The following is a 72089-nucleotide window of genomic DNA, read 5'->3' as shown; positions in this document are numbered from 1 at the left end:
ATAATTGAATACATACCCGGCCATTCGTACAGTGGATTTCCTTCCAGTACAGCTGAGAGTATTCCTGGCTCTCCACAGGAATCATGTATCCATGAGGCTGATATACATTTTCTGTCAGCCGGAATGTCATCATGCCATCTGCCTGCTGTTGATGCTGGAGAAGAGGAGGTAGATGGAGATCCATCTGGAAACACAAAAACACTTCTGAACGCAACTGTCAAGTAAATATTGCCTGATCATTTACTTCATACAAACTCTGGTCTAAATGCATGACTGGATAAAAATTTTTTTTTTTTAAAAATAACACTACATATTGTGCACATGTACAGAACATGTATGATTACTACTTGTGAAATGAAGGAAAATTATATCCTCCAATAGTGTGTATAACAAAAGTACTGAAAGCATAATTGAATACATACCCGGCCATTCGTACAGTGGTTTTCCTTCCAGTACAGTTGAGAGCATTCCTGGCTCTCCACAGGAATCAGGTATCCATGAGGCTGATGTACATTTTCTGCCAGCTGGTGTATCTCAATGCCCTCTGCCTGCTGTTGATGCTGGAGCAGAGATGTTCGATGGACATCCATCTGGAAAAACAAAAACATTTCAGCACGCAACTGTCAAGTAAACATTACCTGATCATTTACTTCATTCAATCTCTGGTTAATATGCTTGATTGGGGAAAAAACACTACATAATGTACACATGTACAGAACATGTATGATTATTACTTGTGAAATGAAGGAAAATGATGTCCTCCAATAGTGTGTATAATTAAAGTACTGAAAGCATAATTGAATACATACACGGCCATTCGTACAGTGGTTTTCCTTCCAGTACAGCTGAGAGTATTCCTGGCTCTCCACAGGAATCATGTATCCATGAGGCTGATATACATTTTCTGTCAGCTGGAATGTCATCATGCCATCTGCCTGCTGTTGATGCTGGAGAAAAGGAGGTAGATGGAGATCCATCTGGAAACACAAAAACACTTCCGAAAGCAACTGTCAAGGAAATATTGCCTGATCATTTACTACATCCAAACTATGGTCTATATACTTGATTGGAAAAAAAAAACGATGTACAGAACATGTATGATGAGTACTTGAGAAACGAAGGAAACATATATCCTCCAATAGTGTGTATAACAAAAGTACTGAAAGCATAATTGAATACATACCCGGCCATTCTTACAGTGGTTTTCCTTCCAGTACAGTTGAGAGCATTCCTGGCTCTCCACAGGAATCAGGTATCCATGAGGCTGATGTACATTTTCTGCCAGCTGGTATATCTCAATGCCCTCTGCCTGCTGTTGATGCTGGAGCAGAGATGTTCGATGGACATCCATCTGGAAAAACAAAAGCATTTCAGAACGCAACTGTCAAGTAAACATTACCTGATCATTTACTTCATTCAATCTCTGGTTAATATGAATGATTGGGAAAAAAACACTACATAATGTACACATGTACAGAACATGTATGATTATTACTTGTGAAATGAAGGAAAATTATATCCTCCAATAGTGTGTATAACAAAAGTACTGAAAGCATAATTGAATACATACCCGGCCATTCTTACAGTGGATTTCCTTCCAGTACAGCTGAGAGTATTCCTGGCTCTCCACAGGAATCATGTATCCATGAGGCTGATATACATTTTCTGTCAGCTGGAATGTCATCATGCCATCTGCCTGCTGTTGATGCTGGAGAAGAGGAGGTAGATGGAGATCCATCTGGAAACACAAAAACACTTCCGAACGCAACTGTCAAGGAAATATTGCCTGATCATTTACTACATCCAAACTATGGTCTATATACTTGATTGGAAAAAAAAAAACGACTACATACTGTACACATGTACAGAACATGTATGATGAGTACTTGAGAAACGAAGGAAACATATGTCCTCCAATAGTGTGTATAACAAAAGTACAGAAAGACTAATTGAATACATACCCGGCCATTCTTACAGTGGTTTTCCTTCCAGTCCAGTTGAGAGCATTCCTGGCTCTCCACAGGAATCATGTATCCATGAGGCTGATGTACACTTTCTGCCAGCTGGTATATCTCAATGCCCTCTGCCTGCTGTTGATGCTGGAGCAAAGATGTTCGATGGACATCCATCTGGAAAGACAAAAACATTTCAGAACGCAACTGTCAAGTAAATATTACCTGATTATTTACTTCATTCAATCTCTGGTTAATATGCTTGATTGGAAAAAAAAGAACACTACATAATGTACACATGTACAGAACATGTATGATTACTACTTGTGAAAAGAAGGAAACATATATCCTCCAATAGTGTGTATAACAAAAGTACTGAAAGCATAATTGAATACATACCCGGCCATTCGTACAGTGGATTTCCTTCCAGTACAGTTGAGAGTATTCCTGGCTCTCCACAGGAATCATGTATCCATGAGGCTGATATACATTTTCTGTCAGCTGGAATGTCATCATGCCATCTGCCTGCTGTTGATGCTGGAGAAGAGGAGGTAGATGGAGATCCATCTGGAAACACAAAAACACTTCTGAACGCAACTGTCAAGTAAATATTGCCTGATCGTTTACTTCATACAAACTCTGGTCTAAATGCATGATTGGATAAAAAAAAAAAATAACACTACATATTGTGCACATGTACAGAACATGTATGATTAGGACTTGAGAAATGAAGGAAACATATATCCTCCAATAGTGTGTATAACAAAAGTACTGATCTCTCCCTGCCATCCCCTGCTGATGCCTTAGGTGTTAGCCCCCCAACCCTTCTGCTTCCTTTTTAGCCACAGCCAGAAGCTGCCTTTCTCCGCCTCCTCTGCCAGCTCTTTCAAGGCTTTCCGATGTCTCGGTCCTGTGCATCCCATGTCGCGGAGCAGGCGAGCAGTTGAGGAACCTACGAAGCCCCTACACCCCACTTCCACAGGGCAGATAACAGCTTTCCAGCCCGCCTCCCTGAACTCTGCCGCCAGATCAGAGTACTTGGCTCGCTTCCGCTCGTAGGCGGCCTCCACACCTCCCTCCCATGGTACGGTGAGTTCCACCAGGAGGACTGTCTTGCTAGCCTCTGACCACATGACGAGGTCTGGCCGCAGGGATGTTTCTACAACCTCCCTGGGGAACTGGAGCTGTTTTCTCAAGTCGACCCTCATGGACCACTCACTTCCTGGTGAGAGGAGCCTTGCTGTATCTCTCTGGCGGGAGGGTCTGACATTCTCTCCAGCCCTCGCAAACTGGATGGGATGTCGTCCTCGAGACCTCTGCCAGCTTCTTCAGCACTTGGTCGCGTCGCCACCTATAGCGGCCCTGGGACAGCGCTGTCGTGCAGCCCGACAGGATGTGCTGGAGGCTTGCGTTGATGGTGTTGCAAAGGGGACAGTTCTCTTCGGCACCAAACCATTGGTGGAGGTTTTGGGGACATGGCAAGGTGTCGTATGTTGCTCTGATCAGGAAGCTGAGCCTTGCTTGGGGGATCTGCCATAGGACGGACTATGACATGGACCTATCTGTGAGACCTTCCCATGACGTCCAACGTCCTTGCTGGCCCTGGAACACCGCTCTGATGTTCAGGCGTTCCTGCTCAGTTCTTGCCACTTCCGCCACCACCATGGCTTTCCGGTCTTCTTTGGAAGCCTTTGACCAGAACAAGGGAGTATCGCCCCTCCCAAGGCCTGCTCGACCCTCCTGGACTCTGCCGACCACCTCGCGGTGCTTCAGCCTGCCGATTGCCATGTCGACCTCTTCTTGGGCTTTCCACTTTTTTCCCGTTCTTATCTGGGTGCCCGCTGCTCTCACCAGCTGGTCAGTGGATTCCCTCAGCTCCAGCACCAGCCGAGCCTTCTCTTGCTTGTATCCCAAGCTGATGCATCGCAGTGGTAGTTGTAGTGTGTTCCTACCAAAGAGGCCGACCTCCGAGAGGCATCTTGGTAGTCCCAGTCACTTCCTGATGAACGAGTTTGCCAGCCCGTCCATCTTGCCTACCACTGAGGAGGGGATTTCGCTCATCTTCAGTGGCCACACCACCCTTTGGTACAGTATGAACTGGTAACACCAAACTTTGTACTTTCCGGGGAGTTGGCTTTGATTGATCTTGGTCAGGCCATCTGCGAGCTGCTTCCTCACCGTCTCCCCCATCTGCCTGTCAGAGAGCTTTGCTGTGTAGGTGCGACCCAGGCTACGGACAGGTTGATCTGCCAGCAATGGGATATTCTCACCGCCTGCGACAAAGATGGTGTTGTCGTTTCTGACTCCTTTCCTGATCGACAGGCTGCGTGACTTGGGGGGTTTGATCTTCATACTCGCCCAGCCCACAAGCTCTTCGATCCTCTTCAGCAGTCTTGTTGTACATGCTGCTGTCTGGAGTATGGTGGTGAAGGAATCATGTATCCATGAGGCTGATATACATTTTCTGTCAGCTGGAATGTCATCATGCCATCTGCCTGCTGTTGATGCTGGAGAAAAGGAGGTAGATGGAGATCCATCTGGAAACACAAAAACACTTCTGAACGCAACTGTCAAGTAAATATTGCCTGATCATTTACTTCATCCAAACTCTGGTCTATATGCTTGATTGGATAAAAAAAAAACCAATGAAACAAAAAAACAACTACATATTGTGCACATGTACAGAACATGTATGATGAGTACTTGAGAAACGAAGGAAACATATATCCTCCAATAGTGTGTATAACAAAAGTACTGAAAGCATAATTGAATACATACCCGGCCATTCTTACAGTGGTTTTCCTTCCAGTACAGTTGAGAGCATTCCTGGCTCTCCACAGGAATCAGGTATCCATGAGGCTGATGTACATTTTCTGCCAGCTGGTATATCTCAATGCCCTCTGCCTGCTGTTGATGCTGGAGCAGAGATGTTCGATGGACATCCATCTGGAAAAACAAAAACATTTCAGAACGCAACTGTCAAGTAAACATTACCTGATCATTTACTTCATTCAATCTCTGGTTAATATGAATGATTGGGAAAAAAACACTACATAATGTACACATGTACAGAACATGTATGATTATTACTTGTGAAATGAAGGAAAATTATATCCTCCAATAGTGTGTATAACAAAAGTACTGAAAGCATAATTGAATACATACCCGGCCATTCTTACAGTGGATTTCCTTCCAGTACAGCTGAGAGTATTCCTGGCTCTCCACAGGAATCATGTATCCATGAGGCTGATATACATTTTCTGTCAGCTGGAATGTCATCATGCCATCTGCCTGCTGTTGATGCTGGAGAAGAGGAGGTAGATGGAGATCCATCTGGAAACACAAAAACACTTCCGAACGCAACTGTCAAGGAAATATTGCCTGATCATTTACTACATCCAAACTATGGTCTATATACTTGATTGGAAAAAAAAAAACGACTACATACTGTACACATGTACAGAACATGTATGATGAGTACTTGAGAAACGAAGGAAACATATGTCCTCCAATAGTGTGTATAACAAAAGTACTAAAAGACTAATTGAATACATACCCGGCCATTCTTACAGTGGTTTTCCTTCCAGTCCAGTTGAGAGCATTCCTGGCTCTCCACAGGAATCATGTATCCATGAGGCTGATGTACACTTTCTGCCAGCTGGTATATCTCAATGCCCTCTGCCTGCTGTTGATGCTGGAGCAAAGATGTTCGATGGACATCCATCTGGAAAGACAAAAACATTTCAGAACGCAACTGTCAAGTAAATATTACCTGATCATTTACTTCATTCAATCTCTGGTTTATATGCTTGATTGGGAAAAGAACACTACATAATGTACACATGTACAGAACATGTATGATTATTACTTGTGAAATGAAGGAAACATATATCCTCCAATAGTGTGTATAACAAAAGTACTGAAAGCATAATTGAATACATACCCGGCCATTCGTACAGTGGTTTTCCTTCCAGTAAAGCTGAGAGTATTCCTGGCTCTCTACAGGAATCATGTATCCATGAGGCTGATATACATTTTCTGTCAGCTGGAATGTCATCATGCCATCTGCCTGCTGTTGATGCTGGAGAAGAGGAGGTAGATGGAGATCCATCTGGAAACACAAAAACACTTCCGAAAGCAACTGTCAAGGAAATATTGCCTGATCATTTACTACATCCAAACTATGGTCTATATACTTGATTGGAAAAAAAAAACGATGTACAGAACATGTATGATGAGTACTTGAGAAACGAAGGAAACATATATCCTCCAATAGTGTGTATAACAAAAGTACTGAAAGCATAATTGAATACATACCCGGCCATTCTTACAGTGGTTTTCCTTCCAGTACAGTTGAGAGCATTCCTGGCTCTCCACAGGAATCAGGTATCCATGAGGCTGATGTACATTTTCTGCCAGCTGGTATATCTCAATGCCCTCTGCCTGCTGTTGATGCTGGAGCAGAGATGTTCGATGGACATCCATCTGGAAAAACAAAAACATTTCAGAACGCAACTGTCAAGTAAACATTACCTGATCATTTACTTCATTCAATCTCTGGTTAATATGAATGATTGGGAAAAAAACACTACATAATGTACACATGTACAGAACATGTATGATTATTACTTGTGAAATGAAGGAAAATTATATCCTCCAATAGTGTGTATAACAAAAGTACTGAAAGCATAATTGAATACATACCCGGCCATTCTTACAGTGGATTTCCTTCCAGTACAGCTGAGAGTATTCCTGGCTCTCCACAGGAATCATGTATCCATGAGGCTGATATACATTTTCTGTCAGCTGGAATGTCATCATGCCATCTGCCTGCTGTTGATGCTGGAGAAAAGGAGGTAGATGGAGATCCATCTGGAAACACAAAAACACTTCTGAACGCAACTGTCAAGTAAATATTGCCTGATCATTTACTTCATACAAACTCTGGTCTATATGCTTGATTGGATAAAAAAAAAAACAATGAAACAAAAAAACAACTACATATTGTGCACATGTACAGAACATGTATGATGAGTACTTGAGCAACGAAGGAAACATATATCCTCCAATAGTGTGTATAACAAAAGTACTGAAAGCATAATTGAATACATACCCGGCCATTCGTACAGTGGTTTTCCTTCCAGTACAGTTGAGAGCATTCCTGGCTCTCCACAGGAATCAGGTATCCATGAGGCTGATGTACATTTTCTGCCAGCTGGTATATCTCAATGCCCTCTGCCTGCTGTTGATGCTGGAGCAGAGATGTTCGATGGACATCCATCTGGAAAAACAAAAACATTTCAGAACGCAACTGTCAAGTAAACATTACCTGATCATTTACTTCATTCAATCTCTGGTTAATATGAATGATTGGGAAAAAAACACTACATAATGTACACATGTACAGAACATGTATGATTATTACTTGTGAAATGAAGGAAACATATATCCTCCAATAGTGTGTATAACAAAAGTACTGAAAGCATAATTGAATACATACCCGGCCATTCGTACAGTGGTTTTCCTTCCAGTAAAGCTGAGAGTATTCCTGGCTCTCTACAGGAATCATGTATCCATGAGGCTGATATACATTTTCTGTCAGCTGGAATGTCATCATGCCATCTGCCTGCTGTTGATGCTGGAGAAGAGGAGGTAGATGGAGATCCATCTGGAAACACAAAAACACTTCCGAAAGCAACTGTCAAGGAAATATTGCCTGATCATTTACTACATCCAAACTATGGTCTATATACTTGATTGGAAAAAAAAAACGATGTACAGAACATGTATGATGAGTACTTGAGAAACGAAGGAAACATATATCCTCCAATAGTGTGTATAACAAAAGTACTGAAAGCATAATTGAATACATACCCGGCCATTCTTACAGTGGTTTTCCTTCCAGTACAGTTGAGAGCATTCCTGGCTCTCCACAGGAATCAGGTATCCATGAGGCTGATGTACATTTTCTGCCAGCTGGTATATCTCAATGCCCTCTGCCTGCTGTTGATGCTGGAGCAGAGATGTTCGATGGACATCCATCTGGAAAAACAAAAACATTTCAGAACGCAACTGTCAAGTAAACATTACCTGATCATTTACTTCATTCAATCTCTGGTTAATATGAATGATTGGGAAAAAAACACTACATAATGTACACATGTACAGAACATGTATGATTATTACTTGTGAAATGAAGGAAAATTATATCCTCCAATAGTGTGTATAACAAAAGTACTGAAAGCATAATTGAATACATACCCGGCCATTCTTACAGTGGATTTCCTTCCAGTACAGCTGAGAGTATTCCTGGCTCTCCACAGGAATCATGTATCCATGAGGCTGATATACATTTTCTGTCAGCTGGAATGTCATCATGCCATCTGCCTGCTGTTGATGCTGGAGAAAAGGAGGTAGATGGAGATCCATCTGGAAACACAAAAACACTTCTGAACGCAACTGTCAAGTAAATATTGCCTGATCATTTACTTCATACAAACTCTGGTCTATATGCTTGATTGGATAAAAAAAAAAACAATGAAACAAAAAAACAACTACATATTGTGCACATGTACAGAACATGTATGATGAGTACTTGAGCAACGAAGGAAACATATATCCTCCAATAGTGTGTATAACAAAAGTACTGAAAGCATAATTGAATACATACCCGGCCATTCGTACAGTGGTTTTCCTTCCAGTACAGTTGAGAGCATTCCTGGCTCTCCACAGGAATCAGGTATCCATGAGGCTGATGTACATTTTCTGCCAGCTGGTATATCTCAATGCCCTCTGCCTGCTGTTGATGCTGGAGCAGAGATGTTCGATGGACATCCATCTGGAAAAACAAAAACATTTCAGAACGCAACTGTCAAGTAAACATTACCTGATCATTTACTTCATTCAATCTCTGGTTAATATGAATGATTGGGAAAAAAACACTACATAATGTACACATGTACAGAACATGTATGATTATTACTTGTGAAATGAAGGAAACATATATCCTCCAATAGTGTGTATAACAAAAGTACTGAAAGCATAATTGAATACATACCCGGCCATTCTTACAGTGGATTTCCTTCCAGTACAGCTGAGAGTATTCCTGGCTCTCCACAGGAATCATGTATCCATGAGGCTGATATACATTTTCTGTCAGCTGGAATGTCATCATGCCATCTGCCTGCTGTTGATGCTGGAGAAGAGGAGGTAGATGGAGATCCATCTGGAAACACAAAAACACTTCCGAACGCAACTGTCAAGGAAATATTGCCTGATCATTTACTACATCCAAACTATGGTCTATATACTTGATTGGAAAAAAAAAAACGACTACATACTGTACACATGTACAGAACATGTATGATGAGTACTTGAGAAACGAAGGAAACATATGTCCTCCAATAGTGTGTATAACAAAAGTACTAAAAGACTAATTGAATACATACCCGGCCATTCTTACAGTGGTTTTCCTTCCAGTCCAGTTGAGAGCATTCCTGGCTCTCCACAGGAATCAGGTATCCATGAGGCTGATGTACACTTTCTGCCAGCTGGTATATCTCAATGCCCTCTCCCTGCTGTTGATGCTGGAGCAAAGATGTTCGATGGACATCCATCTGGAAAGACAAAAACATTTCAGAACGCAACTGTCAAGTAAATATTACCTGATCATTTACTTCATTCAATCTCTGGTTTATATGCTTGATTGGGAAAAGAACACTACATAATGTACACATGTACAGAACATGTATGATTATTACTTGTGAAATGAAGGAAACATATATCCTCCAATAGTGTGTATAACAAAAGTACTGAAAGCATAATTGAATACATACCCGGCCATTCGTACAGTGGTTTTCCTTCCAGTAAAGCTGAGAGTATTCCTGGCTCTCCACAGGAATCATGTATCCATGAGGCTGATATACATTTTCTGTCAGCTGGAATGTCATCATGCCATCTGCCTGCTGTTGATGCTGGAGAAGAGGAGGTAGATGGAGATCCATCTGGAAACACAAAAACACTTCCGAAAGCAACTGTCAAGGAAATATTGCCTGATCATTTACTACATCCAAACTATGGTCTATATACTTGATTGGAAAAAAAAAACGATGTACAGAACATGTATGATGAGTACTTGAGAAACGAAGGAAACATATATCCTCCAATAGTGTGTATAACAAAAGTACTGAAAGCATAATTGAATACATACCCGGCCATTCTTACAGTGGTTTTCCTTCCAGTACAGTTGAGAGCATTCCTGGCTCTCCACAGGAATCATGTATCCATGAGGCTGATGTACATTTTCTGCCAGCTGGTATATCTCAATGCCCTCTGCCTGCTGTTGATGCTGGAGCAGAGATGTTCGATGGACATCCATCTGGAAAAACAAAAACATTTCAGAACGCAACTGTCAAGTAAACATTACCTGATCATTTACTTCATTCAATCTCTGGTTAATATGAATGATTGGGAAAAAAACACTACATAATGTACACATGTACAGAACATGTATGATTATTACTTGTGAAATGAAGGAAAATTATATCCTCCAATAGTGTGTATAACAAAAGTACTGAAAGCATAATTGAATACATACCCGGCCATTCTTACAGTGGATTTCCTTCCAGTACAGCTGAGAGTATTCCTGGCTCTCCACAGGAATCATGTATCCATGAGGCTGATATACATTTTCTGTCAGCTGGAATGTCATCATGCCATCTGCCTGCTGTTGATGCTGGAGAAAAGGAGGTAGATGGAGATCCATCTGGAAACACAAAAACACTTCTGAACGCAACTGTCAAGTAAATATTGCCTGATCATTTACTTCATCCAAACTCTGGTCTATATGCTTGATTGGATAAAAAAAAAAACAATGAAACAAAAAAACAACTACATATTGTGCACATGTACAGAACATGTATGATGAGTACTTGAGCAACGAAGGAAACATATATCCTCCAATAGTGTGTATAACAAAAGTACTGAAAGCATAATTGAATACATACCCGGCCATTCGTACAGTGGTTTTCCTTCCAGTACAGTTGAGAGCATTCCTGGCTCTCCACAGGAATCAGGTATCCATGAGGCTGATGTACATTTTCTGCCAGCTGGTATATCTCAATGCCCTCTGCCTGCTGTTGATGCTGGAGCAGAGATGTTCGATGGACATCCATCTGGAAAAACAAAAACATTTCAGAACGCAACTGTCAAGTAAACATTACCTGATCATTTACTTCATTCAATCTCTGGTTTATATGCTTGATTGGGAAAAGAACACTACATAATGTACACATGTACAGAACATGTATGATTATTACTTGTGAAATGAAGGAAACATATATCCTCCAATAGTGTGTATAACAAAAGTACTGAAAGCATAATTGAATACATACCCGGCCATTCGTACAGTGGTTTTCCTTCCAGTACAGCTGAGAGTATTCCTGGCTCTCCACAGGAATCATGTATCCATGAGGCTGATATACATTTTCTGTCAGCTGGAATGTCATCATGCCATCTGCCTGCTGTTGATGCTGGAGAAGAGGAGGTAGATGGAGATCCATCTGGAAACACAAAAACACTTCTGAACGCAACTGTCAAGGAAATATTGCCTGATCATTTACTACATCCAAACTATGGTCTATATACTTGATTGGAAAAAAAAAACGATGTACAGAACATGTATGATGAGTACTTGAGAAACGAAGGAAACATATATCCTCCAATAGTGTGTATAACAAAAGTACTGAAAGCATAATTGAATACATACCCGGCCATTCTTACAGTGGTTTTCCTTCCAGTACAGTTGAGAGCATTCCTGGCTCTCCACAGGAATCAGGTATCCATGAGGCTGATGTACATTTTCTGCCAGCTGGTATATCTCAATGCCCTCTGCCTGCTGTTGATGCTGGAGCAGAGATGTTCGATGGACATCCATCTGGAAAAACAAAAACATTTCAGAACGCAACTGTCAAGTAAACATTACCTGATCATTTACTTCATTCAATCTCTGGTTAATATGAATGATTGGGAAAAAAACACTACATAATGTACACATGTACAGAACATGTATGATTATTACTTGTGAAATGAAGGAAAATTATATCCTCCAATAGTGTGTATAACAAAAGTACTGAAAGCATAATTGAATACATACCCGGCCATTCTTACAGTGGATTTCCTTCCAGTACAGCTGAGAGTATTCCTGGCTCTCCACAGGAATCATGTATCCATGAGGCTGATATACATTTTCTGTCAGCTGGAATGTCATCATGCCATCTGCCTGCTGTTGATGCTGGAGAAGAGGAGGTAGATGGAGATCCATCTGGAAACACAAAAACACTTCCGAACGCAACTGTCAAGGAAATATTGCCTGATCATTTACTACATCCAAACTATGGTCTATATACTTGATTGGAAAAAAAAAACCGACTACATACTGTACACATGTACAGAACATGTATGATGAGTACTTGAGAAACGAAGGAAACATATGTCCTCCAATAGTGTGTATAACAAAAGTACTAAAAGACTAATTGAATACATACCCGGCCATTCTTACAGTGGTTTTCCTTCCAGTAAAGCTGAGAGTATTCCTTGCTCTCCACAGGAATCATGTATCCATGAGGCTGATATACATTTTCTGTCAGCTGGAATGTCATCATGCCATCTGCCTGCTGTTGATGCTGGAGAAGAGGAGGTAGATGGAGATCCATCTGGAAACACAAAAACACTTCCGAAAGCAACTGTCAAGGAAATATTGCCTGATCATTTACTACATCCAAACTATGGTCTATATACTTGATTGGAAAAAAAAAACGATGTACAGAACATGTATGATGAGTACTTGAGAAACGAAGGAAACATATATCCTCCAATAGTGTGTATAACAAAAGTACTGAAAGCATAATTGAATACATACCCGGCCATTCTTACAGTGGTTTTCCTTCCAGTACAGTTGAGAGCATTCCTGGCTCTCCACAGGAATCAGGTATCCATGAGGCTGATGTACATTTTCTGCCAGCTGGTATATCTCAATGCCCTCTGCCTGCTGTTGATGCTGGAGCAGAGATGTTCGATGGACATCCATCTGGAAAAACAAAAACATTTCAGAACGCAACTGTCAAGTAAACATTACCTGATCATTTACTTCATTCAATCTCTGGTTAATATGAATGATTGGGAAAAAAACACTACATAATGTACACATGTACAGAACATGTATGATTATTACTTGTGAAATGAAGGAAAATTATATCCTCCAATAGTGTGTATAACAAAAGTACTGAAAGCATAATTGAATACATACCCGGCCATTCTTACAGTGGATTTCCTTCCAGTACAGCTGAGAGTATTCCTGGCTCTCCACAGGAATCATGTATCCATGAGGCTGATATACATTTTCTGTCAGCTGGAATGTCATCATGCCATCTGCCTGCTGTTGATGCTGGAGAAAAGGAGGTAGATGGAGATCCATCTGGAAACACAAAAACACTTCTGAACGCAACTGTCAAGTAAATATTGCCTGATCGTTTACTTCATACAAACTCTGGTCTAAATGCATGATTGGATAAAAAAAAAAAATAACACTACATATTGTGCACATGTACAGAACATGTATGATTAGGACTTGAGAAATGAAGGAAACATATATCCTCCAATAGTGTGTATAACAAAAGTACTGATCTCTCCCTGCCATCCCCTGCTGATGCCTTAGGTGTTAGCCCCCCAACCCTTCTGCTTCCTTTTTAGCCACAGCCAGAAGCTGCCTTTCTCCGCCTCCTCTGCCAGCTCTTTCAAGGCTTTCCGATGTCTCGGTCCTGTGCATCCCATGTCGCGGAGTAGGCGAGCAGTTGAGGAACCTACGAAGCCCCTACACCCCACTTCCACAGGGCAGATAACAGCTTTCCAGCCCGCCTCCCTGCACTCTGCCGCCAGATCAGAGTACTTGGCTCGCTTCCGCTCGTAGGCGGCCTCCACACCTCCCTCCCATGGTACGGTGAGTTCCACCAGGAGGACTGTCTTGCTAGCCTCTGACCACATGACGAGGTCTGGCCGCAGGGATGTTTCTACAACCTCCCTGGGGAACTGGAGCTGTTTTCTCAAGTCGACCCTCATGGACCACTCACTTCCTGGTGAGAGGAGCCTTGCTGTATCTCTCTGGCGGGAGGGTCTGACATTCTCTCCAGCCCTCGCAAACTGGATGGGATGTCGTCCTCGAGACCTCTGCCAGCTTCTTCAGCACTTGGTCGCGTCGCCACCTATAGCGGCCCTGGGACAGCGCTGTCGTGCAGCCCGACAGGATGTGCTGGAGGCTTGCGTTGATGGTGTTGCAAAGGGGACAGTTCTCTTCGGCACCAAACCATTGGTGGAGGTTTTGGGGACATGGCAAGGTGTCGTATGTTGCTCTGATCAGGAAGCTGAGCCTTGCTTGGGGGATCTGCCATAGGACGGACTATGACATGGACCTATCTGTGAGACCTTCCCATGACGTCCAACGTCCTTGCTGGCCCTGGAACACCGCTCTGATGTTCAGGCGTTCCTGCTCAGTTCTTGCCACTTCCGCCACCACCATGGCTTTCCGGTCTTCTTTGGAAGCCTTTGACCAGAACAAGGGAGTATCGCCCCTCCCAAGGCCTGCTCGACCCTCCTGGACTCTGCCGACCACCTCGCGGTGCTTCAGCCTGCCGATTGCCATGTCGACCTCTTCTTGGGCTTTCCACTTTTTTCCCGTTCTTATCTGGGTGCCCGCTGCTCTCACCAGCTGGTCAGTGGATTCCCTCAGCTCCAGCACCAGCCGAGCCTTCTCTTGCTTGTATCCCAAGCTGATGCATCGCAGTGGTAGTTGTAGTGTGTTCCTACCAAAGAGGCCGACCTCCGAGAGGCATCTTGGTAGTCCCAGTCACTTCCTGATGAACGAGTTTGCCAGCCCGTCCATCTTGCCTACCACTGAGGAGGGGATTTCGCTCATCTTCAGTGGCCACACCACCCTTTGGTACAGTATGAACTGGTAATACCAAACTTTGTACTTTCCGGGGAGTTGGCTTTGATTGATCTTGGTCAGGCCATCTGCGAGCTGCTTCCTCACCGTCTCCCCCATCTGCCTGTCAGAGAGCTTTGCTGTGTAGGTGCGACCCAGGCTACGGACAGGTTGATCTGCCAGCAATGGGATATTCTCACCGCCTGCGACAAAGATGGTGTTGTCGTTTCTGACTCCTTTCCTGATCGACAGGCTGCGTGACTTGGGGGGTTTGATCTTCATACTCGCCCAGCCCACAAGCTCTTCGATCCTCTTCAGCAGTCTTGTTGTACATGCTGCTGTCTGGAGTATGGTGGTGAAGGAATCATGTATCCATGAGGCTGATATACATTTTCTGTCAGCTGGAATGTCATCATGCCATCTGCCTGCTGTTGATGCTGGAGAAGAGGAGGTAGATGGAGATCCATCTGGAAACACAAAAACACTTCTGAACGCAACTGTCAAGTAAATATTGCCTGATCATTTACTTCATCCAAACTCTGGTCTATATGCTTGATTGGATAAAAAAAAAAACAATGAAACAAAAAAACAACTACATATTGTGCACATGTACAGAACATGTATGATGAGTACATGAGCAACGAAGGAAACATATATCCTCCAATAGTGTGTATAACAAAAGTACTGAAAGCATAATTGAATACATACCCGGCCATTCGTACAGTGGTTTTCCTTCCAGTAGAGTTGAGAGCATTCCTGGCTCTCCACAGGAATCATGTATCCATGAGGCTGATGTACACTTTCTGCCAGCTGGTATATCTCAATGCCCTCTGCCCGCTGTTGATGCTGGAGCAGAGATGTTCGATGGACATCCATCTGGAAAAACAAAAACATTTCAGAACGCAACTGTCAAGTAAACATTACCTGATCATTTACTTCATTCAATCTCTGGTTTATATGCTTGATTGGGAAAAAAACACTACATAATGTACACATGTACAGAACATGTATGATTATTACTTGTGAAATGAAGGAAACATATATCCTCCAATAGTGTGTATAACAAAAGTACTGAAAGCATAATTGAATACATACCCGGCCATTCGTACAGTGGATTTCCTTCCAGTACAGTTGAGAGTATTCCTGGCTCTCCACAGGAATCATGTTTCCATGAAGCTGACGTACATTTCCTGCCAGCAGGTATATCTCAATGCCCTCTGCCTGCTGTTGATGCTGGAGAAGAGGAGATAAATGGGGATCCCATCTGGAAACACAAAAACATTTCTGAACGCAAATGTCAAGTAAACATTACCTGATCATTTACTTCATCCAGACTCTGGGAACTCTGTATTTGCACATGTACAGGGCAAAATCAGCAGAAAGACACATTTTTCAACCAAATAACCTGAATAAAAAAGCCTGAATATAGTTCAAAGTTTGCATTCACAATTTGATTAATATTTTTTACCAACCAACAAGAAACTTTCGGTTATTTGCCCTACATCTTCAAATACGAAAAACATTCAAATAAATACTTACCACCAAACAATTTGGGTCATAAATAGGATCAATTTACGAAGTTTAGTACTTTTTGTACTGTTGTTTGAAGGTTCAAATAAATTTTGCTTCTCACTATCTCGGTAAGTCTTCTCCTCACCGCCGCTTGTACTGAAATGAGAGCTTCTGATGCCACCTCACATATCTTTGAATTTCTGTCCTGTGATGCAGCGAGTTCTAAATTCTAAGCTTTCTCTATGATGACATACATAGCCAAAGTTCCATGACAAAATCCCATAGTTCACATAATGCTGAACTTAATCTTATTCAAATTGCATTGTATACAAGATTTGCAAATGATACTGTTATTTTATAATTTATATTTATTAATAATATATATTAATTAGTCAATACAAAAGGGATGGATGATCTTCATCAGATAATGTTTCATTAAGATGCAGATTTTTAAAACTTTGGCTTTTTTTACTGTCTGTATTAGTGTTATATGCAAGTTATATATTAAGCTATGCTTTATCACTTTCTCAGCATGAATCCTGAATGTAAAACTTCAAATAATCAACACATAAAAAGGTGTTAACTATGTCTATCGACAGTAGAGTCAGTCCCCAGTAAAAAAAAATGTACTCGGTGACCCAACCCAAGGTCCCTATGCTGCTCGGACGCAACCGACTAACTTAATTTAGAAGCTAGCATTTACATTGAGGGTAACCATAACCATGCTCGCCCTTGTTGACTGAGGTGCAGATTCAAACTTTCTGGCTGTCAAGTTAATTAAGCAAGCTCGCATCAATATGTTTCTGATTGCCCAGCCCCTTGTTTTTGATGCCTTAATTGGCCAACAGCTCGCCCGGGTCGATTATTAAACCCAGACCCTGCCTCTGCACCGAGCAGGTAACCACGGTGAGCAGTTAGCCTTCCACATAATGCCATCATCCCATGCACCCGTTTTTTTTTTATGACTTCCCTACATAATCCTGTCATTGATTGGGCCATGAGTGAAATTATTAGTTGGAATTCCTACTGTCACTGATCCTGTTTCCCCTCGGCATCTCCCTCGTGTAAAGAACCAGTGAGTTTGCGTGCCCCAGAAGCTCTGGACATTTCCTCAGTCCCATTAGTGTATCATAATCTTCGTGAGGTGTTTAACAAGCAGAAGGCTCTCTCTCCTGCCGCATAGACCCTATTACTCACCACAGATCTGATACCTGCCGCTCCTTTTCCTACCAGTCGTCTGTTCAAAATCTCAGTCCCCAAACGTGATGCCATGGAGGCTTATATCACTGAGTCCCTTAACTCTGGCATCGTACGACCCTTGTCATCCCCTGTCAATCCCCCAGGATTGATTTTTTTGTGGACTAAAAGCACACATCCCTGAGACCCTGTAGTGACAACAGGGCCTGAATCACATAACAATCAAGAACAAATACCTACTACCACTAATGAGGTCTGCCTTCGAACCCCTACATGGTGCAACCATCTTCACAAAAACAAGCCTGAATATAGTTCAAAGTTTGCATTCACAATTGCATAAATATTTTTTACCAACCAACAAGAAACTTTAGGTTATTTTCTCTACATCTTCAATTACGAAAAACATTCAAATAACTACTTACCACCAAACAATTTGGGTCATAAATAGGATCCATTTACGAAGTTTAGTACTTTTTGTACTGTTGTTTGAAGGTTCAAATACATTTTGGGTCTCACTATCTCGGTAAGTCTTCTCCTCACCGCCGCTTGTACTGAAATGAGAGCTTCTGATGCCACCTCACATATCTTTGAATTTCTGTCCTGTGATGAGGTGAGTTCTAAATTCTAAGCTTTCTCTATGATGACATACATAGGGAGAGAGCGGAACGTTGCCGGAGAACATGTAACGTCACCGAGATGCGACCACAACAACCCTGGCGCGTCCATGGGCGCGGAATGAAAATACACAACAGTAAGTTTTAGTTAACGCTCGCCGTTCTGTTTCTTTTGCTTATGCCGTTTACCATAAGATGTATTGATTTATTGACATATGGTTAAAAGGTAGGAGGAGAACTAGCGTTATATCATTTTTTTTGTAAAATTAGGCCGATACTATTGTCTTGCTAAAAAAAAAAAAAAAAAAAAAAAAAAAAAAACTATTGTCTTGCTAATCGTAGCTAGCTTCAGTAGTAGCAATTGCTACAAATGTACATAGCATACGTTTGTAGCAGACAAATATTTTATCTCCCTTAAATGATTAAGGGAGGCTTTAAATGATTAAAGCTGTGAGGCTATTAAAGCATTTAAAAACAGTAAAGTCATTAGGTCGTGTATTGTAGTAAATGTAATCTTCTCAAATTTTGTTTGATATTTAAAATGAACCAAGTCTAAATACTGACCATTAGTCCTAAAATTATAGCTTGATAAATTTCAAATGTATAGAAAGCTGTCAGTTGTGGATTTCTACCAATTGCTGCACCGTACATTTAATCTTAAACCCTAACACTATAACAGTAGTTTGCAATAACATTTTTGTTTACTTTTTTTCAGACATTGGTGCAAGATGTCAACTGACAGCATGAGTGAAAGGAGGATCCACAATCATCAATATACTTATGAGACTGTGTACCTGAGTTTTAGCTGAATAAAGTTAGTACCTCTTTAGTAGAATGTTCACACCCAGAAATTTCCATAATTCCACTGGCTAGCTATTTTGCATCAGTACAGGTGTTAGAATATCATTCAACCTATGGTTGTCACACTTAACGTTTTGTAGATGCTATGATATTATTCGAAAATGGCTTGAAACAGAAGGAAATCAGCTCTGTATTGGCTTCATCTGGACATGAAATCAGTAGGCCTGCATTTTGAGAAATGTGTTGTTGTATCAGATACCATTGACATGGCACATCTCTGATATGCACATTGTCTTTACAATGTAATGTAATTACAAAAGTCTTTTCCTTGTGGACAGGATACATTGCATGTGTTTTTATAAGGAAAGCCTGTACTGTGGTTGGTTTGTGACCCAATAGTGAGACACCTGAGAAGGATTTTTGAAAGTTCTGGGATTGAGGCGGAGAGACCCCCAGCGACCTCTCACTGAAATCTGCAAAGCTGTGGAGGTAAGCCTTAATAAAACAAAACTTAAATAGATATTCATATGTATTTCTCTACACCTCCTGGTATGTTACTTGCAAGTTGCAACAAAGGTTGATAATCTTTAATTAACTTTGTTCTAATGGAACAAAACATGTAATTTGCCAATGTAATCACACCATTGCATCAGACCGACACATGTTAGGAACAAATACTGAAATTTGTTTGTTTTAGTGTTGGCTACTTATCTTTTTAATTTCATATTACTAAATCCGTAAACCTACTTAAAACATTTCATGTTAAATTTACATGCAGGAAAGACATTGAAGCTTCAGCTTAAAGCATTGTAGGTCATGGTGAACTGCTTTATATGCATGCTCTGAAACAGCTTTGCAATTATTGATTTACTTGTCATTCTAATGGAAAATCTTTCCAATTTTTCTCTCCCAATTGCAGGTTTTGCTGACATGCTGTGCCCAGTTGACACAGACCTCCTCGACTACACTAAAGAACTTGTCAGTGAGAAAGATGAACCATCAATGGTGGCAAACCAGGAGTTCCGAGACACGTGCCATGCCATTTTGGAAAGCAGTCATTTTCCAAACACAGCAGATGGTTGTCTTGCAGCATACCTCACGATCGTCCAAGAATTCACCAGTGCCCTGAATAGGAATGCAAATCCTACACCCTGCACATTTGCAGATGCAAATGAGATGTACAAAGTTCTCATCAGACAAAGGATGGGAGGAGAGTGAGCAAGCGACATCTTTAAAACACCTCACCAGTCTTCCTTTGGCTAAGACAAGCAACAGGGCTATCAGCTGGAGTATATTCAATACCTTTTGAGAAATAAAAAGATGCAAATAACTGGCAATGTTTTTATTTTAACATTCTCACAGTATTGGAAGTTTAGTGTTCAGAAAAAGTTAAACTTTATTTTCCATGTTTCAAAGGTCCTAACCTACATTTTGATTTCTTGATAATTTTCAACTTGTCGGTTTTCAACTGTAAGAAAAGTATTTCAGTGCTTCATAAACGGCAGAATACAACATATTAGCACAGTGGTAAAAATGTACAGTTGAACCCCAACTTATGCTTGATTACCAGCTGTAGCCATATCAGCTCAACTCCTGACTTACAACATCAGATGCGGTAGGCCTTGAGGAGGGGTCATAGCTTACCAACCCACAAAGAAAACTGTACCTCTCACTGAGATGTGCATGTGGTGGGGTTTTGGCAGCCATTAGTGCAACCAGCTCGTCGTTTCTTGACCTTCCATGGAACAGACCCAGTGAGGAGCTCCAGATATGTAGCTCCCATGGACCACATGTCTGTCTGCAAGGAGGCCTCTTCAAAGTGTAGAATGCATTCGGGAGCCATGTAAAGATACGTGCCACCAGTTGGCCCTACAGCCTGTGCAGTGAACCTACTGCCTTGACGAATCATCACAGTCTCTAATGTTTGCCAGGCCCCAGTCCGTCAGGATTGCCTTCTTAGATGGGTAGTGACCCTGTAAGATATTGAAATACAAATCTTTTAAAGAGCATATTGCAGGTTAAAGACAAAATTTAACTAATCATAGAAAAATACGTTAATAATGCTGTTTTTAAAGAAATTCTGAAATTAATAACCCACAGGGTCTCCTGGAGACGTTTTAGTACGTGTTCGCACGTCTTTGCTTTTTACTTCCGCATTCGGCTGTGACGTAACGTAAGGGAGTCCCGCTGAATCCCCGTCTGTTTAACATAGAAAAGCATGGATCCGAGTGTCACTCCCGTCAATAAATAGGAAGAAAATATGTATTCCTTTACATATAATGGTCCACTGGCTTATTATTCTGAACTTGTTAGATGTGATAGAGAGCAGAAACAGGCAGGATTAGAGGAATAACGGCCTCAGGAGAGAAGCTGTGGTGTGAGGAGAGACCCGGAGCAGGCGTCCTGCTGAGTGACAGGTGTCAGCTCGTCATATATGGGCGAGTGCTGTGTACACATCAGCATATGTAAAGTTTGTAATCACATTCAATCAATTAAAAAACAATTTGTAGAAGGTGCAAGTGCCGATCATTCCCCTTTACATTGTATGGGAGTTGCTCGTAAAAACGGCAAATCTGTACAACGTATTACGGTGCCGCGCTGTGCGCGCGAGAGAGAGAGAGAGAGAGAGAGACAGACATAAAACCCGATTACACGGCCTGTGCAAATGCAGCACTATGTCTTTATTGTTTATTCCTGATGCAGCCCAGTGCTCACGTTGTTATAGAAAATACAGTGTATGGTGCAGGATGCTCCTGACGTGAGTTCACAGCGCACGTAATCCACACAAACATGCACAACAGCGCACACACTCCACAGTTTAATACGTGCACATATATTAGGCTACTACAAAAAGTTTAAAGTTTTAATGGAATAGAGGACCGACAGACGTAAAGCTTGTGTTTCTGTTTGTTTCCAAACCGCGCGTTCCGTCTTTCCCCACTACACACACACACACACACACACACACACACACACACACACACACACACACACACACACACACACACACACACACACACACACACACACACACACACACACACACACACACACACACACACACACACACACACACACACACACACACACACACACACACACACACACACACACACACACACACACACACACACACACACACACACACACACACACACACACACACACACACACACACACACACACGCAACAGAGTTGGATTTATAATAAATCGTATGACTACATATATTAATACAGACTGTCCGGTGTCTATTACGCACAAACTAGAGAATATAACAGAGGATTCCAGCAGATCAAATCATTAAATGCTTGTCTGCGTATATAATATTTGATGTTAAACACCTAGAGATTTAAATTAATAAGGAAACGTTTTTGTGTCTAATGCCGAAATATTCAACGTGTCTGTTCGATCGTTTCTGAGGTTGTGGGAATAATTCACCAAAAAACACTTTGAATAATCAAGCCACTTACACTATGCACCCGAATGTGCGCCGCGCAAATTACAAACTATGGCAGGGAGGCATCCTGTCTATTCTCCCTCACTACCACGTATCATTACACCTCTTTAATCCTGTTTTAGCCTGTTTTTTGTGCTTTAATTCTTTTGTGCTGCTTTCTAAGTGTTTGTTTATAAAGTGTTTCATGCTCTCGGTGCAATACAAGTTCCCCCAGGGGCAATAAAGGCTTCATTCATTCATTCATACACATACGCATAAAGCCGATCAAAGCAGAGTCAGAGAACGGGACTCCCTTACGTTACGTCATATGACGCGTTGTTGGAAAAAAAAGCGCGTTCTAAACGGCTATGCTAAAACAGCCACTTTCTCCTCTAAATTAGAGCACTTATGTGTTGTAGAACATATTAAAAAAATAACCTACTTATTTTACAGCCATTAACAGACTATATAAAATATTAATTAAAAAACATTTTTAACCTGCAATATGCTCTTTAAGGTTAGGTTGTCCAAAATCTCACCGATTTTATAACTGTCTGTTGCAGCCACGTGGTTTTGACCAATCATATATAATTCTCATACTAATTACAGTCCTCCATCACCCATAGTGTCCAATGTTTATGGGAATTCAGATAGGATGCACTTTTAACTTTTTTGTTGATGTGCAGTGATTTCAGTTGTGAACTGGGAAAATTAACAAAATGAGGGAGAAAAACTGTAATTCAAGACAGGTAGCTTACCATGACATTTGCTGGCTTTAAGTCTTGGTGAATGATTCTTTGTGCATGGATATACTCAACAGCCATCGAAAGGTCCAATGATATGAAACTGGCATCATGTCCTTCGAGCTAACAAGACAAAAAGTAAAATATATGTAAACTAAAGAAATAGTGAAAATGATGCTTAAATGAAACATGGGGTCAAGTGTGCAGAAATCGTAACTATGTCCTGCATCTCTTCCGAAATAAATGTACACGTATTGACAAGAACGTCAACTTCCAAATTATCCATAGGTGGAAGTGCAGTAAAAAAGGAAAAAAAAAGGCACAGATACAGCTCTAGCAAATAAAATGCTTCTGTGGCAGCAGACAAATCCCTTATTATGGGTAAGTAAGCCCCCTCCACAGACACACCTAAACATTGTTAATGCAGACATAAGAGAAAGAGTAATGGCACCTTTACAAAGCAGTCTGTATGAAGCACTGCTTCCAGGGTGGCTCCGTGAATGTATTTGCCAATAAAAAGCAGGTCTCACTGCGGGCTGCTGCCATGAGTCTGACAATGTTGGGATGAGACAGCCTCCTGATAAAATACAAGACAAAGAACACAATGTAGCGTCACATTGTTTTACAACATTAATAAATAGAATGATAAATGTATCATTATAAAACTTTTGCAAACACACAGCACTATCAAATAAAAAAAAGTTCTTACAAGGACACGTTTATTTCATGTTGGATGTCGTCGTCCTCTCATCCTGCAGAGCCAAATACTATCCTTTTAACAGCTGCCGGAGTACAATGGAAAGAATCTTGATATACCTTGCAAAATGTTCCTTCACCGAGTAGGTTTTCTTCATCGTATTTAATTAAAGCCTTGTCCACATATGGAACACGTGGAAGACACACTTGGGGATAAAAACACACATTATCAAACAGCTGCCACTTGGTGCTCCAATCACTCCTGTTACGTTTGTAGAGCAGTCATATCTAAACCATGCAAGGCTATCTCCAGGAGCTGTAGTCAGTTTCTACCCCTGAAGTATGACAACTTTGATTCTCTCTTTGGTTTAACTCAACCTCTGCTTAAAAATATGTCTAATGATAAATCTAACAAAAAAACATTATTTACATGATGGTAAAATAGGAGTCATGCTGGATGATTCAGGGAGAAACATCTTTGCAGAACCTACAAATAGCTCTTCACCTCCCTCCACTGCTCTCCTTTCACCTATAGGTGCACATGGTGACAGCCCTTGGCTTACAGCTCTGCCTATAATTGCAGGTGACCCTGAATTTACATCCACCTGTGACCTGCACTGGCTTTCCTTTCTCGCGCTCCCTGTCTCCAGTTCACCTGAGCTGGATGTCTTAGGATGGATATCCTATGAACACATTTGGAGAAAATATCTATACTGCACGTTTTCCATTGTGTACTAACTAATGTCCGTGACACTAATAAGACCATAATGAAGGTCAAGGCTTTACCTGATCTGCAAGACTCCTACCCACATCAGTTTCAGGGAATTCATTATTATATATATGTATTAGACTAAAATTGTAACCATGAAATGGTGCACACATACTACACAACCATATACCGGTTAAATACTTAATTGCAAAACACAAGTTAAAAAAAAGGTCCATAGATTCAGTATCGGGAGACATACAGGTGCCACTTTCATCATCGCCCACATCAGTTTTAGGAGTACATCTGCAAAATAAGACATAACACTAAAAAAAGCTGAACATGCATTAGCAAACACATAGTGCACAAGCTTATATAGGTTGGACATGTAATCACAAGACAAAATAAATACATTCTTTCATTTAGCATTGGCAGATATTCAAGTACACACCTGAGGCTGAACTTAGATCACCCGAAACCATGACATCTGCAAAAAAACAATATTTCTTACGGAATTAACAAATTGGACATTAAAGATAAAAGCAATACTTATTACACTATTGCCTCTTAATTACCACATTCTCTCCGTGCAACATAAACTGTCCTTTTCCATGGAGTCGAATGTTAAAGTCAGCATGAACGTGCTACCATTACCGTTAAACCAGAATAAAAACAGTCGCTACCGTTTTCAAGGTCTTTTTGAAGATCCTCATAAGCTCTCTTTGTCCATCTGCTGAAATATATGGATCAATTACTGACCAATTTAGCAAAACATTGGCCATTGCTACTAACGTTAATGTACTGAAGCTAGCTACAATTAGCAAGACGCAATAGTATCGGCCTAATTTTACAATTAAACAAAATTATGTAACGCTAGTTCTCTTCCTACCTTTTAACCATAAGTCAATAAATCAATATATATTAACAATGGCATAAGCAAAAGAAAGAACGGCGAGCGTTAACTAAAACTTACTGTTGTGTATTTTCATTCCGCGCCCGTAGACGCGCCAGGGTTGTTGTGGTCGCATCTTGATGACGTTTCATGTTCCCCGGCACCTCTCCGCTTCTCTCTCCCCTCCCCCAATTTAAACATAAAATAAATATGTCTGAGGCATAGACTGTAAAAATAATGGACGGGACCATAGACTGTAAAAATAAGTGAAAGGTGCTCAATGAAAGAAGCACGTTTGTCCGACTTCTGCCCTTTGCTGTATGTCTACCTCCCACTCTCTTCTCTAATTGTTTCCTATCTCTCTCCTATCTCTCTGTTCTATATCCAATTAAAGCTACAATTGCCTAATAAATATATTCATGAAAAAATTTGTTTAATGAGAATAACTTCAAGGCAGTGCAAAATAAAAGCTGTCCTTACTGGCAGGAACAATTAATTAAGTGTTAAAATGTGTTAATATTTAAAAAACAGCAGACTGCTGATTTAGATTCCCACAAATTAATTTATTGGAAGTCAAGTTGGCATGACCTCATCTTGGAAAAAAGCAACACTCAGACAATTACAACATATTCAACAATCACATTAACTCAAGTACAGCGAGTCGACAGGAAGAAAGAAGCCACAGGACAAATACACATAAAGATCAGCATGGGCCAGTCAGTTCATGTTACAAACCCACAGCTTGAGGAATAATGCACTTTGTTTAAATTTAAAAAAAGTTTCCTCAAATGATTAAAAGCGATGCAATGATCGAAGAACAACTGTGGCAACTGTATGGCATTCAATCAGAACGAAGAGGGAGTTTACCCACTGATGCTACAATCAAACCGTTTTCATGTGAAACAGGTCTCAGGGACACAGTGGCGGATTGATTCAACATTTTCTTGCTACTTATTTTGATATGTTTTATCCTCAACGCTCCCATGCTTGATGCTAAAAAGTTGCATCAATTCACCTTTTAGGACATGGAAATTATCAAAAATACAAGTTGATTTGTTAATATATGATCATTGGATAGCAACTTAATGGCTTTGGAAGCATGCATAGAAAATACCAGTATGTATGTTCTGAATGATCCACCATACTGTAGGTTTCCAGGTTGTTGTGAGGCTTTGATTGGCAAATGCTCTTGTAAATTATTGTGTACGTGCCCTTTTGGTTGCAAGTTTAATATGTAATGTAATAAGTTAATTAACTAATGGTTAATTTCATACTGACATAGATGTGAAAATTGATAAAAGTGTGAAAGGTTTGATCATTTCAGAATGTTTTTCCTTTATTTTTTTTTGCCAATTCAGCAGATCGATACCTCTAGATCAGCAGCAGCAGCAACTGCGCACAAAGACCTGACAAATATCTGTTCTTTTTTACACTCACCGACATTAAAGATAATACCCACGTACACTTACAAAAACAGATAAACACAAAAACACAGCTCACTTAAAGAAAATCGTTTGCTACATATGGCCTTTATTTCGCCTAAATTGATCTGAAGCTGAGCTCATGTTTTCAGTCAGAGAAACTCAGCTAAGTTTCCTAAGTCTCATGTCAGTGAAAATGATACAAAAAATGATCTTGCTTTAAGTATTCAAGTAGTATCAGGTACTTAATATCTATCCCGTCATAAATATAAATCCTTCCTCTGGTAATTAAAATGGCCCTCAAAGTAAACTATGTGAAACACAAAAAGGGGAAAATACTTTTTTTTTTTTAATTTCTCAAGATATGTTGTTCACAGCATTTCAGTGTAGACATTTGACCTTTTTAAAGTCTAAAGATATTCTGACGCCTGTGCATTTCTACAATATAACAATTGTTAGTTTCGTGAAAAAAAAGTACAGTGTTTTAAATTGTAACTACAGTGTGCGTTGTAAAGCTCAGCCTGACAGTGAGGATTTGAAAGAGAGAGACAAAGAAAGTAGTCTCTTGTGAAAAATGAAAAGTTTCCTGTTATATCTCATGCATATTTGGGCTGCCTTCTAGATGTTGACCATTCCTATTATAAACTTAGAAGACCCTGAATGATTTGAGTTTTATCAGTTCAATCTAAATTTCTGTTTTAAGCCTTTCTTTCATAAAAACAGGCTTTAGTGTTTCCAACATGCTGTAACATCAAACAAAGAAACTCAATGCTCAGAGGTCACAAGAAGTTTTTTGGGGGGAGGCTGCTAGCTGGGCTGCTGTTAGCTTGTAGATGCTCTACAGTACCTGGTTTTTATGTTCTGAACCCGACATTGTTGATCACTGATGTTATTGTTTGAAGTAAGACACAACCCCAGATGTAAAACTGGCCACAAACAGATGTATAAAAACAGTTTCTCTGACATTCTTCATTGAAGCTTTGTGAGCTGCTAGCCGAGCTGCTGCTAACTTAAGCTCCCAAGCTGGCTAAATCCTTCACCTTGATTACATAATATAAATTAAAATGACAATAATGAAACCAAAAGGAAGGAGGAGGAGATTCTGGAAAAAAACAAAAAACAAACAGACACCAATGTAGGCTGATAAAAAAGTTTTGTACGGAAAAAAAGATTAAAAAAATAGAATGAATAGCTCCTTTTTTTTTTTTTTTTTTGGACCAACCAAATCGGATTCAGCTGACCCAGGCGGAGCCCTCAAGTTTATTTTTCCTGGGCAGAGACAAAACAGCCCTCTCCTGCCATACTTTAGTTACAAAATGAAGATGGGGCAAGGTTAGGTAGGGCTTCCATTGCTTCTGTCATGGGGACAGATGAGCAGGGTGGTGTCCAGGTCAAGGCGGAAGGCCGGGTAGAGCGGCTGATAGAACGGGCAACGGAATGTGTGCAGGAGGACTATTGTGTCTGACACGCTGTAAAAAGACAGCGTTCCTTTCTGCCGCTCCAGGAACACGCCGATCCTCGGGCAGGGCGGTGCAGCCACTGTGGTCTTGCGGTTATCGTGCCAGGCAGCGTACCCAGCGTGTGTACACCTCAGCCGCCAAGAGTTCTCATTGCGCCCCAGCAGGCAGGGTTTCCCTCCACCTTTACGTCCGATGCCTTTGTAGGTGACGCCGATGTCGACCCATCCCCCACCCCTCCACTCCACCTCCCAGTAGCTGGCATCGCCAAACTGGCCCTCCCTGCACAGGACCTGAGCCACTGAATCAAAGCGCTGAGGGTGAGGGGGGTATGATTGGGGCTCCTCACCACAGTGGGCACCCTGAGGCCCCTCCAAAAGAACCAGAGTTGGATGGGCTGTGTCAGGGTCCAAGGACAGACGACTGGAACCTGGAGGATAGGGAACCAAAAGGATAGGTTAGAATCAAAGAAAAATGTGTGATGTGTAACCAGGGTACCAGCATCTTTTTTTTTTTTTTTTTTAAGATTTATTTTCGGGCTTTTATGCCTTTATTTGGATAGAGGGAGAGAAAGTGGGTAGCGTTGGAAATCGGGGAGAGAGAGGGCAGCCTTACTCCGTCATTCCACATAATGTGCACCCAAACTTAAATGGTTAAAAAAAATAAAAAGAACATTATTGCAAACCACCATCAAAGATGATTCATGCTAAAGTAATAGATCAAAAGAGAGAGGTGAAGAATCCTTCATACTTTTAAATGACACACGTTTTGAATCCATCCAATTCTAGGTTCATCAAGTTTCCACTTTTTGAAAGACAAGTCACTATCCTTAACTGTAAGTCCTGGTTTTTCCACAGGCTGGATTGTGGTATCTATTATGATCTCCTGATGCCCCGGTGAGCAGCAGCATCACCAGAGCCTGATCCACGATCTCTGCAGCTCTATAACTTAGCGTCACAGGAGTTTCCAGAAGCTGACCAATAGATGTTAAGGAGTCATATGTTTCCGTTGACATTTTGGCAGAGCCAGGATGAATAACACACGCAGACTTAATCTTCCGCGGGCCAAATGAATTATTAAAGCTTGACAAGGTGATTGTATGTTGTCAACCAGCCTGCTCAGTCGTTTCTGTTGAGACAAAGCGCTGGTCTTAACAGACTTGGATGTCATAAATACAGTATGATTACAGTTAATCATTGATGAGCGTCCACACTGGGCTCTCAGATTTCCCTTGGAGGACTTTTTCATTATATTGTGAAGCATTGAAAAAAAAAAAAGAAAAAAAAAAAGAATGACCAGGGCGGAAAAGGGCAAAGGAAAAGAGGTCAGAGAGAATAAGATGGGGAGTGATATGCAGGTTGATCTTATTGAAAGAGAGAGAGAGAGCGAGAGAGCGAGAGAGCGAGAGAGAGAGAGAGAGAGAGAGCTCAGCAAAGGTACTTACACCTGAGGAAAACTGCTCTCATCCTCTGATCAGCCGGCTGCAGAGACAAAGAGGACAGAGGGAAAGTCGCCGGCGTTGCTGATAAGGGACACAAAAAGAAAGACACAGAGAAACGTTACTACTTTGATTCACATTATAAAAACTGAACACATGAATTGAATGGAGGTGGAGGAGCAGGAGAGTGACAAATGAAAAAGTGATAAATAAATGTATGATTGGCTAAACACCAAGAATAAATCGAAGTGACAGACAGAGGACAAACATAAAGAGAAGAGCCAGGAGAATAATGAATCCACAAACTCCGTCCATGCATTAGTAAAAAACAACAACAAAAAAAGTTATTTTGGGTTATTTTGTGGAAAAGTACACAACCTCAGTGGAAATTGGTGCAGTGGTAAGTTAGTATAGTTCAGTAGTTAGTCAGTAGTTTTTTCTCAAAGATAAGTTCACCTAAAAGGACCATAAAAAGCCCCACATTCGCACACTTACCCCCTGCACTCTGCTGACCCGGTGGCATCTGCTGTGGTTTTGAGTTCTCTGCACCAAGATTTTTGCCACCTTCCCAAATACAATGGATATGAACGGTGTTTTGTGGATATTTACAAAATTAAACAAGAAATAATTCATCAATCTGGCGTGTTTGCATGAAGCATCTTAGTGAAGATGTACTTGAGCTAAAAGCTAACGTAGCATGGTCACAAAGAAAAAGTTAAGATGTCGCAGTTGAAGCAAGGAGAAGTTGAAGTTGAACTAAGAGTAAACTACGATCTTGTCTAACATTTCAGAGTTGAGGATGAATTGTTGGACATTGTAAATCTCCAGACAAACACCAGCAAGCCGATAGCTTGGTGAGTAATGGAAAGAGCTTCACTGGTTTTAGTTTCCTGTGTTTCCCAGCTCAGTGTCTTAATATTACAAGTTAAGGAAACCTTAAAAAGAATTGTTTTTATTTTTGTCAATATTTTAAGATGCCAAACAATGATCTTATGACCCCACTGACACTTCCACTAGGAAACAGCCCTGAGCAGCTGTACACTGATTCTTGGAAAATGAGGATGACTCCCTGGGAGGTCTGAGGTCAAGCTAATAGCGTAAAGCAAAGCTGAAAAAAAAATTGACCTTAATAGAACACAGAACAGTTTGTATATAACCACTCATTGTAAGTCGCTTTAACCGGATCCTCTGTGTAGAACTCATTTATTTAAACTTTTACACTTGGACTGGAATTGATTGCTTCCAATTAAAGTAAAGTGGACTGAACGGAGCAGAGCTGGATATGAGCCGGAGTGTGTTGTTAGAGATGTGGCTCTGACTGCTGCAGCCTCAATAATTAACATGCCCACTGTCTCTTGCAGTGTTAAGTGTCATGTCAAAACCTGCAGCCGGGTAAAATTGGGTCCCTTTAGACGTGACACTGTCACAGAGGTTGAGCGATTGTGTGTGTGTGTGTGTGTGTGTGTGTATGTGTGTGTGTGTATCATGTTTCTCATGCTTACCTTTTACACACTCTGCACCTGGTACGTAGTTCTCATTAACTGGAAGGAGTAAAAAAAAAAAATAAAAAAAAAAATCACACATACAGCTTGTGTGTAAGAGTGTGCCACTTGTTTATTTGTACTTTCATGGAAAGTTGATATTTATAAAGTGGGGTTGTGTTAGAAACTTATCGACAGTCAATGTATTGCCAGCAAAAAGCTGAAAGAGCAATGAAACAGATGCTGATGCTGAAACGGACCATGTAACGCTGCTGAAGGCCGTTTGGAGCAAAATGCATGTCAGCCGATTAAAAAATGTCCAGAGAGAGTTCCCCCAATGCAATACAAACAAGTGTGTGTGTATGTGTGTGTGTGTGTGTGTGTGTGTGTGTGCGAGTGTGTGTTTGTAGATACAGATATAGCCTGCTTATTGCACAGTGATTTGACATGATCACCTCCAAAATGAGCTCAGAAAACAAAAAGTTGCTTCTGTGTTGATTTTTATATCCATCGCTGCTAACTTCTGCTGTCTGAGGAACTCAGTGACATTTCGGTGACACTGCCTGTTTGTGCATCCTGAAAGTCATATGCAGGGCACATCCAGTAATTGAGGTCTTTAGAAAAGCTCGGTCTGATTTCACTTTGACCCCGTATCGGTGATTTGCAGTGTTCCACAGTGAGTGTCTAAAAACGCAGAAGTTGCAGAGGGGAGGAAAGGTCTCTCTCTCTCTTTGTAAGGTGAAGTAGTGAAAATAATCAAAAACGTAACAAAGCCTCTTTTTTTTTTTTAAAGTTATGCTCCTTTCAAGAGCCCTTTTTCTCAGCTTCGGTTACTGCACTCGTGCCGACCTCTTCATCGACTGTAGTTTATACGCGGAAATAGTACCTGCTCGGCTGACCTTGTCCACCTCCTCCCTGCAGACCTCCTCCATCCTGCTGCGAAGGTGGCACAACGCTCTCCTGGCGCCGCTGAAGGCCTCTGTGGGCAGGCTGAGGGCTCGGGAGTGCCGACCAGCAGAGAGAGCAACGCATAGCAGAGGAGCAGCCTGGGTCGATAAGAGAGACGGTGGTCTTTTTGTGTGCAGTGGTGGAAAAGTACTCCGAATCTTTTCATTAATTCGGGTACCAATACCACGGTGTAGGAATACTGCATTATGAGCATTTGGCCATGCTCCCATCTTTGCTATTAGGAGACCTTTTTTTTCACTTCCCCTTTCCGTACCTGACCTCACCTGTAAGAAGTGGGCATTGTCCTCAGTTTGCAGGAGCTGAGTGATCTCCTCGTCTCTCCTCCTCAGCTCCTCGAGGTCTTTCTCCAGCATCTCAATGTCTCGATCGGCCCTCCCGACCACCGCTCGCTCCTTGGCCTCCAGCCTCGCCCGAACCTACAACACAGACGTAGATGGTCTCCATGCAAGCATCAAGCTTGTGCGACTGCTGTTCAGAGTCATGCTGATCATCTTTGCACCCTGCTGCTCACCTCTGCCTTGGTCTTCTCCAGGCGAAGAGCCATGTCTGCAAACAGAGCTTCACTGTCCTCCAGGACAGCTGACGCCGACACCTGAAGCACACAAACGCACACACTTTAAGAGAGCAGCAGAATCTGACATGGCACGCAGTAAAAACTGTGCAGTTATCTCTATTGTTTCCAATCTTAAAATCGACAGGCTCTCCGAAGCTCTATCACATTACCAACATCTGATGGTGTCACACTTTAGAGAGCGTTATTACGACACCAACATCTAACGACAGGAATTAGAGCCAGTGGAGTTCTCACGGCATCCTGACTTTAAAATGAGAACTTTTTTAGTATCCTGTGTTCCACTACATGTCGTGCGTTTCCACTGAAATAAAATGTTTTAAATGCTAACTTTCGCCGAGCAGAGGAAAAGAGCCCTGTTGTAAGCTATGTAGCATCGGTAACACAAGACCTTTCAGGTTCTTCATCAAAGAGACACATGCGACAGGGTCTTCAACACACCGGAATAAGAACTCATAATGCTTGTGCAAGTATACTGAGATATTAAAGACACGACAGCATGTTTCACCGGTTTGCTTTGCTCTGTATCTGTTGCGACTCTGTACAAACCACGGTCCCAGAGTGCGCTGCCTGATTGCATTTCTGTCTGATACACAAATAGAAAAGCCAAAGAAGACACTTTTTCCTACAGGAAATTATTTGAACAAAAATTGAACAAATACAAGATATTTTGTACTTCAGAGGATGTGAAGAGAATGTGTTTGAGAAGCAGAGAAAATGTGGCTTTTATCAAACAGTTTTAAAAGGGCTGTACAGATGGAGGACGCTCAGGGGAGAGAGAGAGAGAGAGAGAGAGAGAGAGAGAGAGAGAGAGAGAGAGAGAGAGAGAGAGAGAGAGAGAGAGAGAGAGAGAGAGAGAGAGAGAGGAGAAAAGGCTTTCCTGGAAGACCGAAGAAAGGAGTGGTGGAGGAACTGAAACTTAATTTAGCTTTGCAGTGGAAACTGATACAACAACTCCTCTGTGCTTGTGTGCGTGCGTGTGTGTGTGTGTGTGTGTGTGTGTGTGTGTGTGTGTGTTACATGGACAGTTGAGTAAATGTCAAATGGAGTCTATTTCAGTCCGACTTTATCTCATGGACTTTACATAGAACATATACTACAACAATCCACTGTATACTGGATCACATTAGGGCTGCTGCTCAATCTATGATTACACTTGTGGAACCATCTTCATGGGTAACACATTTCTACTATAGCTGAAAAAACTTTTTTTCTACTCTATAATAAATGAAGGTCATGTTAAATTCCTCGTGATATGAGGAAAAAAAAAATTCTGTTTGAATCCTACTTTTCAAAACGCATTATCAGTGTTTTTGTTGTTTTTTTTAAAAATCAAAATAACTTTATTTTTTGTCTTCCTGTAAAACTTGCAAGTGTCTCTCAACTCATCTTGCACTTAGGGGCGTTTACTCATCTTATCAATAAATGAAATCATTTTTCGAAGCTAACGATCCAATCACAGTCACCCCAACTCTATGGCCCTCCTTCTTTTTTCTGATTGGCTTAACACACACACAGATCACCCAGACTACAGAGTATATTATATGACATGGTTTGGAGTAATCAAAGTTACTTCAAGTTGAAACTCTTATAAATAAAGAATAAAAACAGCCACTATGTTCCAGATGTTTCCACACAGCTTTAACAAGCATTGTGCCTCCATAAGGAGACACTGTGCCATCAGTTAAAACTTAAATTAAATAAAAAAGAGGTACAACAGTGATGTGTGTGTCTTACCTTCAATGACTCCAAGCTTTGCTGAAACTCCTCCAGCTCTCTCTCTCCCGTCCTCGTCCTGCCCTGAACTATCCTCTGAGCCTCCTGGAGCTGAAGCTAAAGAACAAGCAGATAATTATAAGGCAATGAGACTTAAAATATGCACTTTCCTTACATTGTCTTAAACTCATCTTTTCACATTAGGGGAAAGCTTTGGCGTAGTTTTTTTGTGTGTAAAAATTCATGTAAGAACCATGTAGGGTGTTAAAGATTTAGCCTGATCTTTAGGATTTACCCACTGCAGAAATGTAATTATAGCATTTAATAAAAAGAAAATAGGGTATGAATGAACTCTATAAGTGTGGTAACTAATCATCCTAGATCAGTGATGGGCAACTTTGGTCGCAGACTAATTCTCACTTCCAGGGGGCCCAAATTGTAGAAAGCAAAAAACAACGTGTCCATTATGTCTCAAATGTCACTCAACATATACCAATGTGATCAAATATTATTATGGACACATTTCTGGTTTTAATGGCAGATTCTGTCATGTTTTCAATTCATTTATATGTAGAAATTGACCTGATTGCCACGCTATTCCCTAAAACTAACCTACATGTTAGGAGTAATTCTTGTCATAATCATAACAACTAGTGGTATTAAAAAGACTCTCAAAACTCTAACATTTCTCCAAAAAATGTGGAGCTGCGGTCAAAGATGTAAGATTTGGAAAACCTTGTTGTAATTTTCACATGTTTAGAGTTTAACCTCCCGCCCACTTAAAAACAACTTTTGTTTAATTTACGAGACTACTTTGTCGACGGTCCTCACGTTAAAACGAAATGATGTGAGAGGTGTGTGTGGATGCACCTGTCTCCTTGCTCTCTGGGCGTCCACATTGTGCACTTCCTCCTGGTCCGCCTCGCACAGCAGGCAGTCCCCGCTCCACTCCATCGCGGCCTCCGCCTCGGAGCCTCCTCCCGCGGGTTCCAGACCCAGACGGTGCTGAGCACACAACCTCTCCGCCAGACACTCAACCGCGGCCACCATCTTGTGCCGCCGCAGAGTGCCGACCTCCCGGTGCGGAAGGACGTGGACCTCGCAGAAGCTTGCCAAACAAACCAGGCACGACTTGACCGCCTTTAACCTGCTCTCCGCCGGGCAGAAGTCACACGCAACCTCCCCGATTCCCCCCAGGTAGAGCTCCGGCGCCGTGACCATCTCGGTCAGCTTGAGCTTGTCGACGACCTCGGAGAGTACGGTGTTCCTCCGGAGCACCGGCCGAGGGCTGAACGTCTCCCGGCACTGTGGGCAGCTAAACTGACCCGATTCAGCCTGGTCCCAGTAGTTGTTGATGCAGGACATGCAGTAGGTGTGTCCGCAGGGAGTGGATACCGGGTCCTTCAGGATGTCCAGGCAGACGGGACACCTGAACTGGCTCTCCGTCACCGAGATGTTGGCTTGGGCCATCTTCGCAGTGGATCTCCGCTGACCTCGGATGACTTTTAATTCGCCTGTTGACTCTCTGCTTGTTGATGTTGAAGCTTTTTCTCTTCTCCCGGGTGTGTTGTTGTGAAGAGGGAGGGGTTATGATACAGGAATAGCTCTTCCGCAATGTCATACGTCCCATAAGGCTCAAATAAGGTCTACGCCCTCAACGCCGTCTTACAGGCAGCAGGAGAAATTTAAAAGTTTTAGTTTTACCAAACACAGTTTCTCTCTTGTTGTTTCTCGTACACATAGGCTGCAGTAGTTCACGCTTTTTTATTAGTGTATTTGAATAAAATGAATAGAGCACTGTTGAAGTTTATTTGAATTAACATTTTAATCAATTCTGCACTGCCATAGGCCTACCGCTTACAAGGTTTTTATTAACCACTCTGTGTGCGTTTTTATAATGCAGTTTAAAGTTGATACACATGCTTGTGTAAACAAAAAAGAAGGGAAAAAATCTATTAAACGAGGTGCAATATAATTTTTGGGGAACTTACATCCAAACTAACTTTTCCACAGATGTCTCAGCAAGTTTGTTTTGATCCCATTTTCAGCCTTCAACACCACAGCAATGTTACAGAAGGTTAGAGGTGTTCTCCAATTTCTAATGCGAGCTGTAACCCAGGTTACAAACTAGCAAACTTGCAGTTTCGCTGCCTGTCTCTCATCCATTTGTCATGCATCCAGCAGCATTATTTTCCAGCCTTGTTAATACCTGCTCACCTGGCTGTATATCTCTTGCACTGAGAAAAATAAAATCATCACTTTGCGGACCAACCTGTTCCTGGCTTTATGCCTCTGTCTAAAATTATAGGAATGGCATAGCTGATGGGGTCTAAAATAAAGTGTTACTTGCAATACAGAAGAGGCTATGACATGATTGAATATAAAATAATTTTCACAATAAGCTGTGTGTTTTGTATGCCTGAGGGTCCCCAGTGTTTTGTAAAGTCAATGTAGAGTCACAGGCCAAAAAGGATTGCCAAGGGATTAGAGTATGTGTTTGCTCTCTGAACCTCTAATGGACCACATTCATGAACGTATATCTCACTCATTTTATGTTCTGCATCACTTTAATCATTTAGATTTGGCAATTTAGTTGACAGATATGGTGATTAACTGTACCAGATTTACACATTTTGTGTGACACAGCCGGATTCAAATAAGACTTTAATCTAGAAGAGAAATGCACAGATTCTTGACAATGGCAAAGGAAAAGAAATATTTCTAATTAAGTCATAATTTTTGGATGATTTCCCAGTTTTGGAATAATGAGAGATCACAACATAATAATTAAAGTGTGGATGAGCCCTGAACAATTTGACTCTTCACTAATTTACAACTGGAGCATCAACCTGGAGACAGATCTTGACCACACACGAATGAGAAGGGGTGTAGTGAAAGGATAACATGCATTATGGAAAGTCACCTGGTCCGCCTTTTATAAATCTGACATCCCAAAATCGTATTATGTCACCATATTCTTCACATGTAATCACCAGATATAAATGAATTTCTGTTTCTGACAAACAAAGACGAGAATTTACATGATTTGATTGAGGAAAATTAAGATGCTGTGTGAGTGATATTCATTTGAGTTTCAGCAATGGTTCAGCAGGAGATCCAAATTTAAAAGGGAGATTTTCAGGCTTTGCTTTCTGAGCCTTTTACACCACACACACACACACGCACGCACGCATGCACTCACACACACACACACACACACACATGCACGCACGCACGCACTCACACACACACACACACACACATGCACGCACGCACTCACACACACACACATGCACGCACTCACACACACACACACATGCACGCACGCACTCACACACACACACACACACACACACACACACACATGCACGCACGCACTCACACACACACACACACACACACACACATGCACGCACGCACTCACACACACACACACACACATGCACGCACGCACACACACACGTTGCTTTTCCTATCTCTGAAGTTAAATGGTTACCTCTGCAAGATCAGGTTGTCAGTGAGACCCAGGATTAGAGCTCTATGTCGTCTTTACTGCATTGCTGTGTTTTGGGAAGTGATTCCTGGCATGTGAAACAAGGACAGCAAAGAAATAGAACATATACAACCCATTGTCCAACTACAAGCATTTTACGCTGACCATAAACTTGTAGATCAGCTTTCATAGATTTAAACTTTGTTGTAATATGGATATAAAAGTCATGTTTGTTAAAAGTCAGGAAAAGTGAATGTAAACATCATGAGCTGATCAAAGTGCTTTACAGACAAAAGAATACAAGGCTATGAGAAAAAAAATGCATTTTGAGATGAACAGACAAAACAATCTCCACACACAAAAAGAGTTCTCCATTGTGGTCAAACTGACAATCTTTCAGTTGAAAGCCAGGAGTAATGTGCTGTAAAATCATGAGCAGATCTGGATTATTCAACTTCCTCACTTGTGTGTCTGTCCTGTTTCTCCAATCCCAGTTCTTGAGTGCGATCCAAGTCTCTGTCTGACTAAGCGGACAGACAAAGCCCTGAAAGGGGGTCTGGTCCCTTGACTCTCCCGTTCCTTTGTTCAAAGTAGGACTGTGATGTACTCGCGGTTTCAGAAAAGGCCCTTTTTAGCAAGGCTGAAAGGCAATCCTTTGCCTTTCCTCGCCAGGGTGTGCTCTGGGCATCTCTGGTTTACCTGCGGGACCCGGAGGGGTGGGGTTTGGGGTGGGCTGGTTCTTCCTGAGCCAGGTAGTTCAAGTAGAGAGGAAAGAAAGCAGCTGGTCAGTGAAAGAGAAAGTGAGAGAGGAGGGGAGAGATGGAGGGATGAATGTAAGGCGAGAACGCTGAGAAAGGACAAATAAACAAAGGTGGCAATGAGGGTCTGAGGTGAATTAATTGTATCAAGCTCTTTCTCTCTTTGGTGATGGTCTCCAGAGACAAAGAGCAGAGAACAGCACACAGTGGATACAGTATGAGACGTCTAGACAAGCAGAGAAAGACCTGTTGCTCTGCAAGGGCTTAGGCGACTTTCAGAGCGTTGTTTTTTTTTTTTTTTTAGACCTAAACAAATGCCCTCACTCATCCCTCAGCACCCTGTTCCTGTTTCACTGTGTAGGGTCCTGTGAGACAGCAGCAGTAACATCCTGAAAACAAAATATTTTGATTAATTGCAAGAAAAGCTGATTTAGAACATCAGCTGTTGATGATGCTGTTATTTTTGATTCACATTGATACTCCCTCAAGGACACTTAATTCACTAGTACTGTTAAGTCATCATGTTATTTTCCTTTCTATACATCTCTAGCATGGATTAGACTGGGATATATTGAGAAATGACTGTCTGTATCATTTATATATGCATACTAACATTGGGACAGGATCCAGGGAGTGGAAAATACAAACGCATATCGTTAAAAATATGTACTCATCACGACCCTCTGATTTAGCATCAGTGGTCTGAAAAGTTTTCCTGTGATTGGAAGAGAAAACAACTGAGAGAGAGAGGGAGAGAGAGAGAGAGAGAGAGAGAGAGAGAGAGAGAGAGAGAGAGAGAGAGAGAGAGAGAGAGAGTTTTTAAAGCTGTAAAACTGTGAACACTGAAGAGGAAGGAAGGAGGCGAAGAGTTTTGCTGTGGTTTGCCGTTTCTGACATAGAGAACAGGTGACACCAGGCTCAGCGGGATGTGATACATTGTCGTCTGTGTAAATTATGATTGATTCTCATTTTGGGAATTTTTGCCAGCTCTTAAAATTTCATGACAAGCTCTCAATTGGGGCGTGGAAACCCTTGAAAATCTGGAAATAAAATGATGATGAGTAAATAAAGAAGAAGATGGGTTTCCATGGACTTTTTTCACATCTTATTTTTTTCATTCTAGTTGGAGCTCTTCAGGATTAAAACAAATATTAAATATTTAAGAATCCATCACATTTTGCTGAAACACAGCTTCAAACACAGGTCTGTCAGGTCTGGCTCAAATCTTTGTATCTTGGACTATCACTGCAGGCATTATCATGATTATGATTGTTATTATTATTATTATTACTATTGGTTTGCTCAGTTATGATGTTCAAGCTTTCAAGTATTTCGAATGATTATGGAAATTTTGATTAGCTGAAAAGGTGATCAAATGCTGTTGGTTAAACGTTGGTGTGTTTGGCTTAGTTTCAGCCTATCATAGTTCTGCTGTTTCTATAGAGAATCTATATTACCCCACTGAGTATTTCTGCCCCGTGTAATGAGTTAAATGTTTGATCTATAGGCTACAGTACAAGTCTCAAATAAAAGCCAATGACAACTGGATGCAGGCATTATGTCGCCCTTTCTTCTGTGGTTTATTTTGAAATCAATGCCAGGAAGTGCAATCGCTTAGGTCCGTGTAACTTGACACTAGTGACATTCTGTGAGCAGAGCTGAAACTGTCACAACGTCAACTGCATCACAGTGTGGGCCGCATTTTCCACAGAAATTAGACAATCATTATTCCTGTCGTGCAGCTATAGCCTTCCAATTTAGAGAAATTCTAAACTGTTTTTTTATTTTATTTGAGAGGGTTAATATTTTTTTTTGACCTTTTTTAATTTGAAATATGAATTTAATTAAGATGAAAGCCCGATAGGCTCTGCGTTACGAGGAAGGAAGACGGAAGATGCGATGGAGAAGAGACCCGAACAAGTGAACATGAGGACTTTATGTGAAAGAAACATGATTTTAAGTCTTCGTGGATTTTAATTAACATAGGCCCCACTCTACAATGCCTAAGAAATGGATACGTCGGAGGTTGCCTGTTTTAATTATCACCTTCTTCATCATTCTCTACGTGGATTTTCAATTACGCACCAACAACCTCTCCAAACTCAGCGCGGCTCAGCCTCCGTCATCTAGCGCGCTTCACCGCTCCATCCAACAGGCTCAGTATTCGGCCAATGACGCACAGAATACGGCTAATAACAACAGCCGAGGGACAAGGGGACATCCTGCCTCTGATGGTGCACAAGTTAACCAGCAAAAACTGAAGTTAGAGGACATTTTCATCGCTGTGAAGACCACAGGGAGATTCCACAAGACGCGTCTCTCGCTGCTTTTGGAGACGTGGATCTCCAGGACCAAGGCGCATGTGAGTTTTTAACACGCGATCATAGCAGAGAAATCACAAAGCAGAGAAGTTTTTATATGTAAAAAAAAAACAAAAAAACATTCTGAGGATTGGATCGATTCGACATTCGCCAAATTAGTTACACTGTTACACTGACCATGTTGCCAGAGGTTCTAAATGCTAAATAACTCATTTACTAAGTTGAAGAACGAATTACTAAAGGTTCTCGAGGAGACATGTTTTCTAAGCCAAAGATCTTTCTCTCTTAAAAGCTAAAAGTTTAAAAGCTGCAGGGCAAAGAATTGGCTTGGTAGACAACTCTAAAGTTCAGTTTAAACTTAAAAAAAAACAAAAAACGGTCAGTTTTTACAGCAAAGTTAGATTGTGAAAGACAAAATCACAATTCCCCAAGAGAAACATAACATTCAATATTAGATTTACCTTGCTTTCTTTTTTATTCTGTCTGAAAAACAACAATAAAACAGGATTCTCGGATTCAAAAGAGATTGTATTAATGTTGTCAGTTTTTGAAAACTCAAAAATGTAAAATCACTATAGGGTTTAGTTTTGTTTAGAGCCTCCAGTAGGTGAGTTTGCAGTAGGTTGGGCCAGGTAAGAGCTTTTGAGGCTGAGTGTGAAAGTGTTCACCCTGCTTTAAAGCTTGTGTCCTCGTTTATTACATCATTCATTAAATGCATTCATTACTGACTCTTATCATTGGATCATACAAGAGTTCGTGTATGACTGCTGAATGTCAGGCAACAGATTCATCTTTAGATGTGGTGATGTTGAGTTTAAAAGTGCATGAAAGGCAAAATCAGTCAGCAAGCAAGTGAAATGAAGAAGTTACAGTCTGATCAGATTGATAGCATGTCGCTGTCTGTCTGCCTGCTCTCTCCTGTTCACTCGCATGTACACACACACGAGCAAATTTACACACAAACCTAGCTGGCATTTCACTTGTACTCTCAGTGAAGCTTTGCCAACTCTCGCTGTATCTAAGGGTGATAAGTGGCTTGTCAAAACAACACAGTGCTCTACCAGGAACATTGTTTGTATCTTAGAGAGTCCAGCAGCTCTAGTTTGAAGAGACTCCATTTGTCCAATCTGGCTGGTGACATCAGAGTCCATCTTATTTTAAAGAACAATGCATGCAAATAACTCTGATATAGGCCTAAAAGGAGCAATGTACAAGTAAAAGTGAAAGGTTTAACTGGAAATGATTTCTTATTTATTTTTTTTATTTTTAGTATAAGTAAGTATTTTGGTTAATACATTTTAAATTGATTGCAAACTGTGCATTTGTGATTCAAATATGAATTAGGAACATACTTTAACATGAAACAGCTCATTTCCTTTTTTGAAACAAGTGAAACACATGAGCGGATCTTTATGGAGGAAGTGCTGCTTCATGTAGATTCTCTTCTTTGGTCTCACAATGCAGACAAACCTTTCAAAAAGTGCTGACTGTTAAGTAGAGTCCAACATTTCTCTAAAGCACATTTGAAACAGTTAAAAACAAAAACTCGTACATGTAAAGAGCTAAAGTAATACAAAATACATTTTTTGAAGACATACGTGTGTAAGTGATCCTTTATTTTAAAAGGTAAAGACACACACACACACACACACACACACACACACACACACACACACACACACACACACACACACACACACTCAAACAGGAAGCTGTGCAGGCAGGTTGTCTGGGCCAAGGGGAAGTTGCCGACATGCTGGGACTCTGTTAACAATACTGAAACGGAAACTGGTCAGAGAACAGGAAGAGCAGAGGCAGTTTGCAGAACACACACACAGACACAGACACAGACACACACACACACACACACACACACACACACACACAATGTATCACATGATTTGTTTTAATCATTCAAGGTGAAAAGTCAATTCTAGCCAGCGTGAGCACTACTGTCACTCAGCTGATCTGCTAACTCCGGAAACAGGAGTGTTTCAACGAAAAACATTTCAGCTCTGGAAAGGTAAATGTATATTGTTAACACCCAGAAGGCCCCGCTCTGTGTCCCCTGCCCTGAATCATTTTCTATCACATAAGGTCATACAAGGTCAGAAATAACCCTATTGGCTGATGTGCATAAATAGGAGGATTCAAGGATTACGTTACACTAGCTAATGTTGGTACAACTACAAATGCTTAAAGCCATGGATCTGTATCGGCTATATTAATGAGTTTCGCTGTTTGTGTGAGTTGATGTTGAAGCTTTATTCTTGCTTTTGCATCACTCTTCCTCTGTGCTATGCAGACGTTTATTTAGGGCTCATTCGTGCAGCACTCTTAAAGCTTGGCTGCTTAAAATATGCATCAGACGAGATCCCTAAACCACACTTTACACTTCCCCTTAAAGTGAAACAAGTAACACCTACCCTTCAAGTCAAATAAATTCAAACTATGCCTTATAACCAGGTCCAATAGCATTTTGAACAAGTAAGTACATACCAACCTTACTTTCCGAATAAAGGTCCTTGCTATGAGATTCTAAAACACAAGATATATTTACTGGGTAAATCTCTATCTCTCTCGCCCTCTACTGGATGTCTGACAAATGGTTTCCATTTACAATTTCTCTTCTTTGGCAATCAAAACTTTAAAAATTCTAAATGATTACTGTCACATTTTCCTCTGTAGATATCACCGAGTGTTTAAAATGTAAGTGTGTTATCCAAGGATGTCAGTTTTTAACAGGCGGCAGTGTGGCAATCTAAATAAATCTCAATACTAATCGTCTGTTATTCATGCTGACTGTGTGTACAAACCATAGACTGTACAAACACACACACTCAGCTGATGTGCATCTCATGCATCTTGTGTCTACATGTAGTCTTTTCCTTCTGCATTCTCTGTCATCATATTCTGAACTTAATCTTTTTTCATCCATACATTGACAATGCAAGTCATCAGTAAGATGTTTTATTTTTATTTCACATTTATAACCAGGAAAAAATACTTTTTCAAGAGTGTCCAAACAGGCAAAACATGTGTTTTATTCGTTTCTATGTAGACATTTTTATTTAACCAGGAAAGAAACTTATTAAGATTAAAAACATCTGCAGCCAGATGTCTGACTCCAAGTCATTTAACTTCCTGAAAAGCATCCAGCAAGAGAAGTTTGTTAAATTTCAGCTCTTTCTGTAATTCGGTCCAAGATGGGGGCGGCAGTAGCTTTAGGGGCGGCAGTAGCTCAGTCTATAGAGACTTGACTTGGGAACCGGAGGGTCGCCATGCAGTTCAAGTTCAGAAGCGGAAAAAATCTGGTAGCTGGAGAGGTGCCAGATCACCGCTCGAGCACTTCTGAAGTGCCCTTGAGCAAGGCACAGAACCCCCACCAGGTCAGGTTTCCATTGGGGGCTGCTGCCGCACTCTGACATCTCTCCATTAATGCATGTTCCCAGGTCCTGCTTGTGCATGTGTGTGATTCAGGCCTGTGTGTGTGTGTGAGAAGCATTTTCCCCTCAGGGATTAATAAAGTCTATTAAAATAAATAAATAAATATATTTGCTTTTATACAACTGTGTCACAATCAAAAAAGTTTCAACTTCACCATACCATCAACATTGTTTTTGTGACAGTCACTTAAAAAAACATATTTCGATCTAATGAATTTGAACAAACTTAATATCAATAATTTGACATCTACATCTTTCTTTAATAAAGTTGATTCTATTAATACAACAGGTTTTCTCATAGTTGTTCCTATATTGTGAAAAAGATCATCATCTGGGTGAAACTAAAGCATAACAGCACAAAAAAACATGAACTTATCTGTGTTACATATTAATCTTCACAGCCAGAGGAAGCAGAGGTCATATGTAAGTTATATTTCTTATCACCTCCTTGCGACATTATTTAAGTTGTGCTGAAGTATTTACTATCAGATCTAAAAGAGTCTGTATGTGCTGCTCAACATAACAAAGAAGTGCTCAAAGAAATAATCTGGAGACATGTTATTATTCTTAACTTTGTTCAGTGTGGCACAAAAATACATTTCCCAGAGTTGAATAAAACACGAGTTATGGTTTGTGTTTATCTCATTTAACAGGTGATTTATCCCAGTCTCAGGTTATTTAGTGCCTGCCTGGAAAAGAAAGCTGAATACGGCGCTCGGTTCAGCCTGAAGGGCTGTGCAAATGGAGTGTGACTAAAGGGTTGCCAGTTCAAATCCCCCCATGCAAAACTCCCCAGCCAGTTAAAAAAAAAAAGTTTTTTACATCTTGTCAGGTAGATGAATCTGGCACAGGATTCACAGGTGGAGGATTTGTAATTCTGATAAATTTTAAACCAATATTTAGTAATGTTGCACGACACAAAGAGCAGAATATATCAAATGTTTTTAAGAGGGAATCGGCAAAATGACAAATTACTGCTGCAGTGACTTTATTTGTAATTTTACCACCAGAGGACAGTGTTGTACTACAGATTATCTATCTATCTATCTATCTATCTATCTATCTATCTATCTGTCTGTCTGTCTGTCTGTCTGTCTGTCTGTCTGTCTGTCTGTCTGTCTGTCTGTCTGTCTGTCTGTCTGTCTGTCTGTCTGTCTGTCTGTCTGTCTGTCTGTCTGTCTGTCTGTCTGTCTGTCTGTCTGTCCGTCCGTCCGTCCGTCCGTCCGTCCGTCCGTCCGTCCGTCCGTCCGTCCGTCCGTCCGTCTGTCTGTAGAGGCATTTGAAATGGTCACACTAAGGTGTCTTATTGGACTCATAAATCTGTCACAGAACAGAATGACTGTACACTGCTCCTTTGGAACTGGTGTGTGTGTGTGTGTGTGTGTGTGTGTGTGTGTGTGTGTGCATAGACCAATTTCTTTAGCTCACAGTGGGGAAACTTGTGTCTGTCACACTGAATTTGCATTCCGAACAACATTAGTCCTGTGGGGTGACAATGAGTGTGTTTGTGTTCCCTTACTAAAGGTATTTTAATTTTATTTTCTCTTTATTTTTGTCTAGACTTTTATTTTCACGGACACAGAAGATGAGGATTTGCTTTCTGAAGGTACGTATCAATCTTGAATCAGATTTAACAAAATCTAAACCCTATTATTTTATGCAGCACCTTTAGTATAGAGACAGTTAGACTATATATATGTCATAATAAATCTGAATGCTAGGACAAATAATATTTTAAAAAAATGGTTAGTTTCCTTCTTCTGGCAAGAGCACGCGGGCCTCTTTCTGTTCAAGCAGAAATCAGCATAGTTGCTGCTTGCATACCCTATACCGTTGTATAAATGTTTCTGTTGGGTGTCAACTCACATGGTAAGAGTGACAAATTTCTATTGCACAACCGAACACTGGCAAAAACACTATGACTCTCACACATACTCAGAATCAAAAGCTAATTAGCAAGCTTAGTCACTACAAATGTGCTGTGGCAGCTGGAGGTCCATACTTATTTCCTTCTTAAGTTACTCTTGTTTATTTCTTCCATGATAGGAGGAGGAAGACACATCAGACACGCATGCATGTTGTTGCCAGAAGCTGTCTGCCCATTTGCAAAGGCACTTTAAAGAAAAACAAAGTCATGTCGTTTTGGCATTGAATCGTATTGTAGCTCTGCTCTGAATGTGTGAGATTATGTCAGCATACAATAAAAGAAGCCAGCAATTCATCCAACCAGTCAGGAGCGGCTGATAGCTGGTATCCTCTGTACACTGCATGACATGACACGTGATTGTGTCAACTTTTAAATCAGATGACTCCAAAATGTTCTGAATTTGAACAGTATAGATCCTTTCAAATAGTCTCAGATTCACCTTGACGTCTGATAACCATCCCCTTCTTTATTCCTATCGAGAAAATGGTCCGGTTACATTGGTCACATTCACAACTGACTTTAAAAAAAGGGAGACGAATACAGGAGTTCTGCTTTTGATGGTAACATCTGCACGAGACAGAGGCTTAAGCTACATTTTGATAATGATGTTCCCAAATGTTAGCATGCCGACCAACTGAAGATCCTAGTCAAACATAAACCATGTCCACAAAGAAAGAGGCTTGTTCTTAAACTGTAAGAGCAACTGGAGCCAATCCTGTTTGCAGTTTAATCCTTTCTTCACACTTTTTAGCTTGACACGTGTGTTTGAGGTTTTAGAAGTTGAAAAGCTCAAAAAATACTTTAATATTTTTCAGGGCTTTTTCTATTTCACATTTGTGTGTCCCTGCCTACCTTTATTTCTATCTCACACTCTTTCTCTCCTTCTTTCATTGAGTTTGCTCTTGTTTTGTATTACATGAGTTCTTCTCTTCTCTGTTAAGTTCCCCCTTTTTTGTTTGTTAATTGCAAGAAAACTCCTTCACACTGTCTAAACTCATTCTCCTCTCCTACGTAACTGTCCCATAAAATATATTTTTTTTGACATATTCTCCTACCTCTGTTCTCCCTTCCACCCCCCCACTCTTGCCATCATATCTATGTTTTAGATATTGTCTTTCACCCTCCTCCAACATTGTCAATACAGCCATTCAACACATTAAGATTATAATGAGCCTGTTAATTATTCAGTCAGTAGATGAACATTACAAAAGTACATACCGTCACCATCAATTCCTCCTTTTTGATAAACATCATGTATGCCTTTGAAATCTGGTTTTCTCTGTTCTGCTTTTTCACCTCTGCAGGTTATAACATGGTGGTAACAGGCTGCCAGTCAGACCACAGCCAGCAGGCTCTGTCCTGCAAGATGTCTGCTGAATATGGAGGCTTTATGGCCTCAAACAAGAGGTGAGACAGCTTAAGGTCCGCCTACCATCATGTCCACATAGGATTTAAAGATTAGGATTAAAAAAAAAAAAAAAAAAAGCAGCTGATAGTGAAAAGAAGAAATCAAAGAAGAAAAAAACAACCTTGCAGGGTTACATGCTCATAAACACAAACTCTACTATTTGGGATATATTTTGCTAACATCTTCATTGATTTATTGAGTTTCAGCATGCGCTGAACTTCCCAGAGGTCAACTGTCAGTCAAGTTTACACAAGTTCAAAAATCAATGTCTTCCACTGCTTAAAATGCATTTTTTATTTTAACCAAATAAAGTACAGAAAATCTTTCTGGAAAGATTACAGAGCATATATACCTGGCTGGACAGCACATGGACATATTCATCTTTCCTTGAAGGTAGTAACTAAATGTATATTGACTTGTTATCAGATAAAATGGTAGAAGTTATCAATATTAAATGTAAGCATGAATCAGTGACTGTATATAAAGATGGACTACGTTTCTTTTCCTCCTCCTAGTTTAGAAAAATGAAACTCAAATAATACTGCTATCTTGTACTAGTGATGTCATTTGGGGGCCAGAGTGGACATCCCAGCTCGTCCACTAAAGAAAGCACTCGTCACTTACTGACAATATAAAATATAATTGGGAAATGGAATAAAGGTAAATGTAGTTACTGATGTTGGCCTATAAGCATGTATTTATATTAGTTTATATGTGAAACAGTAATTTACATGGTTAAATTATTTAAAGCAATTTGGAAAAAGGTATTAACATTCATGACAGTGTTGACACATTGGGCGGCTGAGGCGGGGGCTGCTCCCTCACTCAGAGTGTAAACACCTAATTTCCCTTCGGGAATCAATAAAATACATTTTCTTCTTCTTCTTCTTCTTATTATTATTATTGATTGGTAGAAAAATCTCGTTTAAATAAATCAAATTATTTGTTTTTAGTATTTCTTCATCTGCAAAATAACAGATTTCTTTCCATCGATGTGTTCAAGTTTAATGCCATAATTCATATTTTACACTTTAATATCTTGATGGTGTTTGAGAATGTTCCACTGTTATTCATCATTTTATTCAACACTCTGTTAATTTCCTCCAGGGAGGAACTTGGAAACTATTGACTTTGATTTGGAGCACTCAAAGTCATTGCTTTTGGTTTTCTAGGTCTCTGTTTTGACCGTTGGCCTTTAATCATGTCAAGGTTATAATTGGTGTCTCGCTCCAAACTGGAAAATAGTTTTTGCTTCTCACTTTTAGATAGGGTCATTCCAAGCTAAAGGCAATACATTTATGATATATATTTGGTTTTAAACAGTATCTCCCCTCACCTTTATGACACATCACAACACACCAGTGGTTATCAGCTGGTCTAGCCTCAGGACCCACTCCTACCTCCTTTAAGGAATACTTAAAAAGGATGCTCTATTATATACGACCATTCAAAAATACTTCCAGGTTTCTCATGATACAAAGCTTAATACAAATGCTTGAAGTACCATCTGAAAACAACCAATGCCCCCCCCCCCCACACACACACACACACACAATATGCAACTCTAGGCAAGTCCACGAGCTTAAGCTAAAAGGCTAATTTCCATAGAAATCATTGAAACTTGCAAGTAAAAAAAAAGTGGTATTTCTGGATGCCAAATAATGTGTTAAATAAAACCCAGTGATTTAGAAATGTCTGGCTTGATTTAACTCACAACCTGCAGCCATACAATAACTGATTTGTCATCAGTATTCTGTCATATTTGATTTTTGAAAATGCAATAAGACTCAACAGCTTGTGTTTACTGTGTGACTAAATGGTTGACTGCCGCCATGTTGTAATGACGGAAGAGAAAACGGAGAGGTTTAGTTTGGCTGCAGGGCTCACTTTATTTGTATGGTGGATGGATGTGGGGCTGTTTGGTTTGGAATTGTATTGCCTGGCATCCATTAGGGTGGCAGAGGAAACACAACAACACATTGTACGAGCAGCTTTGTTGGACTCTGATGTTGCAGTAAGAGTCTGTAGAGTTTGGAATGAACATTTAACATCATGTCCAGTCATTAAGGTGGCAAGAAAAACAAATCAAGCCTGAGTCTTCATAGAGGAAAACTGTGAAATTCTTGTTAGAAGAGAGACAGACATTTCTACCGGACAGAAGTAGATTGTTTAGTAGATTAGTTGTTTTTCCTGTATTTTTTTTAACTTTATTTACAAAATCCCTTTTTGGAAACTTTTTGAAAAGACTAACAACTTGGTCAAGGATGGTCAAATGGTTAATATCCAAGAGATAAACTCCAAGTCTTATCATCTCCACCCATACAAATACAGTTTCAGAGACTGTCCACACCAAAAATCTGACCTGTTTTAGGTTGTTTGTTTGACAGTAAATACCAACCCAAATTGAACTTTGTAAAATCTAGCAGCTGTAGAAATCCAAAACATGCATACGACATTGTGAAGTGAAGTTTTGAGTCAATGGATGGGTGAAACAAAAAAAGAGGACTTTAATCTGGGAGAAACAAAAATCTTTCAAGCAATTTGTGTTTAACATTACCACAGACTGTATAGAACTTAATGAATTGAATGTGTTACTGTGATAATTAATGATGGCAACCATTATTTTATCTGAGGACTTATTTCCAGTTGGTGAACTACAGTTCCTCCTGCAAGCACACGATTATTTCTTGTAACAAAATGGATGAATTGATGCAAAATTACCCAACTTGGGCAAAGTGATAAACCAAAGACTTTCAACTTCTTAATGGTAATGTAATGCACCATCTGCTGTCGTTAAGGCAATTTTCATTTTTGAAATTATAAATGGATAAAAGACTGAAACCAGCAATTAGTTTTTGAATCATCAGACACAAAAAGAAGGAATGGAGGAAAGTGTAGAAAGCAAACTCCAGTGTTATAGTTTACCTTTATATATAATCTGTATTTTCCTCTGTGGCTCCTCAGGTGGTTTTGTCATGTGGACGATGATAACTACGTGAACCCAGAGGCTCTCCTTTCACTGCTCTTGGCTTTCCCCCAAGATGGAGATATCTATGTGGGCAAACCAAGCCTGGACAAGCCCATCACTGCTCACGAACTGCTGGAGGGCAACACAACGGTACCATTTAATTACAGTGTTTCATTAAAGGGGACGCAACGGTACCATTTAATTACAGTGTTTCATTAAAGGGGAATTCCTGTATGTTAAAAATGACTCAGTTATAAACAGTTTTGGATCTGCCCCACTGGCTGCAGTATAATCTTTCAGTTTATTTGTGCCTGATCAAAGTAGTCTCAGACTTTTACAACATTACAGACCGCTCAAAGAAAAAAAACTTTTATTGAACAGAACAAATAATAAATCACTCTTTAATCCACCAGACTACACCAAATAGAGCCTGGGTTTGAATATATAGAAATTCATCTGTAGTGTGGCCCAAACAGAAGCCTTTTTCTAAACTTCTCTAATGTTTTTCATTAAACATGGCTTCAATCGACATTTCACAATAACCTTTCAGTAATGCCATTACGCAAGTTTTTTAGTCACAAGGTCAAACAATGTATTCAAATATGAAGCAATAAATAAATTCAATTAAAAACAGGAGTTTAAATATGTGGTTATCTATACTTTTGCTCTACTGTAGTTTCATTTCATTAGACTCCATTCTTTATTCTTTATTTTGTTTCATTGTTTTTTTACCATGGATGTTACACGGACAAGGAGGAAGCAGAGCAAAAAGCATGTGGAAGAAAACATACAACATGAAGCTTTCATGTGAATGTGAAAGCTTTTCTGTCTCCCGGGGATCAATAAATGATTCCTGCCTTGCTAAAGTAATGGCTGGAAATGAAACACTCAAACATCGATAAAGGCTCCTTTTGGCTGGGAGGTTGTCAAACTATAGGGGGAATATAATATAATATATTTAAGGAATATACATGCAGATGTTCCCAGTTGTGTGTGAGTGTGTTTTACAGTAGAATAAATGTTTTCACTGAGGTGAAATGCATCCTGATTTCACCAAGCCATGAAGCATGTCATCCCCCTACCAGTTTTGCTCACTCATTTCCCCCGCCCTTTTCAACCTCCCTCGCTCAATCTTGAAATAACGCCCTTGCGCTACTTTCTCTCTGATTGCTGCCATTTACACTGAAAATAGGTATTTATTTATCTGTGCTTCCTCTCTCCCGCTCTCCCTTCTGTTTTCTGTTTCTCTCTTGTACTTTTTTCTTTTTCTTCACATTTTTCCTCCTCGCCGTCCTTTGCCGAGGATGGATTGGCGGGGAAGAAAACAAACGAATGTCAAGCTCCTCTCTGTCTACCAATCTCATTTTCTTACATCTCGCTGCCTATCTTTTTCGATTTCCTGTCACTGTTTCCAAGCTGCCACAGGAAGGAGAGGAGGATGGGGGAATAGAAAGAGAAGGAATTGAAAGACAGAGAGAGATAGGGAAGTATTTTACAATAAAATAAAAGAGGGAACGACAGACAAAGAGCCAGAGGAATCATTTAAAGGGAAGAAAATTAAAGTAAAGAAAATGATGAATGCACAGAAAGAGAGGGAAGTGCAAACAACAAGGCAGGAAATTGGGGAATATAAAGAAAAGGACATTGTAATATAAAGGGACAAGAAAGGAAATCACTGATAAGGATAGAAAAAAGAGAGAGCAAAGAAACAAAAAACAAAGTTAATGCTGGGAAGACTATAAAATTAAAAAAGGAATATTTGAATAAAGAAGAATGAAGGGAGAGGAAATTAAGGTATCAGACATTCAGCAGAGCAAAGAGAGAGAAAATAGTCATTTTGTTTGACAATCACAGCCCACTCCGACCTGACGTAGCTCATGATAAATGTCAACTCAACGCATCATTGTTCAGGCATTGAAAGATCCCACCATGCACCCATCACATCTGCTTGAGAGTATATAGGTGCAGAGTTTCAGATAAAGCAGGCCAATCTGAGGCCGATCTGTTTCTCAGATTGAGACCAACCTGAGAAACATTTTTGACCTCACTGATTGATAATTGATAAAACTACTGGAAACAAAATAGAATTGCATTAAGAAGGACTTGACTCATTTTTTTCTCTAATATAACAAGACAAATAAGAGAGTTATTATTTAATGTCACATGTGATGCTCTGCTACGGAACATATGTTAGTATTTCAGGGTTCATGCGATTTCAATACAAATTGATACCAATTTATTTTTTCAACAAATCCACAGAAAGTCAGTGGTGTACATTTGAAATTAAAGTTGAAGCAAGACTAATTAGCACACGTTTTTCTCCTCTGCACAGGAGCTTGCTGTCACTGAGATAAAAAAGAAAGAAAGTTCTTTGTTTTTGAAGTAGTGCATATCACAGGTCAAGGATTTTAACAAAATAGTCAAAACAGGGATGATAATATTATCTCAAAACAACATATTTGACTTTTTTTTTGGGTGCCATTGTTTTTATTTGTTTGTTTGTTTATATCTGTGTGTGTGTGTGTGTGTGTGTGTGTCCCTCAGAGAGAAGTGCGGTTCTGGTTTGCTACAGGGGGAGCAGGATTCTGTCTGAGTCGACGGCTGGCTGAAAAGATGGCTCCATGGGCCAGGTATTAAAAAGCTTCCCACTACTCTTCGACCTGGCCATAGAGCCGTTAGCAGTCGCACTCCGTAGTTGCAAGGCATTCTCTGGGATTAGGAGATCGGGGGTCGAACACAAAGTGTCTCTTTACGCAGATGACCTTTTGCTCTTTATAGAAAACCTTGACACCTCTTTGCCACCTATAATGTCACTACTCAAGCAGTTTGGTCAGATCTCTGGATATAAGTTGAACCTGCACAAAAGTGAATTTTTCCCTATAAATGAAGCTGCATTAGCACTAGACTATACAAACTTCCCATTCAGAATAGTGGAAAATCAATTTACCTACCTTGGCATTACAGTCACGAAAAAACACAAGTCTCTCTTTAGGGAAAACTTCCTCAGCCTGCTAGATAATGTGAAACAACACCTTACAAGGTGGTCGCCTCTCTCCACAACCCTAGTGGGCCGAACTCTATCAAAATGACTATTCTCCCAAAGTTCCTTTATTTCTTTCAAACCATACCAACGTTTATCCCTAAATCCTTTTTTGACTCATTGGACTCACTTATAACATCCTATATATGGAAGGGCAAGAGACCTCGACTAGGTAAAGTTCATCTCCAAAAATCAAAATACGACGGAGGCTTGGGTCTGCCTAATTTTCGCTTTTATTATTAGGCAGCGAATATACGCTGTCTTACTGCCTGATCTTACTTTCATTACCAACCTCGTTGTCCACTGGGGGTGGCTACGGAGCTGAAATCGGGCAAAAACATTTCCATCCTAGCTCTGCTCGGATCTTCTCTTCCTCTCTCTTCGAGTAAACCACTGGACAACCCAGTGGTCTGGCACTCCATAAGAGTGTGGGTCCAGTTCAGGAGATACTTTGGTTTTAATGACTTCTCTCTCTCTCGAGCCCCGTCTGGTCTAACCATCTTTTTCAACCTTCTCTACTTGATCCTGCGTTTCACCAGTGGCACAGACGGGGCATTAAACGTTTTAAGGACCTCTTCATAGAAAACAGTTTTGCTTCATTTGAGCAACTCTCTAAGAAATTCAACCTACCGAGCACTCACTTCTTTAGATACCTGCAACTTCGTCACTTCCTCCGTAGTCAATTACCAAACTTCCCTGAGACACCTGACACGCATGTTGTTGATGTTCTCCTCAACCTGCATCCCTCACGAAAAGGGCTAATATCGATAATATATGACAGACTGGCAGCTATTAAACAGGCCCCCCTTGACAAAATCAAATCTTCCTGGGAACAGGATCTAAACCTGTCTATTTCGGATGACACTTGGAGTTCAATTTTTAAACTGGTCAATTCAACTTCCCTCTGTGCTCGTCATAGCCTGCTACAGTTCAAAGTAGTGCATAGGGCCCACATATCAAAGGCTAAATTATCCTGCTTCTATCCAGATGTTGATCCCTGTTGTGATAAGTGTAGGACTGCTGAGGCTTCTCTTATCCACATGTTCTGGTCGTGTCCCAGTCTGGAAAAATACTGGAGAGAAGTCTTTCAAACATTGTCTTCAGTCCTTCATCTGAATTTGGAACCTAATCCTCTGCTGGCTATTTTTGGCACCACAGGAGACGTCAACCATCTCACTCCCAGTAAGCGCCGCACAATCTCATTTGCGTCACTTTTGGCCAGGCGGGCCATTTTACTGAAGTGGAGGGATGCTGCTCCGCCTACCCACGCCCAGTGGCTTAGAGACCTTATGGCCTGTCTAAAGCTTGAAAAGATTCGCTATTCAGTCTGCAACTCAACTATTAAGTTTGAAAAGCTGTGGGGGCCTTTTCTGGAATACTTTAGGAACCATCAGTAAACTTAATTGTTTTGTTTTGTCTTTCTTTGCTCTTTTTCAAATTTGTTTACGCCTTGTTTCTATCGATTGAGGATGTGTGGAGGTACAGAAAGTGACCAGTAACTGTAGATGTGTGATGCGAACTATGTGGATCCTCTCTGTACGTTGGTACCTATATGTACAGTACAAATGATAAAGTGTACCTGTATATTTCCGCTGATTTACAGTTTGCACACACCCGATGTCTACCTCTGAATACCTGTACTCCCTTTCTGGAAATGTGTAAAAAACTCAATAAAAATATTCTTGAGAAAAAGAAAAAAAAAGCTTCTGCTTTATGCACATGTTTGTGTCAGTTACTTATCTTCATATGGAAACTGTAACAGATAACAGCGACTTGACTATATGTGGAGATTTTGCTGTTATTCCTTCTTAAATGTAAAAGTTCAGACACTTCTTTGGAAGTTGGATCTTCTATACCTTGGTTGAAATGTGTCTTTTTTTCTTTTAAAGTAAAGTCAAAGTTTTTTGTTATTAATGTTTAAACCAAACTTGCTTCTCGGACAAGCCATCATTTGCTCCAGTATGCCTGAAAAAACAAACCCCAAATACAATACTACTACTACAAACTTCAGACAAATAAGTAAACTTCTATGTCATACAAAAAACTTCATGTGATTTTAATTGCATCATGCAAAGTTTGTTTGTTGACAAACTCTCTTGTTCCACTTTCCTGCGAGCTCTTGAATGCACCAACATTTTCTGAACTGTTTCTCTTCCTTCAACTGCATCAAACAGCAGTAAAAGTTTGACAAAAACAAATACAGCCGACTTTAAGTCCCTAGTGATGAATCACCAAACTAAAGCAAGTTTATAGTCTGGAAGGTTGTGTTTATACTGCTGTCAAACAACTGAGACTAATGTTTACCCGGGCTAGAATGTAGAGAATCAATCAGAAAATGTACGGAGTTCTTTGGAAAAGGTCAGCAGTAAAGTCCAAGCTAAAAGTAGTTAATGCAGCAAAATACACAAATTCCCCTCTGTTGTCCATTCAGGGTGTTATTTTCTAATTTTCTAATTTAAGCATAACATAAAGCAAAGGCTTAATCCATGTTCCAAGCCTTTATGTTCTAAAGTCATTTTCATATTGTCACAAGTGTTCTTTTTTGTGCTTCTGTTTGTAATGTTTTTTAAAACATTAAAGTGGCTCACGATTCGAGCAGACGTCCGCTAAGATCCGTCTCCCCGATGATTGTACGGTGGGCTTCATCGTGGGGATGAGGCTGGGCATCTCGATGGTCCACTGTCCTTTATTCCACTCACACCTGGAGAATCTGCTGCTCATTAGCCACAGAGGCATTCCACAACAGGTACACGATTACACAAACAAAAAATAAATGCAAAAAATAAATAAATAAATAAATGCATTAAAAACATGTTGTTTGTCTGTTATGTTTGTTGCAGGTGACTCTGAGTTATGGGATCTTTGAGAACAAAATGAACAGCATCGAGGTGAAAGGGAGCTTCTCAAAGGAGGAAGACCCCTCCAGGTAAGAAATTAATTAGCTCTTGTGTCAGGAGATTTGCGAAACATATCTGTTGTTTTTCCATGCATTGATAAATGTTTAGACCTTCTTGAAAAAAAAAAAAAGGTGATTTTAGTGCGTTGTTAAAATGTTACACCTGAGATGCTCAAACCCCCCCCCCCATCCAATCAATTCAGGAGCGCCTCACTCACTCGGAGTGCAAACTCGCAAAACAACTAATTTCCCTTCAGGGATCAGTAAAGTAAATCTTCTTCTTCTTCTAAAACACATTTTCCTGTTGTTAAAAGGTCACAAATCCTTTGATTTCAAAACTATCAAGATACATGTGCAGCATAGAAGCTTCAGTAAATGATCTCACCTTAAGGAAAAGGCCAGGAAACTCTCCAGCTCCCAGATGTTAAAGCAACACATTGTAACATTAAAGCTGCAGAAATTCAAATCTTATCATGTGCAATTGTCACAAATTAGATCCAATGTCCTACTCCAAGACGATTAACAAGGACATTTAGCCTGAAGCACTTGAAAGTTTTACTCATTACAATTGATTAGACTTTATTTCTTGCTTGTTATATCTTGACAAAAAGAAGTTTATCTGGACTTGTTCGGTAAATGTGTCTTATATTAAGTGTAATGAGATATGTTAGACTGGAAATTAGACAAACACACTTGCAAAGATATGAGTATTTGTCGTGGGAGAACTATGTTTTTTTTCTGAGTGGAAAGCCTAATGCATACGCTTTAAAACCACAGAGCATATATGAGATGCAGAAATAGCCTCCAGGTCTAAGATGGGAAGCTGATACAGAAATTCTTAATGGTAGGTGTAATATGAAACCATCGCAGTAATGAGCAGGATTCGTGGAAATTGCATGCACCTGCAGAGCTTCTTTTCTGACTCTTTTTAGTGAATGCAGACTGCCAGAGTTGTTTCAAAAGGGACTTAACATGATAGGAAAGCTCTCAGGATTCAGAAAAAAAAAAAGAAGAAAAATCCTTCTTATTTCCTGTTTCATACAATATAGAAGATATGCTATAGTTACCTCTCCCTGGACTGGAGTGATGGAGAGGTTGAAGAGGACAGAGAAATCCTTTCTTGTGCATTAAAATGAGGTGCAAGTTAAATGAATAAAAAAAAACCCTCAAAACATGTAATCAAGTAATCAAATATTAAGCAAAAGTGCATCCGATAAATATTTCAGCCTTTGAACTTTCTCAGCACTCAGTTTTAGTCCTCAGCTGATCCCAACTAAACAAGTGACACCTCTGCAGCTCCAGTTCATCTTGTTCTCTGTTGAGTCAGAGATAAAAGCAATTTGATGTAACACCCCAGAACAACAGATGTGTTTGTCTTTCTCAGTCCTCTCCAACACTAGATGTAAGAACGTATCACCACCAATGCTCCACGGTGAGCTCTTTCCATTTGTTTCCATCCGCTGGTGTCCCAGAGAGTTACGTTCAACATTGCTGCAGTCTTAAAGGTGCAGCTCAAATTGTTTATCAGTGGAATGCCTCATTATTCTTTAGTAGTTTACTACTACTTTATTAGTTTACCCTGCTTAGTATGAAGAAATTGATATATTTTTTATTTATTTTTAAAGAAAATAAGGTCAAAATTGGAGGCCAATTAGGAGTAGATCTAAGGGTGACCTAGAGCTCATAAGAGCTATTCCCATCAGAATCCATCAGGATTTCTTGGGTTAGGGATGTCTTGGTCAACTTGCTTAGCCTGCTCCTAATGCCCATGGATGGATGGGACACAGTCAGGGCTGAGGTTACATGCAAAATAAAGTTATTTTGATCACATTATGTCACATAAAAACTCTAATATGGTAAATTGAGACCAATTAATGAGGAACATAACATCAGAAATTTGTATTCAAGTTACAGTTTAAAAGCTAACTGCTTTACCTTCGAGCGACGGCAACTGTCATCGTCCCTTTTTCTGACTGCGTCCTTTGTACATTTAAATTGATTCTCAGTGGTGTAATAATTTTCTCCCTGGTCTATGAATTCACATGGTGTTTCGTCATTGCGGAAGCAACAGCACAGCGGGAGCTCCACATGCTGTACACGCACAGTCAGACACGCACAAACACACAGCACTGGCTCAGCTGATCCAGTCTAGCCCCTGTAACGCCTCTGCTACTACCTCTGAAGACGGTACACGGGGGATCACTTCGACCCCCTATTATGCCTGAGTGACAGTGATTGAAGACGAAACATCACAGGCACAAAAATATACGCCTTGAAATGGATATCTGAATAGGGTTATCGGTGCAACTACTACTCACACACTTTGGGTGTGAAAATGAAAAACTGCTTCTATTTGAAAATGCCAACAAGTATTATACTGGGCTGTGTGCCACGTCCTGCTGGGTGTAAAATGGGGCCTCAGTTTCAGGTTAAAACAAGGATATTACAGACAATAAAAGGGATTATCAAAGCAACTTGATGACAAAAATAAACATATGTTTCTGACAATATTAAGACACCATTTTAAACAAAACCCAAACTCTGCCATTAAAATATCTGCAACAAAATCAACCAAAATCTGTTTGTTTAAAAATGACCAAGCCAATCCAAGAAATGTGGAAAAAACGTTTGTGTTACTCTTTGGTGTATGACCTTCATTTCTCTAATTCTCATTTTTTTTAAAAAGTTCACAAGTTTTGACATTCCAGACAAACAAGTAGGAGCAAAAACATTATCTCCTTGCTGCAGGTGGAAAATCACAAAGAGGCATAAATTATGTTATTGGACATACGACATCTTCATTAGATGCTTCCGCCGGGCTATTTTTAGCAGCTTAAGCTTTCTTTTTTTAGCAGTAGCGGATCATCAGTATCAGTGCTGTCGCAGTCTCTACAGGCTGCTGATAGAGGACAATACAAAGTCACTGATAACTTATTGTCCCCTTTGATACCTTCAAACTTTCAGAACCCAAAGGACAGGTTTTATATTTCTTTACATATGGATAGCGGGAGCGCTACGCCTTCTTTTTAGGCTTATTTTAATCTTATTCCAGTTATTATATACTGTGCTATAAAGCTGCTCTGAAAATGAGTAGGCGTAATGAGCAGTTTCGAGTATAAGGACTTTTTTTTATCACAGATACTGTATCTATGCCAAGTCACTATTCTATACATTTTATCAGGGCATTTAAGCGTTTAAATATAGTTGCCCATATGTACAGTAAAGTATGTTGAGAAAATCCCTTTAAAAGCAATGTCCTTTATTTGACTGTTCAGGCTACCATCAGATCTGATTTCTCTGCGTTCACATCTTGTCACCTCTTTACTCTCCAAATAAAAAAAACATAACAATGCAGTTTTGGAAAATAAAGCACGCCTCTGAATTATTAATCCTCTCCTCTGTCGTCAACAGGTTTAAGACTGTACACTGCATGCTGTATCCTTTCACCAGCTGGTGTCCTTGAGCTCGTCATACAGAGACTTCAACATCCCCCAAAAAACGCACATGTGATCAGACTGGTAATTTCTGCTGGAGGAAGAGCTTTTTCTGAGCCCCCCCCAACAAAGCTAATGGATTCATTTGAGACACAGACATCAGGACCTGATCATCACAAAGCAAAGGGAGAGTTTGGACCATAGAGGGAGGATGTAACTGAAAAAAAGAGAAAAGATGTTTAAACATTTTTCACTGTTAGACCTTTCTTTCTGCACATAAAAAAAGTACAAAAGCGTAATGACGGCAATTTTTTTGGTTTCGGCACTGTTGCAGATTTGCATGGAAAAAAAAGGTCAGATTTTCTGTTTGAATTGTTTTTCAAATAATTAAGATTAAGATGATTTACACAGAGTTTGAGGTCAAAGTTTTTGTATTGATCTACTTTTTATGATGCTTGTGTGTATTTTATGAGGGGTGTCCCTAAATTAACCATAGTTACCTCCTTATCCAAACATACTGCCTCCTATCACTCCCTTTTCTCACTTGCTCCCCTTTCTGCCACCCTTCCATTTGTTCTTGTCCAGAGTCGCTCCTTGCTCCTCCAATGCTATTAGCTAAAAGCAGAAGTCATTTCCTCCTCATCCATCCTGTATTTAAACATGTATATATTGTTTGCGTACAACTTCAAAAGCACAGCTCTGAATTCATACACATAACACTTACCCACCACTGGGGCCTGAAAAACTTGTTCTCACCTGCAGGGAAATCATATCCACTTGGACAAATCAGGTTCAAAACCAGAATACAAATCATACAATGCCTTGCACACAATCTACTGTTGGTGTAGGAGCCGGAGGCAGTGTGCAGGGAGACGACAGTGTGCTGCTGGCTGCCCGCAGGTTGCTTGTTTGCTGTGAATGGAGATGTGATGAATACAGATACGCTGCAGAATGCATGAAGGGCTGACCCTTTGAGTAGTATATAGAAAAAGATTGAAAATGTACAAGGAGGACTGTGTGGCATCTACAAGAACACCAGCATCCACCGGGAGATATGCCATACGAGTGTGTTCAAGTGTTTGAAGTGTCAAGTGTCAAGAAACCCTTAACTTTGAATCCATATTTTTCAATGTATTTCTGCATTTAATAAATGCAAAGTAAGATGATAAACCGTACACCTATTGTTTGGCTTTTATTCAATTCAATTTTTAAAAGTGTGATAGCAGGTTTATCGGGCCTTGTCGCCATGTGAAAGCCTCGAGGTGAATTCAACTCCAAAGTACAGTCAGTCTCTTTGACTTCTGAATCCTATTTAAACAACAAGACGTTTTCAAAGAGAGGAACAGGAAACGACAAACAGCCGACCCTTTCCAAATGAGCCGTGCCAAAGTCTTTACAGCATAAACGAAGACAGAGTTGTCAGCTTCAGTTTTTTTCTCAAAAGCTGTTGAAGCAAGAGGAGGCCATCAATAGCAATGTTTTAGAACAATCCCTGACCTGAAAACTATGAAGGTTCCAGTAATCTTAGGTGTGTGGAGCAAAACGCGCTTTGAGTTGAATGATGTCAGGATTGGTTTTGGCTGACTTACATTGTTTCCTTCTTTCTAGAGCCTTGCTTGCGTTGTACTTACTCTCTGATGTACGTCGCTTTGGATAAAAGCGTCTGCTAAATGAATTGTAATTTAAAGGGCTGTAAGTATTAAGGCCTTTGAATTCTGTGAGTTGCTCATACCTTTACCTGTGAATACAACATTATGGGAGTATTGGTTTGTTTTTCTTATTTCATCATTTTTCTATACTTGTTATGTAACTTGATGTGCTGATCATTAGTTTTGGTGTCTTTCCTTTCATAAAACATTGCTAAGTTAAAAACGGTCTAATTAGTTTTCCTTAATTGTTTATTCATTATTAGGCAGGGTGTGAGTACAAACTGAATACAGATTCATCTTCAAAAGGAAAAAGCTGCAAGATGCAGATTTTCTGGAAAAGCAGATTTCAATGGCGTACATGCTGAAGGAAGCTGGAGGTGCTGCCAGCACTTCTCTTGCACGTTTACATAAAGTTATGTAACATCTCATCATGAACCTGGTGATAATGTATAAGTATTCATCCTGCAAAAGGTGCAATCTTCCACACTGCTCCTTTAATGACTTCAAGAATCTGTGATTTACGGTGTGTGTGGAAGAGCTTGCATATGCATGAATACGGACAGGGAGGTTTGCTTGTTCAAGTGTGTGAAAATGATACACCTGCATTTCCTTCCCCTCTGTTTATCTGTGTCCCCTCTAAAGTGGATTTATGACCTGTGCTGTCCATAAACAGGAGTAACTGTGGGAGCAATGGACAGGGTCAATGTGAGGCAAAGTGTAACAGCTGTCAGAGGAACGCTCTGTCTCATCTCCTCTGTACATCCCATTAAACGGACAGAGCCTTGTAAAGCACAGAGGGGTTTAAAGGATGTCCGGTGAGAATAAAATGATTGGGGAGGCCGAGGTGGGGATAAAAGTGTAAGTGACAGGTAGATTTAGGTCCAGAATAAATAAAACAATGAAGACATTTGCCAATACTTTTAGCAAAAAGATAAACAAACATAATTGTTTGTTATTAGATTAATATACTGTCTCCAAGCAACCTTCATTGACTAAACAGCAGCATAAAGCTGAACCTTTCACCACTCACTGTTTCACATGTTGGACACCATTTGGCACTCAGCTGAAGTCAATACAAACACCAACTCTACATATTTGATGTTATTTATTTTTACAGTATTTTATTTCAGAACATGTCAAAAATAAGGTCAATCTTAGTTTCACGGCTTAGTTTAACAATTTCTCAAAATTTGCAGCAAGATTATGGGGAAGGTTTTTTTTTTTCCTGTTGCATGGAGGAACAGGATGTACAAAGCCATGTCTCTGAACTTTTTCCAATTTGTTTTGGAAGAATTGATTGTGCCTGCACAGAGCCATGGCCTCAACCCTGTCCCACATTTCTGGGATGAATTGAAGCATCAACTATAAGCCAGACTTTGGCACCCGATCAGGAGTGTTGGACTTTGTGATGCTCCTGTGCCTGAATCAGAACAAATCCCTGCAGCAAGGTTCCAAAATCTTGCTGGAACCCCCCACCGAAGAGTGAGGTATGTGATAGCATCTGTCACTGTCTGTTTCTCCCCTTCCAGAAACATTCTTAATTCCCCAGGCCCTTTCTTTGCCATTTTCCTTCTGCCCTCCAAGGTGTCCTTGGCCTTTCCCTCCTTTGCTCTGCAATCAACAACCCCACCCATCTTACTACCAATTCCCACTTCCAACATCTGCTCTGCAGCTTTTTTTTTTTTTTTTTGCCCCCTCAACTGGATCTAATTCCTTCATCAGTAAACCCCGACTTCTCTTGGAACAGCTCCCAAAGATCGTCGTCAGTGAAAGGTTTCTCTCTGCTTCCAAGCCTATTTCACCCTGGATAATACTGTCTAGATGCAGGTCCTTCGAATGCCTGTTTGTTTAGTCAGGGACGTTCAGATGATTTTCAGAGGAACAGGGGCCCAAATCCCAAAAGGGCAATTTTTCAAAAATTGTATAAATGCTTAAAGTAACAGCTTCATACCGATGGGTATTTCTAAGGGCAATTTAAACAGTGATACATGCCAGTTAATTAATAATACATGCAAAGAACATAGGAGCAGTTTGTGGAGTTAAAAGTGTGTAGAATTTGTGTCTTTAGGTGTCGGCTATGTGGTATGAGTCACTGCCAATAGATGAATCTTGGAAAAAAACAGACGTTGATAATCCAACATAACTGCGGTAGCGTCTTCCCTCGACAGCTGTGGGTTTAAAGGCTGTCTGTGATAAAAAGTCAAAAAAAATTTACATTCCCTCTCTGTCTAGCCCAGATGGATTTAGTTGTCCATTACTTGGCAACAAATAAGATGATCTTGTGTAACATTCCTGTATTAGCAGGACTAATCATGTAAGAGCTGCATGTCATCATTACCAGCACTGTTCCCAAAAAAATTCAAATGAAACATATATGTGCATAAATATCTAAACAAATAATTCTACATTGCATTTATGTATACAGGTAGAAACCTTCCCTCCCTCCCCCTAACTTCAACCTGAGGCCACTGTAGTTGTATTGGTTAGACTTTCTTTACTGTCAGCTATATTAAGGCAAGCATGTCATCTATTAGCCTGTCAACACAGCCCCTCAGTGGCTTCAAGGTCAGTCTTAGCCAACAGGTGTATTGTATTTCAACTAACTCTCAGCTATACGTACGAACCCTTAACTTCCAGAAGGTGAGCTTTATTCTACCAGTAAAGAGGCACTTTCTCGCTCTCGTCTCACCTTAACATTAATCTCGTACCACCTCTCAATAGAAGTTTAAACTACTTCAGTAGTGACATGCAAAAAGAAGTAAATAATTCTGCCTTGATAGGCAATAATTGTGACAATGAAGGTTGGAGTCACAACTTCCGAAAGCAACAATGATATTAACACTTCGTCTGTCTTCATGCTAAAGTCAGTCTTTTGATTTCTCAACAATACAGGAAAGATGAAATATGAGTTACAAATGCAGATTCATCATGTGTTTAAATGCTGTATATTTTCCCTTCTACTTGATTGGCTTTTTTTTTTTTGGTCTGCTTTTGTTGTGCATTATATAACAGATATTCCTTCTAGCCCCTCATCCATATTTTAATGACCTAATCTTTACTTATCATAAAATGGACAGTAGCACACCAATGCAACAAGAGTAGATTATGGCTGTAAAATCAAAGCACTGCAGTGATTAAAATGTTCTGGTGTGAATTCCTCACATTACAGATTTACACCCAAATTGCAGAGAGTTGCTGTATTTGCTTCTGTAGCAGGTCATCCCTCGGTCACTGATTAAAAATTAACCAAAATATTCTGCCTATATCTATACATCTAAGGTTGTAAGCCCATAAGATTACCCATATCCGTGAACTAGCCACATACAAACTACTATAATACTTCCACAAATATTTTGAATTATAGATGATTGTGAAATGGAAAAATACAATCTCTAGAGTAAATGTATGACAAATAACCACAGCCGGAGCCAGCAATATATACTCCACCACTTCGAAAAACAACAAGATTTCCCACACATACAGCATGATGCAAGGACAAAATCCCCAATTGAAAACCCACTGTTTGCCCACCCTTTTGCGCACATTGAAATTCCTCTTTGACATAAGGAAGAAAGAGAATGGAGTAATGTAGCACAAGAGAAAGGGAAGGAAGGGGTCAGAAGCGCTTGACCTATTTCTTCTGTCTGAATTTCAATGACCCAAGTGTTGTTTATTCTCCAGCGTTTGTTCAGAACAGAATGCACTATACCCTGGTAATTAATTATGTATTATTAAATACGACTAATGGAAGCCACTGAGATGCATGTACATGTTTGCGTATGAACTGCTAAACATTCCGATGTTAGTATTATAATAACGTACACAGTAGCACACATGAAAGGCTACTTATAGAGCTACCATTAACTTTCTGTCTTCACTGTTTTAATTCTTAAAGAACATATACTTGACATGCTCATGTAGCTAAACAAAAAGGTATCCACTCCCTTAACATCACTTCTTGTTTTGTTGGTAAGCATGTTAGTCTGCAATTAGCTGAAAGAACTGCTTGGCCACTTGAATATATGGAGACACTTCAGCTTTGAGAGTTGGGATGAGCACTTGTTCATGAGGTGAATCTTCGTCAGGAGGGGCAAAGTCAGCTTGATTATCTTGTAGTGTGTACCTTGCTTTACTGATAATTTGATACTAATGCCTCTATATGAATTTTGACTGTGACAAAAATGGTTTTAAACAAATGAGTGTCACGTTTGTCATCAGATCAGATACGATTAAACTTAAAGCTGGACCCAAGTGCAACATAACAGACACTGCAGCTGGTTTCAAGGGGGTGTATTTACCAAAAAGAAGCAGTATGGCTTCACCAGGAGAGGTTTTGGCAGGCAGGCAAAAACACTAAAGAAATGTTTCACAATAGAAAACTGCACAGGATAAAAGCTAATAAGCCTATTATCCAAAATGACAGACTCCAACTGCAACTGTTGGTGAGCAGATGACATGGCAAAGAGTGAACGAAAGACCAATGTATTTAAACACTGCAGGCTTGACTGTGAATGGGAAACGCGTGCAGCATGGCGGAGGAATGAAGAGCCTTGACCAGGTTACAAAGGCAGGACTGGAGAGTGATGAGACCTGCATGCCACATAGACAGTATTGTATATTTACATTCTATGAGACAAACAGACTGACAGGATCAACACATGAGGGGTGTGGAAACACAGGGAAATCGTAATGTTACTTAGGCAACAGGGGCTTATGCTGCATTCCATTTACCTTGGAACTGGGAACTCGGAGCTGGGAATGACGTCACACTCGAGTTGAGTGTGTTCCAGTTGCAGGTCAGAAAAGCAACATGGAAACCTCCAGGAGTACCTTTGTTTTGTTAGCTAATATCAGACAATAACAACACACTACGTGAAATAGTAACAAAAATAACATGACATGTGTTTCAGTTGACACTTCCGACAGAACTCGTGATTTCCCACTTCCCAGTGTAACTGACACGCAGCATTATCCCGTTTACCACTGGTGCATAGACTTTGTATAAGTTTGACAGAAAGTCTTACTGTTACAAATACAACAGAACACCATTCACCTTTTAAAGGGGTTGGTGGGCTTCAAGTAAACTGGTTTGTACAAAATGTGGAACAAGGGACACCTTTAAGACCAGAATACTGACATCTCCCGGACACAGTGACAAAGGAAAAAGAAGTGAAACGCACAACTCTGTGTTGTTGTTCTAATCAGTATAACGATGCACATGGCCAAAATAAATTACTTTCTCCTCAGCGGTAGGTTTTGTATTCTGGCCAAAAAAGCAATTTTGAGTCAAGGATCAATCAGAAGGTCGAACAAACCCTGAACCATGTTTCACTTCAGCAAACCTAACGTTGGTCGCGTTGGGCTGCTAAATAAAAAATTCAAATGTTTGGATACAGCAGCCCAGTTTCTGGGCAACACACTGAGGATCTTCAAGAACTCCTTTTGAAGCACTCAGACGCCTTTATCTTTGGTGTCTAAGGGGAAGAAATTGATTTATTTCATACAGAAACAAGGTTGATCTGACGTAGATCTGGGACACAGCCTTTTAAAAAAGCAAAACTCTCAGATTGCACACCAACTCTCAAAATTTCTCCATCTAATTAAGATGTGAAATGAAAGTGCTTAACCGTGGTGCTTTGCTTTGGTTTGTTAAAAAGGAAGACAGGTAAGCTGTTCGAGGCCCTTCAAAGCTCATTGATAATTCATAAAAAGCAAAGCAACACCTGAGAAGAGGTTGAAAAGGAGAGATGAACATATTTGAAGTAGGGGTAGAAGCAGGGAAATGCAGCGACGTCCCTGAGACAGATGGTGAGGGGCACTCGGGAGGATTTTTGCGAGTTATAAAAACTCCACAAAGCGCGACATTCCAGCTGTGAATGGCACTAAGCGTACCACCAGCAACCACCAAGAGGCAGCAGCCTGCCAACAAAAACCCACTAATGAATAGAGGAGCTTGCATCACAGGCAGGCTGATTGAGGATGGGAGCAGAGTGGCCTTGTTCTGGTGCATGAAAGAGGCTCGCACACACTGGTCTGCATTACCAAACGGTCACGGCGAGTTTCTGTGTGATTCACGGATTAGATAGATTCAAAGGCTGATCACCGGTGACGGGTGGGAAATGGAAGAAAGGGATTTCTACAGATTTCTCTGGAGGCTCGGTGAAAATGAAGGAGGGGAGGGGAGACAACAAGGCGGAGAGTGACAGAGATGGGAGTCATGCAGTAAAATGGAAAAATAACACAAGGGTAGAAATCACAAGGCTGGAAATGGAAGAAGAGAGAATTGCACATGGGGAGGTGGGAAAGGAGCAAGGGGTTGAAAATCAAAAGCACGTTGTTAGAAAAGAGGATCGAGAAAAATACTCAGAAACAAAAAGGTTCAGACCTGAAAGGTCAATTCATCATCATTCAAGAATGTTATTTGAACTGCAGTGGGATCTTTGCTCTTTGGTTTGGTAAATTTGGTTAAAAAAAAAAAAGAAAAGAGAAATGGCATTATGGTCGTCACAAGTGTCTTTGAAGGTACTCTGCATCTTAAAGGATTCACTCTTTGTTTTTAACTTGTTGTAATAACCTGGTTTGTATGAAACAGAGACACATGTTCTGTTAAATGCTCCTCACAGACATTTTTCATAATGAAGTAATTCTGCTTCCTGTTTTACCCATTTGTATGCTGCTCTAATTTGGTATTGGAAGTTTGCATATGAGGTCACTTGGCCAAGTGTTGTCCCTTACTTTCTTACTAAATAAATCACTAAAATAAGACACAATGAATATTTGTACTTTAAACTAATACAGACGAATCTACAAAATATGTACAAAATACACAAAGTCAAGTTCAGTGGATCACAGTAGCTAGAGCTAGCATCTAATAGGTACAGTATATACATGTAGTGTGTGGGTTGTTATTATGGATTAGAACCCTGACAGGGTGAATGAGTTCCACTGCAATAACAACCTGCTCACAATACATTATCCAATTTATTGCGTGACTACTTGCATAAAAAAATGACATTATGTCACAAAACATTGACATGGAAATGATTTTGTTGAAAAAAGATCGTCTGATTAAGTGTACAGTAAGAGCTGCACCCATAACAGTATCAACAAAGGTTTAGCTTTAAATTCGCAGGTGTTTAAAACAATAAAGGGAACATAAAACTAAAGTTGAAGTGAGACACAGTGGACAAGTCCATAATCAGTGCAGACCATTACTGAGCATCTGTGCTAGGTAACTGGCCCAGACAGTCTAATGACATTTTCTTTTTCTTTGTCCCAAAGTAAATGGACAGACATCAAATTGAACAGACTTTTTGGTGGCTCGATACTAGTTGGTCCTCAACCCCTAAGCAAATGTCTTATCTTCATAGGAACGGTTTATCCCTCTTAATAGTTTGCTATTGAGGGATCGTGATTTGCAGTGCCTAATTGGCTAATCAGAGTTAAATATTTAACAGTCACATAATCGCAAAACGAACCAGCTCCCTGCACATTATTCGTTTCAACAAAAAAGGCCTTTGGAAATCGGACTCTAAACTTGTACCTTAATATTGGATTCCTTTCATTTGAATCTAATTTGACTGACAAGTTTCTGCATTGGATTCAGGCACAAAAAAGATAGAGGGAAATGGAGCAAACAGAGAAAATGATTCTATCTACCATTGATGGTGCCAATTTGTTCCAAGTATCTTCAATTTCACAGCGGGTTTCTTTTTCTCTAATCCAATTATGGTTTACAAGTTGTGCCATTCTCGCCCATTTTTTCCATAAAGAGACTATGGGTCAAGCTGTGTTTGGCTTTCTGTGTGTGTGTGTGTGTGTGTGTGTGTGTATGTACGTGTACGCGCGTGTGTTCCTACAGTACAGCATTCAGTGTCCTCTCCCTACCCCGTTTAGCATTGAGAGGCAACCGAGTATTCAACGACCAAGCCAATTTCAGATTCCATTTCAGCTCAAATTAATCCAGGAGCAGGAGAGACCAATAAAAAAACCCACAGTACTCAGATTGTGCTGGATTTTGAAGGATTAGCCTCTCCGCTCATGATTTTACTGTGACAGCTTCTACCTGAGTGGTGCTCAACCAGGAGAGCTAAAGATACTCTGTAATGCTGGCTTACTTAGGAGGCAATGGACCAGTAGGAATACGTTTCCAATCTATTTTTGCTATTTAGACAGTGTGCAGAAGTTTGCCTGGAATCTTTCTTTATTTTATACTAGAAACTAATCAGTATTGTGTGCCTTGGACTTAAATTTGTGTTGCTGTCGTTTTGCAGATTCATTATTAAAATCATTTGAGCTGTATTATCTGATATATCATCTGATAATAATACATCTGAAAGTAACCTAGTATAACCATATGTTTGAGTGAGTCTAACAAAGTTCTTCATATCTTTAAATTTTTTTACTATTCCCTACAATAGAGACATGCACCATCAAACATATTATATGATAACTTATTATTACCTCAGCTAAGCAACACAAGGCATTGATTTCCTTAGTGTGTCACAAAAACAGTCAAGCCTGTATAATGACTGCTTAATCATATGTGTATTTAGCAGCAGCAGCAGCCAAAGCAGCAGTAATTTACTGGATTCAGAACACATTTAATAAAGTTGAGAAACACCTGGAGGGAGTACATTTTCAGTCAAGGTGGTATAAATGAAATTATAGTTGATTACTTAGACACCCCATCTCCTTCATAGAAAATGGAATATCTTATTCCTAAACTAATTTCTATTTTTACAGAACATAAGTAACAGGTACCTTAAGCCTGGTTCACACAGCAGGATAATTACGCCGATTTTGGCGCCGATTCTCCCCTTCCGATGATCTTAAGGACGCCCCGATCATCATAAAATAATCTTATAAGATCATCCTGCCATGTGTGGTGTGTTAAGACTGCTCTCGTCTGGTCGGAAGAATGTCGAGACCACCCCGATCTCAAATCGGGGATATTCAACATGTTGGATTGTTTTGGGCCGATTTCTCATCATGTGTGGTGTCCCCCCCCCCCCCCCCCCCCCCCCCCCCCAGGGGAAAACCAGCACGAGCCTGTTGACTGTGACGTGAAGCCAATCAGAAAGTGAGGTGACGTAGTGGCGAGGAAACACCGGTAGCAAAACAACAACTTCTCACCTCCATATCATCATGTAGCAAGTACAGCTCATGCTCCCGTTGTCTCCACTCCGTTGACCGACGCCTCTTTTTAAAACGTGGGTTTTTTTTCAGATAAAAACAGCACAACGATCCCAATTACATCCTCTTCGTCCGTTTGTTGACTCTGGAAACACGTTTGATCTCGAGAGGTTTTGCGAGATTTCCTGTCTGATCGGGGGACGTTCGCGAGTGAAATCGGTTGGTGTGTGGTGTGTTGATGTCGCCGTGTGGCTGCACACCACAAACCTCCGATTATTTATCGCCATGTGTGTGGTCTCTAAAGTTTGGGAAATCGGCCGAAGATGTTAAAATCCTTCCGTGTGAACAAACCTTTAATGTCTGCTATACAGATTTAAAAGAGCTGTAACAAGTACATTTCTGATAGTTAAATAAAGTGTGTTCAAAGGAAAACTATTGTTTTCTCCTTTTTGTTGGTTTTATTTACTAACCCCTCTGAGTATTGAATGTTTTTTACCTAGATGAAGTGCTCTGGTGCAGGATGAATGAGTAAACAATCAATTTATTGATTTGCTGTTATAACAACAACAGGATCCAAAAGCCCAGAAAGACCTGTTAACACCAATATTAAAATGCCCAACTTAAACATGTTTTTTCTTTTTCTTAGTTGCCTATGTATATTAAGGCAAAGAGTTATGCATAATTACAGGTGTGGCTGATTAGAAGGACAGTTAGGCACCATGTAGCTGTTTTGGCAGAGGCTAAAGGCCTGTCCAGCACCAGCTCTTTGCCTGGTGCTTAATTGACGAAAGTTAGGTTTCAATCAGCATTTACAATATAGCATTCTCCATTGTTGGGCTTCAAAACTCATGCTTCAGAAAATAGTAGTAACTGAATATAGTAACTGAAACTACGCCCATGTTTTATGCTGTCTTTGGTTAAAATACAAAAATACAGAGGACACAGCATGAGCCCAAAAGCATACAGTGCCTGATAGGGCAAACATCAAGTCCAGTCCTGACATTCAAAATGATCTGCAGATATATCTGTATAGTG

The 72089-nt window shown here is 40.3% G+C and overlaps 2 protein-coding genes and 2 long non-coding RNA genes across 5 annotated transcripts; 2 read left to right on the top strand and 2 right to left on the bottom strand.

Moving 5' to 3' along the window:
- Positions 1–19470: 19470 nt before the first annotated feature.
- On the top strand, positions 19471–20446 carry LOC306820325. Its single transcript, XR_013778662.1, has 3 exons — positions 19471–19541; positions 19972–20106; positions 20229–20446. It is a non-coding gene; the product is annotated as an uncharacterized lncRNA (long non-coding RNA).
- Positions 20447–23250: 2804 nt separating this feature from the next.
- LOC306820464 lies at positions 23251–24076 on the bottom strand. Its single transcript, XR_013778673.1, has 3 exons — positions 23942–24076; positions 23684–23809; positions 23251–23355 (listed from the first exon to the last, which is right to left on the bottom strand). It is a non-coding gene; the product is annotated as an uncharacterized lncRNA (long non-coding RNA).
- Positions 24077–26068: 1992 nt separating this feature from the next.
- Positions 26069–36603, bottom strand: LOC306819873 (E3 ubiquitin/ISG15 ligase TRIM25-like). Of its 2 annotated transcripts, XM_079337483.1 has the most exons (9): positions 35450–36603; positions 34601–34696; positions 32804–32884; positions 32556–32708; positions 32210–32369; positions 31345–31383; positions 30338–30406; positions 29849–29926; positions 26069–28834 (listed from the first exon to the last, which is right to left on the bottom strand). In XM_079337483.1, exons 1-9 carry the CDS (start codon positions 36047–36049, stop codon positions 28281–28283), a joined length of 1830 nt encoding a protein of 609 aa, XP_079193609.1. In that variant the 5' UTR covers positions 36050–36603; the 3' UTR covers positions 26069–28280. The 2 variants fall into 2 exon arrangements, with proteins under 2 accessions (XP_079193609.1, XP_079193610.1); XM_079337484.1 differs by lacking the exon at positions 30338–30406.
- Positions 36604–40519: 3916 nt separating this feature from the next.
- mfng (MFNG O-fucosylpeptide 3-beta-N-acetylglucosaminyltransferase) lies at positions 40520–60974 on the top strand. The gene is made up of 8 exons (XM_079337075.1): positions 40520–41192; positions 46158–46203; positions 47829–47931; positions 50897–51050; positions 53445–53530; positions 56521–56686; positions 56781–56866; positions 60248–60974. Exons 1-8 carry the CDS (start codon positions 40830–40832, stop codon positions 60297–60299), a joined length of 1056 nt encoding a protein of 351 aa, XP_079193201.1. The 5' UTR covers positions 40520–40829; the 3' UTR covers positions 60300–60974.
- Positions 60975–72089: the final 11115 nt, after the last annotated feature.

The sequence above is a fragment of the Symphodus melops genome (assembly GCF_947650265.1).
Source record: "Symphodus melops genome assembly, chromosome: 2".
Classification (NCBI taxonomy): domain Eukaryota; kingdom Metazoa; phylum Chordata; class Actinopteri; order Labriformes; family Labridae; genus Symphodus; species Symphodus melops.
This window is presented reverse-complemented; position numbering and strand designations above follow the sequence as displayed.

What these genes read in the sequence shown, in the direction of transcription:
- LOC306819873 (XM_079337483.1), bottom strand. Translation starts at nt 36,049, where the DNA reads ATGGCCCAAGCCAACATCTCGGTGACGGAGAGCCAGTTCAGGTGTCCC. An exon ending in ACAATGCCCACTTCTTACAG is followed by an intron (nt 32,370 to 32,555) that starts GTGAGGTCAGGT and finishes TTATCGACCCAG; the next exon opens with GCTGCTCCTCTGCTATGCGT. An exon ending in AGGTGCAGAGTGTGTAAAAG is followed by an intron (nt 30,407 to 31,344) that starts GTAAGCATGAGA and finishes GTATTTGGGAAG; the next exon opens with GTGGCAAAAATCTTGGTGCA.
- mfng (XM_079337075.1), top strand. Translation starts at nt 40,830, where the DNA reads ATGCCTAAGAAATGGATACGTCGGAGGTTGCCTGTTTTAATTATCACC. An exon ending in TCTCCAGGACCAAGGCGCAT is followed by an intron (nt 41,193 to 46,157) that starts GTGAGTTTTTAA and finishes ATTTTTGTCTAG; the next exon opens with ACTTTTATTTTCACGGACAC. An exon ending in TGCTGGAGGGCAACACAACG is followed by an intron (nt 51,051 to 53,444) that starts GTACCATTTAAT and finishes TGTGTCCCTCAG; the next exon opens with AGAGAAGTGCGGTTCTGGTT.